The 60948-nt window shown below is 42.6% G+C and overlaps 3 protein-coding genes and 1 pseudogene across 3 annotated transcripts; all 4 read left to right on the top strand.

Moving 5' to 3' along the window:
* The first annotated feature begins 299 nt into the window (after positions 1-299).
* Positions 300-1816, top strand: LOC114292417 (putative glutathione S-transferase). Its single transcript, XM_028236388.2, has 2 exons — positions 300-865; positions 1272-1816. The coding sequence occupies exons 1-2, from the start codon at positions 551-553 to the stop codon at positions 1614-1616; spliced, it is 660 nt and encodes a 219-aa protein (XP_028092189.1). The 5' UTR covers positions 300-550; the 3' UTR covers positions 1617-1816.
* Positions 1817-16151: 14335 nt separating this feature from the next.
* On the top strand, positions 16152-29235 carry LOC145797512 (putative glutathione S-transferase; annotated as a pseudogene).
* A 4452-nt stretch (positions 29236-33687) lies between these two features.
* Positions 33688-35164, top strand: LOC145797511 (putative glutathione S-transferase). Its single transcript, XM_082884776.1, has 2 exons — positions 33688-34224; positions 34592-35164. Exons 1-2 carry the CDS (start codon positions 33907-33909, stop codon positions 34925-34927), a joined length of 654 nt encoding a protein of 217 aa, XP_082740902.1. The 5' UTR covers positions 33688-33906; the 3' UTR covers positions 34928-35164.
* A 2316-nt stretch (positions 35165-37480) lies between these two features.
* Positions 37481-38377, top strand: LOC145798277 (uncharacterized). The gene has a single exon (XM_082885786.1). The coding sequence runs from the start codon at positions 37481-37483 to the stop codon at positions 38375-38377; it is 897 nt and encodes a 298-aa protein (XP_082741912.1).
* Positions 38378-60948: the final 22571 nt, after the last annotated feature.

Raw genomic sequence — 60948 nt, 5'->3', positions numbered from 1 at the left:
ATGAGTCTCATCCATACATCAATGATTGAGATTTAAAAAGATTATGGGATCCCAAAGAAGGGGTCACAAGCATTTTTGGACATGCTATTATATGCTGATGCTCAAAAGATACTCAGGCCTAGTTTGGGAAGACTAAATAAGTGCACTTTTTGACTTTTTATGAAATATGGGTTGGGTTTGGGTTGGGTTTGAAGTGATGTGTTAGAGAGGTGATGTGACTTAAATAAGATGATGTGACTTAAATAGGATAGTGACTTTTTGAGTTTTTGTCTTTTTTCAATTATGCCAAACTTGGCCTCAATCATGACGCACACAATGACAATTAATCCTTCCTTCCCAAAATAATAGAAATTGACTTGCAAATTGACCTGCAAAATTGTCCGACCATCTTTGAATTGCCCATGAAAAGTTTTTTCTATAAGAAGTGTCTCCAACCTCCTCTCTTGATCACACAAACAAACACCTGAAACATAATTCTCTAGGATTTTCATTCTATGTTCTTCAATCTTAATTTAATCTTTGATCTTCTCTGATTTGTGAGATATCATCAATGGCCGACGAAGTGATTCTCTTGGGCTCCTGGCTTAGCCCCTTTGCAACGAGGGTGAAAATTGCCTTGGCTGAGAAAGAGATAGAATATGAATCCAGGGAAGAGGACCTGAGCAACAAGAGCCCAGTACTCCTGAAGATGAACCCTGTTAACAAGCAAATCCCAGTGTTGATCCATAATGGTAAACCGGTGTGCGAGTCACTCATCATTGTTCAGTACATGGATGAAGTCTGGAACCACAAATCTCCTTTGCTGCCTTCTGATCCTTACCAGAGAGCGCATGCCAGGTTCTGGGTTGATTATATTGACAAGAAGGTGAGTGCTAAACTCTTCCATATGTCCATCTGTACCAAAAAAAAAAAAAAAAAAAAAAAAATACATTACCACATCATTCTTGTAAAATTTTTGTATGAATTTTATGTCTTAATGGAGTTTTCCTTAATGCATATAGTAAATATGGTACGAGATTTTCTATCACCACAGAATTCTTGTCCTCTGTTCTAATGCGTTCTTGTGTTTTAAGATTTTTGTTATATTGTACAATTGAGATTGCATTAGGAAGGGACAGAGGACAAAGGAACTAATAAATATTAGATTATACATTCTTGTGTTGTGCCCCAAAATTTTTATATGATTTAACTACCGTGAGTATTTTGGAACAGAGTGATCTCTTGGAGACATGTGTCTTTGCACCAACATTTACATATGGTACATTCTACAGGTATATAGCCTTGGAAAGCTGCTATTTACATCCACTGGTGCAGCCCTAGAATTGGCAAAGAATGATCTCTTAGGCTGCTTTAAGCTGTTGGAAGGAGAGCTTGGAGACAAGCCTTACTATGGAGGTGAGACCTTTGGCTTTGTGGATGTGGCACTCATCCCATTCTACACATTTTTCTATTCGTTTGAGCAGTTTGGCAACTTCAGCGTGGTGACAGAGTGCCCTAAACTTGTTGCTTGGGCTCATAGGTGCATGGAGAAGGAGTGTGTTTCAAACACTCTTCTTGACCAACACAAGGTCTATGACTTCATGTTGGAGCGCAAAAAGAAGCTCGAGGCTCAGTAAATCTCTAGAAGACTGTTTGATTGGAGTGTTGTCACATACTGTTCCACAATTCCTTTTTTTCTCTTTGGGGATCAACTTTTTTATTTTTCTCTTTTTTTCTTTTTACCTTTCAATCTCTAGATGTTGTGTTTGCTTGGGGGGAATGTTCTCTTCATGTTATACTCGAAATAAAGAAGAGATTTTTTTGTTTTTGTTTTTAATTGAGAAAAGCCTGATTTGATTGATGGTAATGATATGATTCACACTACTTTCATTTGATTTAGCATACTAGAAGATCTTGTGCTTTCAGTATTTGATGAGGTTGGACAAGATCAAATTACTAAGTAACCCAGAGATACAAATTTTGCATTGCTCTCATAGATGGGTAATCCTTTAATTTCTACTGTCGATGCTTTGAACAAGCAATTACTCATGTTCTTATAGGTAGTTAAAATGGTTGGTTAATGGATCTCCCACTGCAAGGCAGTGTTTTCCTCTCTCAGCTAAATACTATGTAAGAACATTATTCTTTCTGTGATGGAAAGTCTATAAATTGCATTATAATTACGATACTAAAACTAATGGAACTTCTTGCACTTCTATTTCCATTGAGGATACTACTCACTTTTTTATCCAAAGAAAATATGCTAATGAAAAACAAGTCAAGGTTTGTTGAGGTCCCTTAATTTTACTATTTTTGTGTGTGCGCTCGTGTGCCGTAGCATATTGACACTGCATGTATCTTTAAAGCTAACAGAGCTACAATCTTGGTGGAAAAATAGCTAGATACTTTTGCATATGGATTTGCAAGTACTTTTACTATGTAGACTAGAATTTCAATTTCTGTACTGGATTCTTGGTTTTTGCTGACCACCTCCTAATGTCTATATACTAATATGGACAACAATCAAGCCAATGCTTTTAGAATCCTTGTATATATATATATATATATATATCATTTCTGCTAGTTTTGATTCTTTGAGCCTTAATTTTATTTCTAAAAGAATGAGAAGTGAAGTAGTTCTTCTAAATTACTGGCCTAGTCCTTTTTCAACAAGGGTGAGAATTGCCTTGGCAAGGAAGGGATTGACTATGAGAGCAACGATGAGGACTTGGCCAACAAAAGTCAACTCCGTATGGAGATGAAGCTTACACATTAGAAAATACATCTTTTGATCCATAATGGAAAACCCACTTGTGAATAATTAAGTAGGAGGAAGAAGAAATAGGAATAAAAATATTTTAAAAAATAAAATTAGTATAATTGATGTATGCACCTCCCCGCCACCCATCTAATTTAAATACAAGACAAATAAATTTTCTTATTCTTTGAGACAAAGAAAACATGTAATACTTATTAATGTAGTGACTAAGCTTCTCTCAAGTTGAATGATTCAACTCGACTGTGGTGTTGGAGACCATGGTATTGGTTCACAGTAGGCATATTTAGACTTGTTTTGGGAAGTACTAAAAAAATTAATTTTTTTATGCTTCCCAAACGAGTTCTTAGGATGTTTTGTGTGGATCGAATAAAATCAAAAAGTATATATACAATATACAGCATGAATTATAAAACTAGACACTTGCTTGGGACGAACGAAACCAAAGAGCATTGCATCTTTGCTTATATATCTGGATTAGATAAATTTATAGTATAAACAAACTCATATATATATATATATATATATATATATTTTAAAATTGTCAAGCATGACGAATACAATGGCGATGTTAACTTGGAAAATTATACGACCATTGTTGGGGGGATCAAGATTAGAGAGGTGAAACTATGTCAATAGTCCAATAATGGTGAAAGTGGCTAGAGAATGAGTAGCAGTAACTGTATGGGAGTTGGACAGTGTGTAGATGGATGAGGGTGAAGCAAATGGCTCAAGAAGAAATGTTTGACAGTGCCAAAATGGACAGCATCTCCCCCAAATTCCCAAAAATTCATCTTTTTGAACCTTGGGAAATGGGTCCTATTTATAGGCTTTTCCTTAGTACTAAGAGGACACCAAGTGGCCAAATAGAGAGAAGACATGTGTCCTAGAGGATCACATAGAATATTCTGTCTTGAGCCACCAGGCTGAAGGTGCCACGTGTCCCTCTGCATGTACTGTGTACTATCTGTTTGCCTCCGCAACTACCTTTTGATCCTTAGCAAGTGTAGTTGCGGTGAGAGTGTTTGCCTCTGCACTTGCCTTCTCAGCCTGAACCTCAGCAAGTGCACTTGCAGCAGTGAACCTTGCCGCTGCACTTGCTTTCTCTGTTCTATTTAGCTAGTACATACATTCTCAGGACTCTGTGCTATCGACTACGTTTGTGTTCACCTCAGCAAAGCCTCCACCCTTAGACACCTAACCACAAACTCCCCAGCTTCCCAGGGTGAAGGCCACAGCCAAGCCTGCTATCAGCCACGCTGTGCCTTAGTACCAAGCCCAAGGGGACTTCTTTAGTCCTACCTGTGCGACTTAAGGCAGGTCCATGACCTTGGTAATAGAAATTGAGTCCCTTATGTTCGGGCTACCCGGCTTCCATCTTCGCGGGATTGCCGCAGTAAACTGGTATCTTTGAGCCTGCTATCAGCTCCAACCAGTAAGTCTTGGGACCAGCTATCAGCGCCAAGTTGAATGAACTTTGGAGAGGAGGAGGAGCCTGCTATCAACCCCGGGCTAATAATGCCTTGGAGCTTGCTATCAGCGCCAAGCATTAGCCTCTAGTTGTAAGGAGAGGTGTCTCTCAAAGGCTGTTATCACCTTGGTAAGATATTCCCTCGGCAACTTAGTTGCTACAGTCGTAATTGCTGCGATAACCATTTCCCGCGGCGAGTCTAAACAGCAGAACCGAGAATATTAGAGATGGCGGCACTGACATAATGCCTCCACAACTTGGGCACTGCAAGTACTGCCTCTGCAACTTAGTTGCTTCGGTTTTCTCCTTCCCTTAGCAACTTTAGATGGTTGTGGTACCGACATTACTTGGAATGGCAGCGCTGAGACAAAGTGCCTCCGCAACTTGGCCGTTGCAAGTGTTACCTCTGCAACTTAGTTACGTCGGCTTTCTCTTTCCCTCAGCAACTTCAGATGGCGGCAGAACCGAAGATATTAGGAATGGTGGCGCTGAGGCAAAGTGCCTCAGCAACTTTCCCACTACATTTGTTCCCTCCGTAACTTCACTGCTGCAGGTATTGCCTCTGTAACTTGACTTAGGCATTTTCCTTCGTGGAGTCCATTTGGACCCCTAGTGGGTCGGACTTGCTTCGGCCTACTATTAGCCTACTTCCCTTGTGCTTTTGCCCACGCTTCTTTTTCATTTCTGGTCACCTCTTTGGGACGACCTCAGTGCTTAGGCCCATACTTAGTTTGGGGCTTAATTTCTGACCCTTTACATTTGCCCCCTGCACTCATGAGGAACACACTCCTGGTTTTCCAAGCGTGCATGACATCAACAAGTAACCCAAGGGTTGCGTCGGTTGGGTCAGAAGTTGCATCGGCTCTGAAAGGGTGCCCCCCTTGATTGACAGGTCATAATGGGCCTAGGGAGGCGTGTTGGTGCCCTTGTGCTACTTCCTTTATAAATAGTGCCCTTGGGTCCACTGGTTCCCCACTTCTGCCCAACGCGCCTTTTGTCTCCTTGTCTCCTTTGTCCCCACTTTCCAAAGTCTTCTTTACCTTTCTTTACTCTTCCTCATGGCCAGCACAAGATTTCTACCCGACAGGGCTGCTCCACCTGCTACTGAGTGAATGAGAGCTCCATACTTTGGAGGGCTGGCTGACCCCTTTTGGAAGGCAGTTGACTCCTTCATTCCTGATGTCCTTCTTCTGGAGGAGCCTCTGCTCCCTTTTGGGGAGGCCATTTTGGATGATGTGGATATGGTAAACCCAGTCTCGGTGTTGCGGTTTCGCGTGGAGCGTAGCGACTTTCCACATTCATACATCTACTATCGCACTCATTCGGGCCCTCCAGCAGATTGGTCCCTCTGGGTCGATGACATCATTGCAGATGGTGGCTTCGAGCAACACTTGCGAGATATCCGTCTTTTTAATGCCATTTTGATTTCGAGAGAGTTATTAGTGTGCAAGGTACAAACCAACACTGATATGGTTGTCTCCTACTAGAGCCACGACACTCACACTTTTGCCTTGGCATGGGGAGAGATAACTCCAACTCTCGAAGATGTTGTCATCCTTCTATGTTTAAGCACCCGTGGAGACCACCCCTTTGATCTAGTGTCCATGACTCTCGCAGAGCAAGTTGCCGTCACTGCCCTCCAAAGTGCTTTTCGGGAGGCGTGGAAGTATGGTTCTTGGTATAACCTTAGGACTGGGGAACTGCTCCAGGAGAAACCTAAGAGAGACAAAACCACCTATCTTTCCTGGCTGAAGCATTTCTTTAAGGACCTACAACCAGTTGTAGGCGACATCACAAAGAAGAGCCGCGACTCTGTAGTTGGGCCGGGCTACCGCGGCGACTTGTACTTGGTCGCCTTTGTCAGTTATTTTATCTCCTTTTTTGTTCTACCTAGTAACCCTGCCGAGAGCATTAATCCCCTGGTGTTTCCTTTGGTTGTCAAGCTCTATAGCAACAATAAGATTCCTCTAGCCCTTCTCTTCCTGGGGAACTTATACTTCCGCCTTAACCTCATCCATTCAGACATGGAGCGATCCATGGGTTGCTATGATGTGTGGAGCTTCGTACACACTCAATTCCTAACTACTTTTTTCTATGAGAGATTCCCTGCCATAGGCCTTATCCCTAAAGAGCATAAGCCCTTCTTCACCGATGAAGTCTTTGATGCAAAGGGCCGCCCTGTTCTAGATGCAGAGGGTCGACCTGTCACGAGACAAGTGCGTCGATCCCTCCCTCGCATCTCTCGATGGTTTGGCCTTGGAACTAATAGACCCTTTGCAGACTACGTCGACCGCATGGAGGAGTGCGTGTTCTGCCCTTTCACTCAGCTTCTTCCAGGCATTTATGTTGTCCCATTTTATTTTTTAGAGGCCTGTCACATTGATTTTTCTCTCGATAGTGTCCAGACTAACTCTCTTCTTATTGCTACTATGATACACCCTGGATTTCTACCTGTGTGGAACGAAGAGGGCCTGTCTAGCGTCGACCAAACAAGGTCCTTAAGCAGTTCAGAATGGATCAAGATGTCCCACATGCCCCTCCGTCTCAGACTAATTTCCACTAGAGCTTTCAGCGATTTGCCCGTGACTATACCGTTGTACTTGTGGAGGGCTTAGGCTTCATGGAGCTTCCCTCACTTGGAAAAGAGGGTGTCTTTACTCCTAGTAACAGGTTGTTCTAGCACCGCAACCTCAATTCTTTTTTCAATTTTTGCAACAACGCTCCCATTGTCCCTGTGATGGAACCTATCCCGCAGCCTGACTTATCCCTTCGTTTGCCTTCTGGCCGAGGAAAACAAACCAGTATATTCTACCGCTTTAAGCTTTTATCCCTGCTCGCCGTGGAAGAGCCTCACCCGTCTGGGACAATGTCTGTTCAACCCTTGCAAATTACTCCCCCTCAGGTCAGCACAACAGTACGCATGACCCGTTCCAGATTGAGGGCAGCCCAAGCAACAGTGCCATCAGTTGTTAAGGCACATGCCTCACCAAGTAGGAAAAGACTCTGAAAAGTATTCATACTTCGAAAATATTTTTGCATTACTTCCTTGGGCCTTTTATATTTACTTTAGTAATCACATAATCTTTTTCCTTTTTAGGGCCCATCGACCATACCACCTTCAGGCCCTGGAGGTTCTTCTACTGCCACTGACATTTCCTCAGATTCAGATGACGATGACAACCTTCCCATTACTACAAGGGTCACAAGATTCAGGACCCGCAGGATAGTTCTTTCAGATGTTGAAGAGGAACCAAGTGTTAGAGTCGAACTAACTACTGAGGTCGAGCCAGTTGCTGAGGCTGAGCCAGTTGTGGAGGCTACAGACAATGTACAAGTTCCCCCTACTGTGGAAGTTACAACCGGTGATATAGTTGTTGAAGGTTCAAAGCCTCCAAACCCCGCTGATTTTGTGCACTCTGACCATTCTTCTGTCGGCAGAGATGATTTTGTCACTGAGACCCCAAGGGAAGATTGTGGCGTGAGAGAGCCGCTGAAAGTTGCACCACCTCACTTTGGAGCTGCATCTGGCGGTTCCTCCCAGTCCACTGAGTCTCCATTAGTTTAACAGACTCCACTTCTAAATGTCCAAATGGCTGAGGGGAGTGCAAGTGTAGCGGCTTCTTCCACTATTTCTGCTGTGGCCCCTCTAAATTTAGATCAACTTGCAGGGGTAGTTGTCACCTTAGCCGCCCACACTGTAATTACTATCGTTGGGACCTCTGACCCAGTTACTTCGGTAACCTCTGAACAGCTGGCAGACTTATACCCCACTCACTTTCCAGAGGTGCCAACTGACCTTGGGGTATCTCAAGATTTTTATACTGGGATGGATATCACTACTGTTCCAGATCTGAACGTTGGAGACTACCAGATGGATGACCTCTTTTCGGAGCGATATGATGGTGCAGACAGCTTTGGTCTTTCTTGCAAGGCCAGTTCACTTGATCGCCAGCCAATATCTACCCACTCTAATGATGCTAGGCAGTCATTTTCAGGGGAAGTGCACCGCCCTCAGACCTTTGGTCGCTTTGCCAGTCTCCTTCCAGTGATTGAAGCTGGCGGTGGCGTGAAAGAGCCCCCTTAATCCTCAAAGAAAGTTTCCTTTCTAAGTTATTGGGTCTCTTCCGAAGCTGCTCCCACTCTTGCTCGTATCTAGGCACTGTATCTGGATACCTTTATTGCCTTTAATGTTCTTGGATCTATAGTATAGACGACGCTGCTAGAGTCACTTGCCAGCTTCATTCGTGACCTTGTTATCAAACAGATCCTGATAACCCCTAGCAAGTTCGCGGAAAGTGCTAAGGCCAACCTGAGTAGTTTTGAGAGGAACGGTTTGGATCTGTCCTGGATGAGGGATAGGCTTCAGGCAGTCGATGGTTTCCTTGAGTATGCAGACAATGTGGCGATGATTGTGTCCTTGGAGGAGACTATCAAGGAGCGTGAGGGTGCCTTGGGGCAGCATCGACAGAACCTGGCTCGGTTCAAAGATAAAGGATCTGCGTTGGTTGCCTAACTACCTCGAGATGTGAACTTGATGGACTCCCCTTTGAAGGGTTTGATTTGATGTGCTTGTGACTTTGTTGTGATTTCCTCCATTTTCTTTTCTTTATTTTGTTGTTTCATTGTGCTTGCTGCACCTTTTCTTTTCTTCTTCTTTGTTATAACTTCTTTTCAAACATTGTAATCATGTTCTAGAAGTTTGACTTTAATGAAAAGTGTGGATGTTTTGTAGTACTTTGAATTTCATTTCTTCGCCCTCCTTACATTGCTTTTTATACAATTTCTAAAGATAAGCAAAACTCTTGCAGTGAACAAAACTTCATCATGACTAAGTTTTTACAAGGATAAAATTTCACTAAGTATGGAAAACTTTCCTCACAGTAAGTATATATAAGAGTAAAAGGTTTACTAAGTGTATGACACTTTCTTTACACTTTGCTTTAAAAGTGTTAATCAAAGAAACTTTACAACTCTTTTTCCTGAATAAAAGAAATTAAGGAAAATATTCTTTGACATACTTAGCGTTGATAGGGCCAGTTTTGAACCCATCATCTAATCTCGTCAACTTGTAGTACCCGCTACTGCTTCCCTCAGCAACTTTGTAGGGGCCTTCCCATTTGGGTGAGAACTTGGAAATTGGCTACCTCCACATGATTGCATCCACTGTTTTCTATGCCAAGTCCCCCTCATTGAACTTTCTGTGTTGAACAGATTGATTGTAGGCACGAGCTATGGATTAATGACACTTTTCCATTGCTCGTGAGGCTCGTTCTCTTTTTTCTTCGGCTGCCTCTTTGTCATTCTTCCTGCTGTCTAAAACTAAATGTACTGACATAGCCATTCTTGCTGAGGGTACTGCCAACTCAATTGGTAACACAGCTTCAGACCTATATATTAAGGAAAATGGGGTTGCCTGAATTGGCTTCCTTTTTGACGTTCTATAAGCCCAAAGTGCTATAGGGAGTTGTTCAGACCATGTGCCCCCTGTTTCACCCATCATTTTACTGGTCTGATTATTTCCTGGCATGCTTTCAATTGTTGGATTAGATCTGCTTTCCACCCCTCAGCATCTTACTCTGTATGTTCTTCGACTAGCACTGCTGATGTTGTTCTTTTCTCAATGACGAAGCCTATACTATCATCTAGTATCTCCACCTTTGCCCCAATGTAGCCAAGGTATCGGAGAAACAGTAGTGTGTTTAAGGAGTATGCTGGATTTGGACATCATCAAACTGAGTGAGCAATCTTTGAACTACGGTGCAATATAGGGCCAACAGAGGCTCCTTCAAGGCGAAATCATCCATTGTTTGCTTGACAGCTAACTTGGAGTCTCTCCAAATTTTTAACTTGTGGAGGCCCTTCTTTTGGGTAGCTATTAGACCCAGTATCAATGCTTCATATTTAACCTCGTTGTTCGAACACTTAAGTCAAGCTTCTATGATAGATGAAACTGCTCTCCTTCTTGACTGGTTAGTGTTATGCCAGCTCCGCCTTTTCCAGCTCCAGAAGTTCCATCAAATTTTAAGTCCCAATATGTCTGAACTGCAGCTACTGAGACATGGACCTCACCTGGTAGAGGTACCTCTGTAGGTCCATGTTCACTAGATGGGAATTGGGCCAATAAGTCTACAAGTGCTTGGCTCTTAATAGCTTTGGGAGTAACACAAGTAATGTCATATTCTGCTAGAGCCAAAAGCCATCTTTTCATTTTTCCAGTCAAGACGGGCTTGCTCAGCAAGTAGCAAACTGGATCACTCCAGGTCACAACCTAGATCGGGTGTGCCAAAAAGTAGTGGTGCAACTTTTGCGCTGTGAAGATTAAGGCTAAATAATGCCTCTCAATTGGGGTATATCGCGACTCGGCATCGACTTTGCGACTGATGTGATAGACTGGCTTCTCAATGTCATCTATGTCTTGGACAAGTAGAGCTCCAATAGACCGAGGAGTAGAGGTCAAGTACAGTAGCAAAAGCTTTTCGAGCTTTGGGGCAATCATTGTAAGTGGAGAGGTAAGTGCTTTTTTCACGATATTAAATGCATGTTGGTGTTCTTGCAACCATTCAAACTTGTGATTCCCTTTCAGCAGTGTCCCAAAGAAAAAGGTTATCTCAGCAAGGGCTGGAATGAACCTCCTAAGGTATGACACTTTGCCTAGGAATTTCTTTTGGCATCTCTATGATGGACTTGATCTTATCTCCATCTACTTCGATCCCCCGCTGGTGTACAAGAAAACTAAGGAACTTGCCAGTGGTAACTCCGAAGGCACACTTGAGAGGGTTCATCTTTAGGCAGAATTTGCGGTAACGCTGAAAAACTTTTTCCAAGTCGCAAATGTGTCGGTTTGCCTCAGTAAACTTGACCACCAAATCATCCACATATACTTCCACTTCATGATGTAATATGTCATGGAACACTGCTGTCATAGCTCGTTGGTAGGTTGCCCTTACGTTTTTTAAACTGAAGGGCATTACCGTATAGAAAAAATTTCCTAAGGGTGTTCTGGAAGCCATCTTCTCTGCATCTTCAAGTGCCATTTTGATCTGGTTATAACCACTGAACCCATCCGTGAAGAAGAACATCTGATGGCCCGCAGTAGAATCGACAAGTGTGTCAACATGGGACAATGGAAACTCATCTTTCGGGCAGGCCTTATTCAGGTCGCGAAAGTCTGCGCAGACCCTGATCTGACCGTTTTTCTTTTGCATAGGCGCAATATTCGCTAGCTAGGTTGGATACTGTATAGGCTCAATGAACTTGGCCCTCTGCAACTTTTCTACCTCCGCCTTAATCTTTGCTTCAAGGTCAGGATGATACTTTCGAGCATGCTGCTTGATTGGTTTAGAGTTAGGAAAAATGTCCAGATGATGAGTGACAAAGGATGAGTCAAGACCAGGCATCTCGTTATATGTCCAAGTAAAGATATCGTTGTATCGCTTTAGCAATGTTATCAATTCTGCTTTAGCTGCTAGAGCCATTGTATCGCTGATAAACACCGGCTTGCTCTGCCTAGGTAAGTCACTGAGGTTGACCTCAGCAAGTACCTCCTGCTGCAGTTTGGGTCTATCTTGCATGCATTTAGGGGCGGGCTTAGGCTTCTTTACCAACCCTTCTTAAGACTCATCCCCGTCACATTTATTTGTCTCGAGGCCATCCTCCTAAGGTATAAAGTCTGGCCCCCAAGACCGTCATAGGTAGTAAACTGTCTTGCAGCCCTCGTGCACTTTAACAATCTTGGGTGGAGGACATGTGGATTTGTTGCTCCTTTTCTGTCCACTACTTCCTAGAGTAGCCTTTGCATCTCAAATGTCTTCCTACTTCGACAATTTTACCCCTGCAATTTTACCAATCTTGGAGTTTCATCCGTTGACAACTCAGTAAAGAAAACTGTATCTGAATAGTTTGCCTCTTCCACTCCGAATGGCCTTTCAGATGCATTTATGGTCACTGTGTGCCTTCTCAACTTTGTTTTCACACATTGGTGATAACTGGACGGGATAGCTCCATATTGGTGCATCCAAGCTCTACCAAGTATCATGTGGTAATTTGTGTCCGCTTCAATCACAGAGAACTTAGTAGTGGAACAGGTCTCGCCAACTGCTAAGTTCACTGCAATATGGCCCTTAGTGACCTTCTTCTCACCACCAAATCCTGTTATAGTGATGGGTTGGCGAATCATCCTAGACTCTGGGATACGGCCTTTGCAAATGTGTCAGTAGTGATAATGTTTATGGACGCCCCACCATCAAAGAAAGCACGCTTGAACTCTATATCATTGATGTAAGCTGTGACAAAAAGATGATGGTTATAAAGAAATGGGTATGCTCTGACTGCCTCTGTAATCTTCCTGAATGCGCCGAGACACGTACTCCTTAGCCTCAGCAACTTCATCATGGTATACCTCGGAGATGTTAATGAGGGCCTTCGTTGCTTCCAACCTGGCAGCTTGGCTCAGCCCCAGCTGGTCAAAGAAGGTGTGAAACTTAATAGAGTTTTGCAAGGCTTGAGCATGAGTATCCTTTGCGAATTTTGCCTCTGCAGGTACTATCTTAGAGAGTTAGCTGCTGACAATTTCTTTTAACTCATCATAGTAGGACGCCGTGTGCACTTGATTGCGCACGGGCCCAAGGTACCTAATCATGTGTACATTCTTCCCCTTCTCCTTGTGATTAGGATAGGGGTCCTTCCTTACGTCACGATTATCAGCGTCTTTGAACTTCAGTTCATTTGTGTCAACTTTCTTCTTAAAGATACTTTTCAAAGTCCAATAGTCCCTAGTAAGGTGTCTGGTGGTTCTGTGATAGACACAATAATCTGGGCTTTCTTTGTCCTTCTTGGTTAGAGTGACGTCAACCGAAGGCAAAATAAATTCACCATCAGCGACCCATTCTTTAACCAAGGCCTTAACATTCTCAAGGCTACAAGGGTATGGATTTCTGTCCTCATAACTCTTTCTCTTTCGAGAGGATAACACCTTCGCTTGCAAGCGACCTCCTCTTGTAGAGGTTACCATAGCAACTCTGCTATTGCGGGAGTACCGGTGGCTGTCACGAGATCTGTGCATAGGACCAATGGTACTGAGGTTCCTAGCTACCTCAATTAGGGCTGAAAAGGTAGGCAGATTATGGTTCACTAAGAAAATTTTGTAGTCGTGTATGGCACCCTCCAAACATATGTTGACTAAGTGGGCTTCATTCACTGGTTCATGACAGTCAATAGCCTTATCTTGGAACCGCTTAACATAGTCCAGTATATCTTCGCCTTCTTTTTGGACATCTCGCCCAAGTGTGAGGGTTGTAACTTTCTCTTGGACTTAGAAGAACTTCGTGTCGAACTTGTTCCCCATCTCCTTTCACCTCTTGATCAAGTTGGGAGCCAAGTTCACATACCAGCTGTAGGCCCTTTCAGTAAGTGATTTGGAGAACTCTCTAAGGCAAGAGAGTGGTCACTGCCATGGACACCAAGAGTTTCAATGAACCTCACCACATGTTCTCTGGCATTGCCTTGTTTTCTATCAAACTTAATAAACTTGGGCACTGTATACCTAGTTGGGTATGAAATGGTCAATATCTCTTGAGAGTATGGGGGCTTCACATCTGGGTTTGGGAGAGATGGTAGCTGCTTCTTGCTACGCTCTTGCTCGAGCATAGCTTGTACATCGGCTAGAGTAACAAAGTGAGTGGGTTGGAACGGTCTAGTCTGCTCCTGTGTAGCTGAACCTGCGGCTGTACCATTCGCCTAAGGTACCACCAGAGGTACCTGGATCGGAGCCCAAACCTCAAGGAACAAGTTAGGCACTAGGTTTGGGACTGCTACAGGCGGAAGTGCTTGCATTGGAGTTGGTCTAGAAGCCATGGCCATAATTGCCTCAATAAGAGTTTGAAAAGCTGCCAGGATCTCCCTCTGCATATCCTGGAGTGACTGAACTGCCTCAATCACAACATTATTGTCATGGGCCTCCGCATGTGCTACTTCGCCATTAGAAGAGCCTTGCTGCTGTGGGGGTTGCTAAACTTTATCTTCTACCATCTTTTCCAGCGACGTGTGTAAGCCACTGCGGGTATGAACCATCAACAAAGAAGCCTACCTAGCAGAGTCCCCAGAAATGTAGGGGGGGATCAAGATTAGAAAGGCAAAACTATGTCAATGGTCCAATAATGGTAGAAGTGGCTGGAGAATGAGTAGCAACAACTGTATGAGAATTGGAGAGTGTGTAGCTGGGTGAGGGTGAAACAAATGGCTCGAGATGAAATGCATGGCAGTGTCAAAATGGGCAGCATCTCCCACAAATTCCCAAAAATTCATCTTTTTGAACCTTGGGAAATGGGTCCTATTTATAGGCTTTTCCTTGGTACCAAGAGGACACCAAGTGGCCAAATAGAGAGAAGACATGTGTCCCAGACGATCATATGAAATATTCTGCCTTGAGCCACCAAGCTGAAGGTGCCACGTGTCCCTCTGCATGTACTGTGTACTATCTGTTTGCCTCTGTAACTACCTTTTGATCCTCAGCAAGTGTAGTTGCGACGGAAGTGTTTGGCGCTGCAACTCCCTTTTAAGCCTCAGCAAGTGCAGTTGTGGCGGAAGTGTTTGCCTCTGCACTTGTCTTCTCAGCCTGAACCTCAACAAGTGCACTTGCAGCGGTGAACCTTGCCGCTGCACTTACCTTCTCAACTCTATTTAGCCAGTACATACATTCTTAGGACTCCATTAGCCTGCTAACGACTGCATTCGTGTTCACCTCAGTGAAGCCTCTACCCTTAGCCACCTAACCACAAACTCCCTAGCTTCCTAGGGCGAAAGCCACAGCTAAGCCTACTATCAGCCACGCTGTGCCTTAGTACCAAGCCCAAAGGGACTTCCTTAGTCCTGCCTGTGTGACTTAAGGTAGGTCCATGACCTTGGTAATAGAAAGAGAGTCCCTTATGTTCGGGCTACCCTACTTCCATCTTTGCGGGATTGCCGCAATAAACTGGTATCTCTGGGCCTGCTATCAGCTCCAACCAGTAAGTCTTGGGGCCTACTATCAGCGCCAAGTTGAATGAACTTTGGAGAGAGAGAACTTGCTATTAGCCCTGGGCTAGTAATGCCTTGGGGCCTGCTATCAGTGCCAAACATTAGCCTTTAGTTGCAGAGGAAGCCACTCTCAAAGGCTGCTATCACCTTAGTAAGATATTCCCTCAGTAACTTAGTTGTTACGGTCGTAATTGCTGCGGTAACCATTTCCCGCAATGAGTCCAAACGGCAGAACCGAGAACATTAGAGATAGCGACGCCGACATAATGCCTCCGCAACTTGGGCACTGCAAGTACTGCCTCTGCAACTTAGTTGCTTCGATTTTCTTCTTCCCTTAGCAACTCCAGATGGCTGTGGTACCGACATTACTTGGAATGGCGGCGCTGAGAGAAAGTGCCTCCGCAACTTGGCCATCGCAAATGTTGCCTCTATAACTTAGTTGCGTCGGTTTTCTCTTTCCCTCAGCAACTTCAGATGGAGACGGAACCGAAGATATTAGGAATGGCGGCGCTAAGGCAAAGTGCCTTAGTAACTTTCCCGCTGCACTTGTTCCCTCCATAACTTCACCGCTGCAGGTGTTGCCTTTGCAACTTGACTTAGGCATTTTCCTTCGTGGAGTCCATTTGGACACATAGATGGTCGAACCTGCTTCGGCCCACTGTTGGCCCATTTCTCTTCGGCGTTTGCCCACGCTTCTTTTTTATTCCTGGTTGCCTCTTTAGGGCAACCTCAGTGCTTAGGCCCATACTTAGTTTGAGGCTTAATTTCTGACCCTCTACAACGATCAAAAAGTTTTTCCTATAAATCTTCATCTCTCAGGCACAACCACAAACACCTAACACACTTTTCACATTGCATAGTTGTTGCCTTGCTTTGTTGATCTTCAAATAGAGTTGTGAGACATCATCATCAATGGCGGATAAAGTCAAACTCTTAGACTTCTGGCTTTACTCTTTTGCGATAAGGGTGAAAATTGCCTTGTTTGAGAAAGGGATAGACTATGAGTCTAGAGAATAGGACTTGAGCAACAAAAGTCTACTGCTCCTCAAGATGAACCCTGTTGGCAAGCAAATCCCTGTGTTGATCCATAACGGCAAACCAGTATGCGAGTCCCTCATCATTGTTTAATACATTGATGAAGTCTGGAACCACAAATCTCCTTTGTTGCCTTCTGATCCTTACAAGCAAGCCCAAGCCAGGTTCTAGGCTGATTATGTTGACAACAAGGTGAGGCGCTAAGACCATCTCCAACCCTTCATAACATTTTTTTCATCTAATTTAATTTTAAATTTAACTAAAAGGCTTGATTTGATATGTACTTACTCGAATTTTTTTATCAATTTTTTTTTTATAAATTTCCATATTATCCCAAATTTTACTTCTCATCAAATTTGATGAAAAAAAATTATTTTCATGTTTATAAATTTTGACTTAATGGAAGATTTGATGACTTATCAATTTGCTAAAAAAAAAAAAAGTCTTCCTTAATTTGAAGAACATTTGATGAAATGATTGGAAATGATTTTTGAATATGTATAGTTTTTTTTTTATCAAATTTAAATTTAACGAAAGTAAAGGTGAAGGATTGGAGATGCAAACTCTTTCACATATGTTTATGTCTATCTATACAAGAAAAATGATTTGCAAACAAAAAATTTAAGATAATAAGTTCTCTAATTATTATTATTTTTTTTTGGGAGGGGGGGGTCTATACGGTTTTAACTAGAACGCATGTTACCTTCCAATTTATTTGCTTTGTGTGAATAAGTTCGACAGAAAATGGCAAATCCATTGTGAAGGAAAAAGGGTACCAAGGTTCAAGAGAAAATGATCTTTTTCAACTTAATCTCTTATCTTAACAAATCATGACCATTCATCTTATCAAAACCATGTACTTGACACACCAAATCATTACTCTCTCTCTCTCTGTGTTCATGATGGAGATATGGATATCTAGGGTTTGAAATCAGTTTGTGAGTTTTTTTTTTTTTAAACTAGGGTTGGAAATTGGATTTCGTTTTGGTTAATGTTAGATGTTAGGGTGTTGTTTGGCAATTGCAACTGAAACTAAAGTAACTTTATTAAAATTTAGATAAAAGAAGAACTATTGATCAAATTTGTCTAAAAACAATTTATACATTTTTAAAATAATAAATTATTTTGACCCATCTATTGGTTTGTAATTGTGGGAGGCACAAAAGGGGTCAACATAAGGCAGGACTTAACTTCCTGTGCTGGTAGCAGGAAGATAGCATCGCCAACAAGGTGGAAAGTTAACGCAGGATAGTTTGAGTCTGGCCTGACAGGCCAGGACCAGACTAAGCCAAGGAAGTTTTAGGATAGAAGAGAGATGGGAGAAAACATGCCCAAGAAAGGCGTAGACCTAGTCAACCCACATCCTTTTATTTTAGACTCAACCAACTCCTAGAAATCTGTACCTGGTGGAGCATAATCCCTAAAGAAAGGGGGCTGACTTAAGGAGTAGGGGGAAGCCTAACAGCCAACAATGGTTAGTAGAAGCAAGCTATAAAATGGAAAACAATCAGCACAATGGAGGTATGCAAACAATTCTACCTAAACCTCACTAACATAATCCTACACCTTTATATACCTCTATCATTGACTTAGGTATCGGAGGGTCTCCAAGCTGCTTTAGCCACCCTCTTTTCCTTTATCAGAGTGTTTTTAAGGTCAGGAATTGAGTTATCTTTGACGCGTCACTGCTGCAGCAAAGGTTGTTCAATTTTTACCCACCACAATTTGGCTTCGTCTGTGGGGATTCTGTAGCCAAAAGCCTAATTCCACTTGCTGAGATTCCAGATTATCCATGGCGGTAGAAGACGCCAACTTATTTATTGAGGATGAACATGATGGGAACCTCTCCCCAAGCCAATGAAGGTGCCTTTTGAATGTTGGAATGTTGTAGGAACGACCCGAACAAGAAGAGAGAAACCTACTCGTCATTAAAAACTTAGAAAACAATAATTGGGCGCAAGAATTGGCTAGTTGTGATCGATAGGGATGTCAATTTGAACCCGGTCTGATGGAGACCCGACCTCCCGACCCCGAATTGAGCGGGTTTTCCACAAAAAATACCCCCGACGGGACGGGGATGGTATTCAAAAATCAATCCCCGAGCAGATTCGGGCCCGGGACTGAGATAAGTGTCCCAGCCCCGTACCCGGCCAGGCCCGATTTATCCCTGATGTGAAATTACTATTTTACCCCTGTATATATATATATATATATAATCAAAGCATAAAAACCATTTCCAAACTAAGCAGGTCTCACTCACCTCTCTCTCAGAGCCGTGTCTCTCTACCTCACTCACTGCTTTCTCTCTCTCTCTCAGATACACCACCACCGCCGTCCAGCTCCCACCACCACCACCACTACCACCACCGTGTCTCTCATCCACTCCCTCTCTTCTCGACGTCGCCGACTACCACCGCCGTCTAGCTCGCACCACCACCACTACCACCGCGTCTCTCATCCACTCACTCTCTTCTCGACGTCGCCGACCACCACCGCCGTCCACCTCGCACCACTACCACCACCACAGCGTCTTTCATCACCATCGCGTCTCGCACCGCCGATCAGATTTTATTTTATTTTTTATTTTCAGATCTGGTTCAGATCTGTCTCAGATTTGTTTCACAAATTTCAGATCTGTTTCAGATCTGCCTCATTATCCACAAATTTCATATCTGATTTACACATTTGTTATTCTTGATGATGATGATGATATTGTTGTTTTTGTTGTTGATGATGATGAATTGTTGTATTTTTCTGAAGGTTTTTTTTATTTTATTTTTTGGCTGGAAATGTTTGGGGTCGGGGAAACCCGATCCACGTTAGGGGGCAGGGGCATGGGCAGGGGCAAGGGCGGTGATAGCTTCTCCATCGGGGATCGAGGCCGGGGCCGGGGGAAATTTGACCATCAGGGATTGGGGACAGGAAGTGTGATCCCCGGCCCCGCCCTGCCTCGTTGCCATTCCTAGTGATCGAACCATATGTGCCATGAACCAACAGCTTAAAGAGCTTGCAGACCAAGTCAGGGCTTTGAAGCAAGACCCAAACCAACCACTAATACCCTAAGGAAAAAATAAGGGATGCCCGCACCCTCCAAGAAAAAGGCAGTCACAACGATCTAAGGGAAGGACGTAGTTTGAGGCAAACCCGAGACCTACACTGACCCGTAGGCTGGTGAAACCAGCCACATAGTGAGCAGTCTGCCCGGATCTGAAGGGCACCGCCAGACCTCTTCCAACAGAAAGGAGTATCAAACAAAGGACTACGTTTGTTCAGGCGACATAAGATCTTTTCTGCGCAAAAGAGAAGTAACACGAGGAAAACGTCCAAGGAGGTCAGGTCCAGCCCAAAGTTCCGACTTCCCTGTAGAGGACATGAAGGAGTTTATTAACACCCGAATGTGGGAGAGGGCAACCCAGGACCAAACCAGACCAGACAGCACTCTAGATCAGTCGTGGAAATATCAGGACAGAACAACCCATAGGACAGGCCAAGCCGTAAGGCCGTTAGTATCAAGATTACAAGCCACAGGGCTCTATGGAAGATGAACACCCAACGAACCAAAAAATTTACATAACCAAACCCCAAAATTCGAAGTCCTATTTAGAAACAGACAAAAGGGATTGCTTTTAGAGCAACTGATAGGAGACCAATTCCTCTAGTGTCACCATTCACAAAGAGGATTTTCACGGCAAAACCACCAAAAAAGTTTAGGGCCTGTTTGGTAACGTTTATGTTTTCAGTTTATATTTACAAAAATTTTATAAACTGGTTTTTGTTTATTTTTTGTTTATTTTTAGAAAAAAATAAACTATGAACGCGTTTGGTTTAAGCAAAATGTTTAAAATTTTTTTTAAAATATGAAAAATAGTGAGAAATGGCAAGTGGTGGCGGATGGTGGGTAGAGACGAGTGGTGGCGGCGGAAGACGGTGGTGGAAAATGATGGCGGGTGGTGGTTGCGGAAGACGGTGGTGGAAAATGGTAGCGAATGGGTGGTGGTGGGCAGGTGGGTGACGGTGACGGCGGCAGGTGGTGGGTGATAGCGAGTGGGTGGTGGTGGTGGCGGCTGGTGAGTGGTGGTGGCAGGTGGGTGGCGGATGATGATTGGTGGTAGGTGGTGGAGGGTGGGTGGCGGGTGGTGGTAGTGGTGGGTGGGTAGATGACGGTGGCGGGTGGTCGGTGGCGGATGGCGGGTGGTGGTGGTGGGTGGGTGGGAGGGTGATAGTGGCGGGTGGTAGCGAGTGGGTAGTGGTGGTGGTGGCAGGTGGTGGTAGCAGGTGGGTGGTGGGTAGTGATGGCGGGTGGTGGATGGTGGTGGTAGGTGGCTGGTGAGTAGTGGTGGCGGTGGCGGTGGCAGGCGGTGGATGGTAATGGCGGGTGGTGGGTAGTGGCGGATGGGTAGCAGGTGGGTAGTGGGTGGTGGTGGCGAGTGGGTGGTGGGTGGTGGTGGCGGAAGACGGTGGTGGAAAATGGTGGCTGGTGGTGACTAGTGTTGGGTGGTAAAAAAAAAAAACTGAAAACTCAAAATGTAAACTCATTTTTTGAGTTTACATTTTTTGGCCAAATTTATAAACTGAGACCATTGATTTATAAATTAAAAATTTATCAAACAAGTTTTTATTTGAGTTTTTAAAATTTTTGTAAATATAAACTGAAAACGTAAGTGTTACCAAATGGCACCTTAGTATCCCAAAGTTTAAACGCTATAATGGAAGATCAGATCCCTTAGACCACTTACGCCACTACCGCTAAGCCATGGCCCTCTAGAACGAGAACGAGGCACTTATATGTTGAATCTTCGCTTCCAATCTAGGTAGAACAACCTACACTTAGTTAAATTAGAGAGATCAGTGGAAAGGTATTCTAATCTGGAGGATGAGAATTGACAATCCTGAAATGGTCTAAGGAGAATAAGAAGTCTTTCGAAGGAAAAATTGGAAAAAATGGTGAGATAATTGGAAAAGTTAAGGGAATGTTTGCTAACAAAGGTGAGAAAGTGTTCTGTATAAGAATGTTGAATTGGTCTTATGGTGTTGGTTCGGAGGTTGTACCTTAGGAAAATAGGCATACAACTAGGCCTGAAAAAGCCAGAATGGCCCACCATAATTAGTAGAAATTTTCTTTTCAACAAAGGAGAATAAGCCCTTGTAAAGGGTGTCCAAAAGGTAAGTTGCAAAGGCCATAGTTTGGCCATCTTGAATACACAAGGCTAAGGGAAGACACTCTTTACTGGCAGAGCCAGACTAGGTAAAAGACAGTACTTTCTTTATCTTCGACAAGGGAACCTGGTTTGTCTTTGTACTTTTTTAGCTCATGTCAGTATTCAAGGTGAATATTACTTTTGGGAGTTCTAGTGAGGCATTAATTTGTTGGCCTAGGATAGGTATCCTAATCAAGTGGGCTATATCAAGGATGAGAGGGCAATCATTTCGAATTTTGAAAGTACTGAGTTGTAAAACTGGGACCAAAAGCATACAGCAGCAGCAATTGGCCACTTGTCCATGTCATACTTCATGGTCGATAGTCAGATTACCTCACTGATGCCCTAGTGTTTCCACACCTTAGAGTCATGGGCTTCAATTCTTTTAAGGGAAATCTAGTCAAAACCCCTCAGTTGGACCCTTGTTTGGTGAAAATGATATCCCAATTTATTTTGCTTCATAAACCCCCGAAAGATATAATTGAGTAAGGACAAAGTAAAATATACATATATTTTCTTCTTGGACAATATTACTAGAGTAACATGTTACTGCGAGACAGAGTAAAATGTTATTGTCAAACATGGTAACATATTGTCAAACAGGGTAACATGTTACTGTTACTGTTTACATAAATTTTGACGGTAATATATTTTTTTATAAAGAATTTCATAGTCAACATAGATTTTATTTGATAGATCTTCGATGAGAGAATTTTAAAAATACTAATTTTATTAAAAATTGACATATACATCAAAAGTTATATTATTTAAAAGTTTAATATTTCAATAATAATGGTATGTGTTGAACTCTTCAAAAAAAAATTTGTGTTCTTGTCCTTAATACATTAAAGTTTTATTGTGAATGGGTTTTGACCAAATCCCCCTTCTTTTAACCCAGCTTTGCCATGAAAAGTCCAGTTACCTCTAAGACCTAAGGGGATTTTTGTTGCTGTTCTAGTTAGTCTAGTTGAGTCTAAGTTAATTGAGAAGCAGGTTCTCACCATTGGCAAGAGGATAGTAAGGGGATATCTCATTTGGAAAGTGGGATAGAAATGTGGGGCCTAAGGTTGCCTTGGAAACAGAGGTAACACTTGGAAGCAGAGTGACCTCTAGTTTCAAAGGAGAGATGTGTGCTTTGACAGAATCTGTGAATCGAAGAAGACCATCATTGTCACCATCTTCTTCAGTGGGCTTCGATTTCTTGGGTGCCATAGCTTACGGTTTTGAGATGGTTGGATTTCGGGGGAAAGTTTTTGAAAATGGGAAGGACAGTCTGAGGATTTTGAAAGAAAGGGGACGTGTGAAGTTGAAAAGGTTGGCTTTTTAAAGTTTGTGATTGGCCCAGTGTTGAGTGTGAACCAGAGTTGCAGGTCATTTTCATTTTGGGACCTGGTTTCTTTATTTGGGGTCCAAAAAAGCGAATTTGTTTAAGTTAAAAACATTTGATATTTATTTAACTTAAAACAAAAGGGCATTGTTTGCACCCATTTTTGTTGGATTCTGTCGACATATGGACCAATTAGGTAATGACATGTGGTAGGGTCAAAATGGAGATCTTGCATCAATTGAAGGACAAGTGTCAGCAATGAGAGTTGAATCCTATGTGTAGAGTGGCCCAGCTAGTGGAGTAGGTATTGGCAAAAGGTCATGGGTTTAGTGGGCAACTTGCAAGAGGAGTCATACACGAAGTGGGGGTTTCTCTCTGTCAAGGGAAGGCTTAAAGTGATGATGGATACATGGCATCGTGTAGGAGGAGCCATTCGACAGGCAAAATTAAAGATTTAATGGAGTTTGAGTCTTTCAAAATAGAGGGGCAGTTATGCAGCAACAATTGCAGACATGGAGGATCATCATGGGTTAGAGAAGTAAGGAAAGCTATAAAAGCCAGAGATTTGCAAAAAAAAAAAAAAAAAAAAGGGCATCAACAACTCAACAATACTTAACTTTTAGACTTAAGAGTAGCTCTGTAATTTAGGAGTAGTTCTCTCTGTAAAATTGTACTTGGTAACTTGGTGAACTTTTGTAGTTTCATTCCAAAATTACTCTTTGTTAATCTGTTTATTTTGTAATTGTCAATTGTTCTCGAGAAGTACTCATCTTTTTGAGGCATTCAAACCAATTCTATAGTTGTTTGATTATTATTGCTTAAATTATTATTTGGTTGCTATCAATCAAGGCCTAACATAATTTTTACTAACAATATCTTATAACTAAAGAAGAAAATGACATAATTTCATACTTTATGAGTCATAATTATAATTTAAAAAAAAATCATAACCAAACACCACATGAGGCCTAACCAAAGACCTCATCAGTTGTAACTAAAATAATATCATAACTAAAAAAGAAAATTAATCATAACTAAAGAAGAAAATGACAAAATTAGGAGTGCATGTAATACACTATTTTTAAGGGGTGTGCGTAGTAAAATTTCACAAATAAGAGAAATCACTGTATATATATTTTTTAATATTAGTTATTTATTTTTATATTATTCACTATCGATACATTAATGCATATGAGGCTAGATTTTCCACCCAAAATTCTTGCCCTTTGTCCCCATTTGTTCTATCCTATTATTTGTACAATTGAGATTAAGCGAAAAGGAGAGAAGATAATAAATATTGATCGTGTGTGGGTGAAAATCTGACCACACTGTAATCTTAGTATCCAGCTGGAGAGCACTGGCAGAATAGATGGCACCTGACTAACCTGCAACAGAAAGAAAAGATTCTGGTGGTGGTTCGCCACCCGGGGGTACTCCGACGATCAAGTCAGTATTCAATATCTCTCAAAGATAATCAATAGTGCTAAACTCACTAGCTTGAGCATAAAAAGACATACCTCAGACCCTTGGGGGTGCCTCTCTTTTATAGCCAACTCAATCCTAGTCCCAATGGAAGCCTAACTCCAATAGACTCAGGATTACTACTAATCTTGGACTCCCAATAGGATCAGGATAAATTCTCTAAGAGTCTCATCTTTATCCAAACTGAAGTCTCCTCCCATTCTAGGACACTTGTTCTTTATCCGCTTATCTCGGATTCTGGTATTCTCATTGATAACCTCGGCCTAACCGAGATCATCTCGGCATCATGAGCAGGACACGTGGCACCTCGGCTGGCACTTCGATGACACCTCGGCCACGTGTTGTCATTCAAAAATTATGTCCCCACAACTGCCCCTTAGGTTCTATTACCTCGGCATCCTGAGGTGATGGAACCTATATCATTCCCTCCATTTAGCACGTCGGCTAAGCTTGCTTCATCATCTATTGCCGAAGTCAGAACTCGTTAGCTCAATATGATCGAGACCTATAATCTGCTTTCATCAACACTTTGGAACCAACAACCAAGTTCGTCCAAGTTTTTCAACCGAAACCATCCTCCTAGCCGAGGTATTTGTTTCATTAAATCAAAAACTCCAAGTGTTTCACCACTCGTATGAACTGGCATGTACAATATTTCAACCGAAACCATCACGCATCTTTCCTCTACGGAGCTGTGTCTGATATGCATCATTAAGTCGTCTCGCACTTACTGCACTGTCTAACAAGCATGTCGTCCCAAGCACCATAATTACCATTTTGCCGCTATTTCATGCTTTTGATCAAAATCAACCCTCTCAAATCTTCCATTTGCTGCTTTTGCGAAGCTTTCTGCAACCAGTTTCACTCTCTCCCTCCGGTAAGGCTTTTGCTGATCCTTTCCGATTGCTGCCGTCGTCTGATTTCGGCGATCCTCATACCGGCTTCATTTTTTCTGATAAGCCACTGTTCCTCCTGGTTTCAATTTTTGTTGCTCTTCAAGAGTTTTTGCTTCATTACTTGTTGCCATTGCTATTTTGCTCAAGTATTCGATTTCATGAATCATGTATCTCAGTTTGTCTATTTCATGATTTTGTTTTTGCCCAAGTCTTGAATACACATACTGTTCACAACTTTCTTGCACTTTTGCCACTGTTCTTGGCCTTGTACCCTTGCATACACTTTGTCACAGTGTTCTTGATGATTCACCACTATTCTTGGTTCTAAATTTTCTCTTCTTGTCTTTTCTTGTTGTATTTCCAGATTCTTGCCCTCGTTTCTGTTTTTTGCATAGTCCTAGAACCACGTCCCTTCTTGAAATAGATGTCGAGATAACAGTAGAGAAGCTTCCCCAACTGACTGCCGAGGCTGAACTACCGTCAATCGTCGAAGCAGATCAGTCCGACGTTCTTGCTTTAGTCCCTAGTTCTTAGGGTCTTCATTCTTGTACTTTTGTTGTCTTTCCATATGTAACTTCTTTGCTTCTGAACAATGTCTGTTGTTCGCCGATGCGCCACTGCTTTGTATTTGAACAAGAAATCACTTTACCAGGTCGAAGTGCTTCTTTTAATGCATGTTTGTATTTTTCTGAGTATTGAATGCTTTCTTCTGCTTACTGCCTGTATGCTTCCCCATACTTTAGAATTTTTTCAACTTTTTTCGAATATATCCTGCAAATCACTTCGGGGTAGTACACCTTGGATAAGCATCACTTCGGAATTATCATCAGGTAGACACCTCGGATAAGCATCACTTCGGAATTATCATTGGGTAGACACCTCGGACTAACATAACTTCGGTACTTTATTTCTATAAGTGTGTTCTTTAACAGAGGTATTCAAGTGTTGCTTCCTCATTTGTACTTGCCTTCTTTTATACATGCTTCACTTTTCCCAACCTTCTAAGCTTTTAACAAGCTAGTTGGTCATCTCGGATGATCATATCTCAAAAAACGTCTTTTAGTGTGATCTCGACTATATCAAACTTGTAACTTGCTAAAAAATTTCAACAAGTGGTAGACTTCGTAATCTTCATCTATTTCAATTTGTAAATTGTTTTAAAATTCCAACAAGTGGTAACATTATCATTCCTTCTCCTTGCCCACTAATGTGAACATAAGTTGCACTTAGGATCACATTATGGAAGTTGGCTTCATGCCACTGTCACAGATCCTTTCTAGCCGATGTGTTCTTCTTTTTACTCTTGTATGGAAAAATAATTTGCATGTCTTCAATTTACACCTTAACTATGTAATCTCCTCGGGGTGTAACACCTCGATTGTACCCACTAATCGGTTTATCTCAGCCTCGGTTTAATACTTGAAAACATTGTAACAAATGTTTTCACAAGTGTTGCTAAAAAATTCGCCACTTTTCTTTTACTTCTTAAGACTTCTGTCTTTCATTATCTTCCAAGTCCTAGCAATATGGTAATCTCGACAAGTATGTAGATACTTCTTTCAGTATAACCTTGTCTTGACTCGTAAATTTTTCTTAAATTTCAACAAGTGTTAAACATCATCTCGGTTTAACTCTGCTTGTAAACTTTTCTCAAGTTTCAACAAGCGTTAAACATCATCTTGGTTTAACTCTGCTTGTAAACTTTTCTCAAGTTTCAACAAGCTTTTGAACATTATATCGGTTTAACTCAACTTGTAAATTGCTACAAATTTCAACAAGTGTTAAACATTAATCTCGGTTTAACTTCAACTTGTAAATTGCTACAAATTTCAACAAGTGTTAAACAATAATCTCGGTTTAACTTCAACTTGTAAATTGCTACAAATTTCAACAAGTGTTAAACATTAATCTCGGTTTAACTTCAACTTGTAAACTTTTCTAAAGTTTCAATAAGTGTTAAACATTATCTCGGTTTAACTTCAACTTGTAAACTTTTCTCAAGTTTCAACAAGTGTTAAACATCATCTCGGTTTAACTTCACCTTGTAAACTTTTCTCAAGTTTCAATAAGTGTTAAACATCATCTCGGTAAACTTTTCTCCTCTCGGACTTAATCATCTTAGGCCGAGATCTTGTCTTCTGGGATCTGGGATCCGAGATCCGGAATCCGGGATCGGCTTACTTGGGCTGAGCTCTTGTCTTCTCATATCCAGTGTTATCTCGGCTTGACAGGTGAGGTCACCTCGGCATCTTGTCGCTTTCTCTGGAGGTAATCCCTCAGATCCTCCTTGGTTCGTCCAGGAGCTCGGCTATCTCCGGATTTCAGCCTCTTTGGTGCACTACTTCCTGTGTCATTGCGAGTCCTTTTGGACCTCCCTCCATTGGTTGCGTCGAAACAGAGGTCCTTCCCCTGAAAATGCCGATGTTCTTTGGAATCAGCTTCCTTGGTGCGATGTGTCCTCTGTGAATCTCCCCTTCTTGATTCTCCTCGTCCGACCTCCCTTGAAGGCCGGTGAGAATGTTTCTTGGTCCTATCGTGCTGAGGAGTCGTAGGAGTTGTCTTCTGCCCCCCTGCCTGGACATCTTTCTTGGCTGCTGGAATCGGCGTATCTTGTGACGGGAACGGTGGCTGCATGACGTTGTTCTATATCATGAAATTGACAACCGTTTGTAGGTCTGCCAATTTGTTCGCCATTCCTTTCATCTCGTCGTCCCTTCGTAAGTATCTTTCTTTCCATACCTGGAGGTCGTCCTCGTTATAATACTTGCTTCGATCTGATTTCTTCGGCACGTCGCTCTCCTGGCCGACGTCCTCTTCTCCGTGATTCTTATCACGAGTTTCTTCGTTGTAGTTGTCTTCTTCGACGCCAAGGTCAATATGTTTCCCACTCTCAGTAGGGGTGTCGTCCCCAACTTTCTCTTTCGGTCTGTCGTTGGCCATCTATTCTCCTTTCGTTCTCACAGACGGCGCCAAATTGTGCGGGTGAAAATCTGACCACACTGCAATCTTAGTATCCAGCTGGAGAGCACCGGCAGAATAGATGGCACCTGACTAACCTGCAACAGAAAGAGAAGACTTTGGTGGTGGTTCGCCACCCGGGGGTACTCCGACGATCAAGTCAATACTCAATATCTCTCAAAGATAATCAATAGTGCTAAACTCACTAGATTGAGCATAAAAAGACATACCTTAAACCCATGGGGGTGCCTCTCTTTTATAGCCAACTCAATCTTAGTCCCAATGGAAGCCTAACTCCAATGGACTCAGGATTACTGCTAATCTTGGACTCCCAATAAGATCAGGATAAGCTCTCTAAGAGTCTCATCTTTACCCAAACTGAAGTCTCCTCCCATTCTAGGACTCTTGTTTTTTGTCCGCTTATCTCGGATTTCAGTATTCTCGTTGATAACCTCGGCCTAACCGAGATCATCTCGGCATCATGACCAGGACACGTGGCACCTCGGCTGGCACTTCGGTGACACCTCGGCCACGTGTTGTCATTCAAAAATTATGTCCCCACAGATCGCATGATTTTTTGTCCCTAATTCCCTCTATATAGATGTCCTAAAATACTCAGAGTTCATTGTACCTTACAATTTTTGTGCTTCAAAATTTTCATATGATCGACAACTTTCATTTTAGAACAAAGTGATCTCTCATAAACAAAAGACCCTTGACTTAAATACTGTGCCTTTTTTCCTCAACAGTCACATGTGGTATATTTTACAGATACATAGCCTTGGGAAGCTGTTGTTTACATCCGAAGGTGAAGCCCAGGAAGCAGCGAAGAATGACCTCATAGAGTGCTTTAAGTTGTTGGAAGGAGAGCTCGAAGACAAGTCTTACTTTGGGGGTGAGACCTTTGGCTTTGTGGATGTGGCACTGATCTCATTCCACTGCTTTTTCTATACATATGAGGAAAGTGGCAACTTTAGCATGCCCTAAACTTGTTGCTTGGGCTCATAGGTGCATGGAAAAGGAGTGTGTTAAAGACACATCCTGAACACAAGGTTTATGACTTCTTGTTGAAGCTCAAAAAGAAGCTTGAGGCTAAGTAAATCTTTAAAAGACTTTTGGTTTTAGTGTTGGCACAGTTCTCTTCTTGTCTGTTTTTGGACCTCTTTTTTATTCCTTGTTAAACCTACTCCACTAAACCTAACCCACTACACCACTACCACCTCACCTACTCCACTAAACCTAACCCACTACACCACTACCACCTCCACTTCACCTACTCCACCACTCCATCTCCACTTTACATCTCCTATATAATGTACATACAATACAATCAATATCAATCAATCAATAATACAATTCTCTTTATACATCAAATTTAACATGGTATCAGAGCAGGTTTAGAACCTAATATTTTCGCTTCACCGGCGGGCGGCAACCTCACCCTAGCCGTCCGCCGGATCTCAACCTATTCCGTTTATTTTCTACACATACCTTCCATCCGCTGCCACAAATCCCATAACTGAATCATCGGAATAGTTGCCGTCGTCCACGGCTTCACCGGCGAGTCGAGCTGGCTCATTCAACTCACCTCCGTCCTCTTCGCCAAGTCCGGCTTCGCCACTTGCGCCATCAATCACCAAGGCCCACGGCTCTCTCCCTCAACCAAATCTCTCGCTCTATCTCTCTTACTACTCTTCATCTTCGAACTTCAATCTCTGCTGTTCCATCCAGAACCGGACCGTAACAGAACTGGAGCAATGGCCACCCTCGTCCCTCCTACGGCCACCGCCCCACCGCCCTCGAAGCCAACCGTGGTTCCGCCGGAGAAAGTCGATTACTTGAACTTGCCTTGCCCTATTCCCTATGAAGAAATCCATCGCGAAGCTCTCATGTCTTTAAAGCCAGAACTATTTGAGGGGATGCGCTTTGATTTTACCAAAGGACTCAATCAGAAATTCTCACTCAGTCACAGTGTGTTCATGGGACCTACTGAGATTCCCTCCCAGTCTTCTGAAACCATAAAGATTCCTACTGCTCACTATGAATTTGGTGCTAACTTTATAGACCCAAAGTTGATACTTTTTTGGGAGAATATTGACAGATGTTTCTTCAAGATTTCATTATTATAAAGCTCAGTGGTGTTTTGCTGGGTATATGGACTGTGTTGAGGTCCCAGGACAGTCCACGTCCCAACACACACAGCCGACACGCACATGCATAAAGAGACACCTTTTATTTTTTTTTATTATTCAAACAACACAACGTTCCCACCACACCATCCCTGATTTTTCAAACCAATCTTTTATTTTTTATCTTTTCTTTTTGAACATTACACCACCGCTCATGACACCTTTCCTTCCCCTTTTGCATCCCATTTTACCTTTCTTTATTTTATTTTATCTTCCCTTTTCTTTAAAATAAAAATAAAAAAAAATACAGCTTTGCACACCAAACCTTCCCTTATTTTATTCATGTCGGGGCTCACCCCGATCACCATTTTACATCAAAAAAAAAAAAACAAAAACAAAAACAAAAAACAAAAAACAAAAAAAAAAAACCCAACACACACAACCCAAACAACCACATCCACAGGCGGGATTTTTCTTCTCTACTCTGCCGCCGGTCTTTTCTTCTTGCCTTCGTCCTGGACGGTCCTTGACGGTGCTGCCTCCGTGTTTCCCACTCCACTGGGCACGATCACTACTCCCTGCTCCTCCACTGCAGCATATGGCGGTCCTCCAAATCGGAACATCACGGTGGCCTTCCGCTTCAGCTCCTTATTTTCCGCCTTTAGCACACTTATCTCTGCTCGCGCATCCTTATACATGCGTTGGAGCAGAGCCAGTTGGGCGTTTAACTGCTGCACCTCATTTGTCCTACTCTGCAGCCGGTGCGACAAGTTTGTGACCGCCGTCATGGTCTCCACACATGACTTCAAAGTATACTGATTAGCCTCCACATCCGTTTGCACTGCCATTTTTTGCTCCACCGACTGCATCGGAAAGTTCAACGGAGTAAACCCAGTGGTGTTTGGTTGAGGTTCACGGGACACCGCACCAGTTATCTCTCTTGTGGACTCGTTGAGGTCGGGAAAGAGAGTAAGCAGAGGGCGGGACGAAGAGGCCATTTTCTGGGCAACAGAGTGTTACAGAGTCTCTCTCTCAGAAAAGGAAGAGTTTTTCAGAGGATTTTAGCAGGTTTTTTTTTGCCTCAGCCTCCGCCTCCGTCTTGGTTTAAATAGCCAAGGCCGATCCGCGCATCGCGCGCCACTTGCCGACAGACGACAAAACGGGCGCGCAAGCCAAGGCGCTCACGTGCCTCGCCATCATGTCCGGCACACCTTTTTATGGATTCGGCACGCCTTTTGAAAGATTAGGCACACCTTTTGAGGGCGCGACTTTTGAGGGCTCGGTGTATATATCCATGTATATCTTTTGGGCAGCCTATATACACACTCATACAGTGTCTTCTCCACCGGTCAGCTTTATCAATCCCTTTGTTTCAACCTCAAATAGGTTTCTATCTTCACACCTATTTGAGTTTGAGGGGGGGTTATACACAGTATCATGTATAAGTCGCTCATGGCACACTCCCTAAGTCGCCCCCTTGGTGCACCACCACAACGGTCCGACATGACCCCGTAAACTGTCCCGACATTGATTCCGGTCAGCTTCTACACCGGTTCGACATGACCCCATAAACTGTCTTCTACATCGGTCTGACACGACCACACAGTGTCTGCTACAACGGTCCGACATGACCTCGTAAACTGTCCTGCTACAACGGTCCGACATGACCCCATAAACTGTCTTCTACAACGGTCTGACACGACCACACAGTGTCTGCTACAACGGTCCGACATGACCCCGTAAATTGTCTGACACGACCATACCGTGTCTCCTATCCTGTTTTGTTTTTATTTATCAGTTTACTTTCATGTTTTGTTACTCTCTCCAAACTCAAGTTGGTTTGTGTCTAACCTCCTTGAGTTTGAGGGGGCTGTTAAACCTACTCCACTAAACCTAACCCACTACACCACTACCACCTCACCTACTCCACTAAACCTAACCCACTACACCACTACCACCTCCACTTCACCTACTCCACCACTCCATCTCCACTTTACATCTCCTATATAATGTACATACAATACAATCAATATCAATCAATCAATAATACAATTCTCTTTATACATCAAATTTAACATTCCTCATTTATTTTTACCTTTCAATCCTTAGATATGTTGTGTTTCAGCAATTCCATTAGTTCTTGGTTTTATGGATGAAATTTCAAAAGAGGGTTCGGGTAGAAAAACAGAAAGTCTTCGGACACCGTACCCTAAGTAGGTCCTCTGGTCAGTCAAGCGTTGACACCGGATTAGGAAAGAAGATGTTCTCTTTATATTCCACTTAAAATAAAGAAGTGGCTTTTTAGTTTTTAATTTAGAAAAAGCCTGATTTGATTGAAATATATTAATGATCTGATTGACACAAATTTCATTTGAATGAAGCATACTAGTAGAACTTGTTCAGTATTTGAAGAAGTTGAACAAGATCAAATTGCTATAAGTTACTCGGATACAAATTTTGCATCACTCTCATAGATGGGTAATTCCTTGATTTCTGCTGTGGATGTTTTGAACAAGCAATTACCCATGTTCTTATAGCTAGTTAAAATGGTTGGTTAGGTTGTGTTTGGATAAAGAATTTGGGTAGAAATTTCCCTCTCTCTTTTTGAATCTGTACCCAAATTCATGATCTAAACACAGCTATAATGAATCTTCCACTGCAAAGCAGTATTTCCACCCACAGCCAAATACATTGTCAGAGCTGCATTCTTTCTGTGATGGAAAGTCTGTAAATTGCATTATAATTACCATACTAAAACTAATGAAACGTCTCTTGTACTTCTGTTTCCATTGAGGATACTATCCACTTTTTGATTCAAAGAGAATGTATTTATGGAAAAAGTAAGGTGGTCTCTCCTTTTTTTCAAGTTCTCTTTTTGTGTCCATAAAAAAAAGTACTTAAAAAAGTGTTCAGAATTTATGCGTATGGTGTAAATTTAAATTTTAGATCACGTCTAGAATGAATATGATCGACGCATTTTAGATTTTAAGTTTTATATTAGATACCTTTCAAAGTGTTTTTCTGGATACGTGCATATTGCCTTTGAATAAGTATATTTAGGGTTGGTTTTGGAAGTGAGTTGATTTTTTGATTTTTTGATTTTTTTTGACTATTTTAGTTTGAGTTGAAAAATTTGATTTGGAAAGGTCTTTTTGACTTTTTAACTTTTTTTGTAAAAGAAGAATATAATGATTATAGATTGAATGTGATGTTTTATTTATTATAATTAAAATAACTTATTTTATTTTTTATAATTATTTTAACCACAAACTACCGTCCCAAACGGACCTTTAAAGCTAACAGAGCTACAATCTTGGCGCAAGAAAAATATCTAGATACTTTGCATACGGATGTGCAGTTACTTTGACTATGTGACTGCTTAGAGTCATTTTCATTCTTTTTTGTTTTTTATATTTTCTGGGTTGTGGACGTAGACTAGAAATTGAATTTTTGTTTTGGATTGATGGTTTTTGCTGACCACTTCCTAATGTTTAAATACATTATACAGGCACAACAATCAAGCCAATGATTTCATAATCCTTACATATATATATATCATTGTATCTTTGTTTTATTTCATCCCATACTGCAACCATCTCTGCTAGTTTTGATTCTTTGAGCCCTAGTTTCATTTCCATCAGAATGGGAAGTGAAGTAATTCTTCTGGATTATTGGCCTAGTCCTTTTGCAACAAGGGTGAGAATTGCCTTGGCAGAGAAGGGGATTGACTATGACAGCAAGGATGAGGACATGGTCAACAAAAGTCCACTGCTTATGGAGATGAACCCCATACATCAGAAAGTGCCTGTTTTGATCCATAATGGAAAACCCATTTGTGAATCAGACATAATAATCCAGTATATTGATGATGTTTGGAAGGATCATCAACCTCCTCTGTTTCCCTCTGATCCCTATCTGAAAGCACAAGCAAGGTTCTGGGCCAACTTCGCCGACACAAAGGTGAAATTTCCTTGTTGCTTTTTGGTTTTCTGTTCTTAAACCTGCACTTTTCTTGTTTGCCTAAAGTTCATTCATCTCAACAGACAATGGTTTGATTTCCTGAGATAATTTTTTTTTTTTTTGAGATGCCATGGTTTTGGAGTTTCTTAGGGCCTGTTTAGTTGTGTTTTCAGAAAAACATGAAAATATGAAAAGTTCGAAGACACTAATCATTTTCATTGCTGTGTAACAACAAATCTTGAAACAGTTTGATTTCCAGAAAATGATGATAGAAAGAGTAAATTATGTCAGCAGTTGCAGTCTTTTTCTTTTAGGCCCTGATGTGCCTTGGTGGATCTAACATATGGATATCATCAAATTGATGTAGGTATACGAGTCCAGTAGGAAGGTATGGATGGGCAAAGGAGAGGACCAAGAGACTGGAAAGGAGGAGCTGATTGAGTGGTGCAAACTGCTAGAAGGAGAGATTGGAGACAAATCTTACTTTGGGGTTGAGACTTTAGGGTTTGTGGACATAGCACTTGTTCCTTTCTACAACTGGTTCATCTTTTTCAAGACCTTTGCAGATTTCAGCTTTGAAGCAGAGTGTCCCAAGCTAGTTTCATGGGGCAAGAGGTGCTTTAAGAAGGAGAGTGTGTCCAAGTCTCTTCCCAACCCTGATCAGATATATGCAGCATACTTAGAATTTCAGAAAAGGTTGTAGATGTAATTTGTAAGTATATTTGGAGAAGCAAAAGCAATTGAATCCTAGATGTTGGAAGCAATATGAGAGATGAAACAAGATTGAAGAAATTAAGAAGAAAAAAAAAATTGTATTTTCATATTTGAGCTGATGCTTTATTGTATCATAAAGGAAAATGATTGAGATCTTCAAAAATATGTTGTAATTGTGGATTTCTAACATTTGTCGTATCAAAAAATATCTTTACTTTTTTTTTAATCTTTGAAGCAATTAGTCATATATATATATATATTATTCAAAACTTAAAATTTCATAACTTTAGTTCTATATATATATATATATATTATTCAAAACTTAAAATTTCATAACTTTAGTTCTATGAATCCATTCAAAAAGATCTATCAAACATATTTATATTCAAAACTTTTTTTAAAAAATTAAAAAATTTGCTAAAGAAAGATGGCGAAATTTTGCAATTGTTAACTCATAATTTTCTTAGATATGCACTCAAAAATTGAAAAAGTTCTTAAATATTTTTTTATTAAGTACTTTCATATCCAATTTTGATATTGTTTGGTAGCTCTTAATATGTAAATTCTAAAAAATAAATTTTAATAAAAACAAACATATATAATAAAAACTATGATATTTTAAAGATTGCAATAAAATAAAATAAAAAATGAAAAAAACAAACAAAAAACCTAAGGTAGCGTTTGGTAACATTTCCGTTTTTGGTTTATGTTTACAAAAATTTTATAAACTGGTTTTTGTTTATTTTTAGAAAAACATAAATTACAAACACGTTTAGTTTGAATAAAATGTTTAAAAAATTTTAAAAATATAAACTGTGGGAGCCGAATATTAAAGGAGGCATACTTTAACAGATAGGTATTGCCCGGTTCTGTCCAGAACCATCAGGATGCCGAATATAAAGGGCAGAATGGGCCGAATAGGTACTGAGCTATGGAGTCGAGTAAATATGAACATAATGAGCGAAAAGTGGACCTGGCCCCGAGGACCAGGGAACGAGTATAAATAAAGGAATCGCAGACTGAGAAAGGTATGTGATAATTGTGGTGTTTAACTTAGAATACAAGTAATCTAGAACGAGAGACTGACTTGTCCGTCGGAGTGCTAATTCCGGCACCCTCGATCGGAGTGTTTACTTCCTTTCAGGTTTCTATCAGTGGATCACGAGCGTCTCCCAGGATCAAAAGAGTATTTCCTAAAACCACTTCCCCACAATTGGCGCCGTCTGTGGGAATACTCAAGCACATCCATGGCGGACGCAACATAGGACCCTCCAATAGTCGCTGATGACACTACACAGATAGACGACTTTACTGCGACAAATACGCACGGACCGAAGCCTAACCCAGTAAGACGCGCTTTAAACTTCGGTTCACCTTCGACTCCAGAACATGAGGCGATGCAGGCGATCGTCGAGCAGGCAAAGCAAAACGAGTAGCGGTTGGAGAACATGATCGCTGAGAACGAGCGTCTCCGTCAGGATTTGGCACTGGAGGTGGTAAAGTCCAAACAAGCCGTGCGCCAAGACCCGGAGCGACCTCTGAAAGTAGGTGGTCGACGACCTCAAGCCCGGCAACAAGACACTGATAGCGACTCCGACGCACTATCTCCGGAGCCCAAAAAGAAAGGACGACCTACAACTTCCAGCTCCTCTGAAGAGAGCCCACGCGTAAGGCATAAGCGCAGAAGAAACGACTCAGATGACGAGGACCAGCATGATCCTTTTGTGCGACGGATCGCAAGGGTAATCTTGCCCAAAAGTTTAAAGCTTCGTCTTTTACTCTCTATGATGGCAAGTCCGACCCCACCGATCATATCCGCCACTACAAGCAAGCCATGACATTGCATGCAGATGACGAAGCCCTCATGTGCCGAATATTCCCCAGCAGTTTGGGACCACTGGCTGTCAGGTGGTATTACAAACAGAAGCCGGCTTCGATCGACACCTTCCACCAATTACAGAAGTCTTTCAGGGCCAGATTCATCACAAATGAGGTCCAGTCGAAACAAGCCGACTCTCTCTGGGCAACGCAAATCCTGTCAGGAGAGACGCTAAGAGCATATTCGGCACGATATTGGGAATGCTTTAATGTTGTAGATGATGCTTGCAATGACTCCATGGCCATCACCACCTTTAAAATGGGACTACACCCAGATAGTGCCCTCCGCAGTTCCTTGACCAGAAGACCCCCTAAAACAGTCCGGGGGTTGATGAAGAAAGTAGAAGAATACTACAAAGTAAAAGATGACGCTTTGCGGGTTAAAACTGGACACAGTACCACAAAAATGGCCCCCTCTGAGATTGCCTAGCCATTAAGTTCCGTACCTCCTGAGAGCCATGAACCACGCCAGCGGACTAAACGAGATAAGAAACGAGATTCTAGCCGACTAAGCGATCAGTGCCCACACCGAACAAATGAGCAACTGCAAGTTGACAATAGGCGCACAAAGCGCGCCGACAAGAAATATACGGAGCTGTCAGATTCAATCAGCTCGGTTATGTCCCAAATCCAACATCTTTCATTTTTTAAATGGCCATCCAAAATGGTGGCACCTCCCGACATGAGAAGACAGGACAGACAGTGTAAATATCACAAAGATCACGGTCATGATACGGACAGCTGTTATGCTCTGAAAGCCCACCTTGAGGAATTGGTGCAAGATGGTCGACTTCAGCAACACGTACAAAACAACGCAATCAAAACTGTTGCCCTTAGGCAGGATTCACCTCCGCTTGGCATCATTCATATGATCTACGACCTTCCAACGCCACTTGTCGTACACGCAATTCAAGCCCCCCAGAAGCAACTCACACCATCGAGGCAGCCCCACGAAGCTCCGAGTATTATCTTCAATGATTCCGATCTTATCGGCGTAACACTCCCCCATAGTGATCCATTGGTCATTGAGCTGCATGTAAATCGATTCGTCGTTGAACACGTCTTCATAGACCAAGGAAGCACTTCGGAGGTTATGTATTACGAAGCCTTCGTCAAACTCGGTCTCAATCAATCAGACCTGTCTCCGGCTCCCCATCCATTGTTTGGCTTCAACGTGAATCCAGAGTATCCATTAGGGAGGATCACACTACCCGTTCCAGCTGGCTCACGAACGATGGATATAGAATTCTTGGTCATCAAGCTCCCATCGCCGTATAATATCATCATGGGGCAAACTTGGTTGCATGCTATCCAAGTCGTGCCCAGCACCTACCATCAGCTGCTGCGCTTTCCTACCCAACACGGTATTGAGCAAATCCGGGGTTCCGGCACTCCGCACCAGCACTCTGTCCCCCTCCCAAAATACCGAATCGGAACATCCTCGACTAACACGGTCATCATCAGAAGGATTCCATATCGGCTCAGAAACACTTTACGGCCCTGGAACTCGGGAATTGTCATTAAACCCGACTTGTGGGGAATGATCTCTGTTCTAAAATGATTCTCCATGTACATATTCCTCCTTTGTAAATGCAAGGATTCTTGTTGGGCAGATATAATCCCATATTCTGCCAAACCTAATTAAAAAGGGCATTCCGACGAAAAAGCCCCCTCGGCGCATGACGCCGTTGGGCCGATAAAGCCTCCGGATTCGGAGCGCCTTTCGTGGATATCACGATTGGCCAAGTAAAGCCTCCGGATTCGGAGCCCCCTCGGCGCATGACGCCGTTGGGCCGATAAAGCCTCCGGATTCAGAGCGCCTTTCGTGGATATCATGATTTGCCAAGTAAAGCCTCCGAATTCGGAGCCCCCTCGGCACATGACGACGTTGGGACGATAAAGCCTTCGGATTCGGAGCCCCCTCGGTGCATGACGTCGTTGGGCCGATAAAGCCTCCAGATTTGGAGCGCCCTTCGTGGATATCACGATTAGCCAAGTAAAGCCTCCGAATTCGGAGCCCCCTCGGCGCATGATGCCGTTGGGACAATAAAGCCTCCAAATTCGGAGCCCCCTCGGTGCATGACGCCGTTGGGATGATAAAGCCTCCGGATTCGGAGCGTCCTTCGTGGATATCACGAATGCCCAAGTAAAGCCTCCGGTTTCAGAGCCCCTCGGCGCATGATGCCGTTGGGCCGATAAAGCCTTCGGATTTGGAGCGCTCATTGTGGATATCACGATTGGCCAAGTAAAGCCCCCGGATTTGGAGCCCCCTCGGCGAATGATGCCGTTGGGCCAATAAAGCCTCCGGATTCAGAGCCCCCTCGGCGCGTCTCGCCGTTGGGCCAATAAAGTCTCCGGATTCGGAGCACCCTCGGTGCATAACGCCGTTGGGCCGATAAAGTGTCTAGATTCGGAGCGCCCTTGGCACATAACGCCGTTGGGTCAATAAAGCTTCCAAAAGCCGAATAACATTCCGAATTCGGAGCGCCCTCAGTGTACATTCGAGCAGGGAAATGTAACTCGAGCCGGCACAGCGGCATAAACGAAACAAAACGTGCCAACACTCGAAATAAGATGCTTAACAAAAATTCACAATGAAATACAAACTTTTAAAATAAAACATTTTATTCGATTAAACAATAATTACAAAAACGCAATTCGCGTTCGAGCATTACAAAGTCTACTTTCATACGGTGTCACCTTCATCCTCACCCTTCTCAAATTTCGAAGGCGAAAGAGGGGAAGTGGTCGCGAATGTACAGCGGCAGCGCCGGATCGACGCTCACTGCCCAGAGAGCGTCCGTAGCTCAAAATTCTTCGATTTGATCGCGCTTGAACCCACAATGTTCACACCGGCGCGACAATCATCCTCAAGGTCGAGAGCCTCGACACCATAGACAATGTCAAGGCCAAGATCCAAGACAAGAAAGGAATTCCCCACGAAAACAATAAAATTCAACGGTTGTAGTACTACGTCGGCCTCTTCCTTCCTTTGGGGTGATCTGCTTCGACGACTTGGAGGTCGACATTCTTCCCATTGTTTGAACGCCCCACCCTCCGCACGGGTGGGTTCCTTGCTGCGATTCATTGCACTATCAAGCTCAGCCAAGGTTCGAGCCCTCTTCTGCTGTTGAAGAAAATTCCATTTGACATTCACATTTGTCTGCCCCATGCAACAAAGTTGTTTTAAAGCAAGTCTGAACACAGTAAGTGAAATTCCTAGGGCAAAAAGTCCGAGGCAATCTATTTTTAATCCTTGCGGTGACCCCGAAGCAACGTCATTAATACTGAACTCCAAAAGACGGATGCCGATAGATGTTGGCCATAGCCATTCCATGTACTAATTTTGGCTTTTTTGAGTTAAAACGGACTAATTATGGCCATTAAAGATGGGATGACAGTTTCCGGAGCATGGCACATTTGGGCCAATTAAGCCTCTGAATTTGAAGCCTCATCGACGCATCACGCCGACCAATACAAGTCTCCGAATTCGGAGCCTAATCGGCGAAGCGATCATGACAAGCCGGTACATAACCGTTCGGAATTAAATGACTACTTGAGCCAGACAATGTTTATACAATGAAAACATATGCAAACACGTGCGTACCGAATGTAGATTACAATGAAACATTTAAAATAGGACGTTTTATTCAATCAGGCAACAATTACACAATTACATAGTATTTTTATACGGCGTCGTCCTCATCCTCACTCTTCTCGACTTCAAAAGCAGAAAACGGAAAATGATTACGTTGGTAGAGTGGCAGCGCCGAATCAATTCCCGACGCCCGGAGAGCTTCCGTGGCTTAAGATGCCCTGATCCAACCGTGCTTAAAGCCACGATTCTCACAGCGGCAAACTTCTTCGGCAAGCTTCTCTTTGGTCTTCTGAATTCCGACCAGTTGGCCGTCATGAAAGCCCTTTTCATAGGCCACGTTTCTCGCAGTCTCGATCACAAACATGCTCGCCGTATTATGATCGGTGATCGCATCACTAATCAGCCTTTGAGTAACCCTTTCTGCGACAACTAGGTTGGGGGGGACGGCTGATTGGGGCGACGTAGGCTTGTTTTTCCTCAGCTAGCGCTCTGCCTTTTCGGCGCGAGCTTCTAACTTCCGAATGCATTCGTCTCTTTGTTCTATGTCCCAACGAGCGGCATAGAAACGCATACCGATCTCATAAGCCGTGTAAAGTCCCCTCATCGCCCCGTGAATGCCTTCATGAAACACTTCGAAGTTCGAACGGCCTACCATCGATTGCTGAACTTCAGGCGAAAAAATCTGTCGAGCAAACTCAACTGCCACATTTGGGTCTCAAATGATGGAATCCGCCTCCGTCATCGGTCTATTACCCATGAAGACTGCAAAACTCAATGGGCGAGGAGTTGCGTCGGATTCCCTTCCAGGATGAGATTGAAGAGACTTATGCTGTGGCTGACTATCCCTCCTAGGCGATCTACTTCGACGTCGAGGAGATTGGTGTCTCTCCCGACCCCTCGACGTCCTACCACCCGTGCGTGACGGTTCACCGCTTCGATTCATGGCACCTCCCAGCTCAGCTAGCGTCTTCGCTTGACCTCTGCTGTTGAAGAAAAGCTTATTTGACATTTGCACTTGTTTCGCCTTCCTCAAAGAGCGGGACTGAGATGCTCATTTAGTACGTAAATAGGACCCTCGTTCACGAAGTACATGCCCATTTATTCCCTACAAGGGCAGCATCTCCGAGGCTAACTCATTAATAATGAAGCGTGAATAGCCCATCCTATACCGTCCTATGCGTCTCAATCGCCGACTGAACCAAGCCCCAATCGCCCCATCAACCGCTGATATACGGCGTTCTCGGTTCATGAACCAACTGGGGCAAGGGCAGATTCATCAATCTATGCGGCTTAAGTTCCCCAGCCATTCCATGAATCAATTTATCCGAGCACTAGTCTTGAATTCATTTTGTTTCTGACTAAATCAGATCAATATATACGGCTCGAGTGCCCCGGCTGTTCTGCGAATTGATTCTTACGTGCAAAATTTATTACGTTTTATTCGGCGCTCTATGTTCGTGAACCAGCTGGGGCAAGGTCAGATTCATCAATCTATACGGCTCGAGTGCCACAGCCAGTCCACGAATCGATTTATCTGAGCACTAACCTTGAATTCATTTTGTTTCTGACTAAATTAGATCCCTAATTTTAATCAGCCGTTAAGTCTGCCGTCTCACGCATGCTTGACATTTTGTTCTAACTACTGAGTCTCCTAACTATACGCTCATATAACAAACAATGCGAAAAATAACTTGAGAGCATATAAAATTTTCATTCATAAACTGGGCACTGGCAGCGGACATTTTACATATGAAAATCCAAAAAATGTACGTTGAATATACTTAATAAAACTAGAATGTCTCCCAAATCAATCATTGGGATCAGACTCAAGTGGCTCAACGCCCACTTGCTCGTACGGAATTGGCATGGCCAATGTAGCTCCAACGGCAGCAAGGGCTTTGAGCCACCCATGTTTGAATCCCCGATTTTCGAATTTAGGGACTTCGTCTACGTATTCCTTGAAGGCGGCGCTCTTCCCAGCCTCAAACGCCGTAGAAACTTCGGATTCGGCTTTTTCCTTGGCCGCCTTCAACTCCCTTAACTCAGCCTCTGCCTTGGCAAGCGCCTCCTTGGCTAACTCGAGTGATTCCTCGCTTGCGTTCGCCCTATCCTCGGCTTCGGATCTGGGCTGGTCAGCAGTCTGAACCCTTTCCATTTTTGCTTCGGCTCGTGCATTTTCCATAGCGGCCCTCATCTCCTCGAACTCGGCCCTGCTCCTTTCACCTTCAGCTTCAGACTTTAAGCGGCCAATTCTTTCGGCGGTATCATGCTGCCGGCGGCCTAGTTCGGCTATCCTTCCAGCCGTCTACAAAACAAATCGAGATCATCACATCAAGCAATATAGTGTGCAAACCAAATCAAACGAGCAGAAAAGAGAATATCGTATACATACCAGAAGGGCAGACTGGGCAGCGAACGCTATAAGCTCCAAATCTGGTTCTTCTTGAAAGGTGGCCTTATTAGTTGGCAGTGAAACTGAGGTGGCCAAGCTCAGCGCTATGGCCGAATCCTATATGACGGATGCGTCATTAGAGATTGGCATGTTTTTTATCTTTGGTTGAACAACAAAAGGAACCACGTCGGATTCCTCTAAACGAGGCCTTTTGCCAACAAGACTATCCTCTGAGCCTGTGTCTCCCTCGGCATTACGTTTTTCACCCTGTTCTTTACAAACCAGTTGTTCTTCCGTGACCTGCTGTTCGGCCTCCCTCTCTGTCTCATCCAAAACGATTTGAGCCGTTTCTTCCGTAGTAACGGGTTGTAAAGATTCAACTGGGGCAGGCTCAGAACGAGCGGCCTCTGCCTTCTTTCGAGCGGCCATTCGCTTGGCATTTCTCTTTCTCACCATCTGCGTGAGATTTTCCCTAGCCATGCCTTCAGAAAAATTGCTGGGCAGGTCCCCCAAATCCGTAAAAATGTCTCCGAAAGAAAACTCTACCCGACCCGAAATGGACGGTGAGTTAGGTTGGTTATGACCGGCAGTTTCAAACGCTGATTTCAGAGCTTCGTCGACCTCTTTGGCCTCGGTAATGAACTCCCTGGTTGATTCAGCAACCACCTCGACTTCCGGCTCTAAGTCTTGCTCCAAATCGGAAGTCTCAAGACCAATCTATCTCAGGGACTTGAAGCTGGGGAAGATAAGAGCCGAATGGTGTTGTTCGCCGGTTGGGATCGGAATGTTGTCTGCGGCCGAGAACGTAGTATAGGTAGGCTCGTACCTCAGAAGAATATGGACGACTCTGCCTTGTTTCTGTACGTTTGGACGGACAAAATACTTTAGCGCAGTCTTAATGTCCGAAAGTACTGCGTCGTCAGTCGAGGTCAGAACCCTCTTCAACTTGTTTCCTGCAAAAACAGAGGATTATATTTGGAGAAGAAGCTGAATAAAAGAAAGTTCAACAAACAAGGAATCACATGGCAACTTGGTTCACCCCTTCGTCTGGGAATAGGGTCTAGGTGATCTTCGCCTTCGCCGAATTCCCAGTTGCCCCGAACATTGACCATTACATCATCAACTCGTTTGCCAGAGCTGGCAAGCATGGTTACCAAGTAATGGTCGATGTCCTTGGCCCTGAGAAAGTAACGCCCGAGCCAACCAGAGGATTTGGCTAAAGCGTAGCAATGCCGAATCGCAGGAATGCCCAGGTTGATCCTGAGGCGCCGGTTCAATTCAACAATTCCCATTACGATTCGAAAGAAATTCACATTGAGTTACGAGGGAATCAGATCCTAGTGGCGGAGGACGGCCCTAAGAAATGGATGTAGGGGAAGGCGAACGCCACCCTCCGCAATGGACAGGAGAGGGAACACGATTGTATTTGGGTCATCCCTCTCCATATCCAGGGAACTCTCCATTACTAGAGATAAATGAACATCATCAGGAATAAAGAAATGCTTTTGGAACCCAGAAATTCGACCCTCAGAGAGGAGGTCTTTCAAATGCTTAGCCATTCTAGAGAGAACTCAAGGATATTCTAAAGCAAAAAATAAATATGGAAAGTAGGATTGCAAAGAAAAGAGAAGAAGACTTACGAGGGGCAAAGGGAACGAGAAGAAGACGGAGAGGAGTCACAGAAAATACGTCGGAGAAGAAATACCGATAGGCGGTCTAGAAGGTTCAAATATTCAAAAAAGTATGTGTTTGAAGGGACTTAAACTTTAAATCATAATAAATGCGAGAGAAGCACGAATGAGGCGGGAAGGCGTTACAGTGACCGAAAAGCATGTACGCGTCCTGACATGCATCGGGAAGAGGATTAACCGCCGAATTTTTGTTTTCCCAAATCAGGAACCAAACACGCTGACTAACTGATGCTAGAAGGGTGCTTGAGGGGCAATTGTGGGAGCCAAATATTAAAGGAGGCATACTTTAACAAACAGGTATTGCCCGACTCTATCCAGAACCATCAAGATGCCGAATATAAAGGGCAGATGGGCCGAATAGGTACTGAGCTATAGAGCCGAGTAAATATGAACATAATGAGCGAAAAGTGAATCTGGCCCCGAGGACCAGGGAATGAGTATAAATAAAGGAATAGCAGACTGAGAAAGGTATGTGATAATTGTAGTGTTTAACTTAGAATACAAGTAATCTAGAACAAGAGACTGACTTGTCCGTCGGAGTGCTAATTTCGGCACCCCCGATCGGAGTGTTTACTTCCTTTCAAGTGCCTATCGGTGGATCACGAGCGTCCCCTAGGATCAGAAGAGTATTTCCTAAAACCACTTCCCCACATAAACTAAAAAATATGTTTGTTCAGACCTAAAATATTTATATTTATTTTTATTATTTATGACAATGGGATCACACACATTATAATTGGAAAAAAAATTAATTAAAAATATTTAATTGGTAAAAAAAATATTTGAAAAAAAATTAATTGAAAAAAAATTGAAAACTGAAAACATAAACTCATTTTTTGAGTTTACATTTTTTCCTCAAATTTATAAACTGAGACAACCATTTATAAATCAAAAAAATTATCAAACAAGTTTTTATGACAATTTTTTAAATTTTGTAAATAGAAGCTGAAAACTAAAAACAAAATGATTACCAAACAAGCCCAAAATCAACCTGACAATTCAGAACGCAAGTGGTATGACTGTGAATTTATGCACTCCACTTGACAATTCAGAATCTTTAACTAAAATTTAAAAACACAACTTTATTTATTGAATATAAAAATCAATGAAATTTTTGAGTTAACTAAAGTAATGGACCTAACCTGTTGGAACAAATGGTCTTGAATTCTTTAAATGATGGTTTTCGAGTCTTCAAAATTTGGCAATGATCTTGTCTATATAAAACAGAAATTAGTACTTCAAGTCGCGTTACTAAGTCGCGTTCCTAAAGACAATATTTGTAACCACCGAAAGGTGTGCAGGGGTTACAACAAATTTGCCTCCAGAATACAATGAAGCCTGATCTAAAACTGACGATAGTAGATCATAATACTCTTGATATAATCAAGAAAACCAAGACACTGATAATAAGATCTGCAGAACTTGATTACCAGCAAGAAAAGCAGAAATTTACTTAAAAAACTCTTGATTGAAAACTCAAAATCAAGAGGGAAAGAGAGAGAGAATTGCAGGAATGAATTCTGAATTTTTGGATGTAATGAAATGGCTGATTTCGTAACCTATTTATAGGCCTTGATGGATCTGATTGAATGGTCATGTCCCTTGATCGCATCCAATCAGATTTGACCGTTGGATCGATGACTCCAATCAACGACTATGATCAACCCACAACCATTTGATCAGTTGGTTGACTTATCGCCAACGGACGACACGTCATCGCTCCAACCTGTCCGATGTTTATAGGAAAGCGCCCTCATGGCGCCAATACGTCCGTGCTAAGTGCAAAGTGCGCCATCAAACGCCACACAACCCACTGTGCACATGCACGTGTACGTGTGCATGTGCGTGTGCGGATGGTGCAAAGCACAATCCTTGCGGTGTAGGTGCATGCACACTAGCTTTCATCCCAAAATTCCATATTCAAACGAATATTCCATGCAGCACTTTATTAAGTGCTCCATGTTTTGTTCTCTTTCCAATGTGGGAAAAAGTCCCCAAGCTTATTTCATGTTTTTCAAAGAAAAACATGGAAGGTTTTTAAAGCACCCAAAAATTAAACTATAAATTTTGAAAACCATTTTGAAAATTCCCCAACATTCCTCCACCATTTTCAAAATACCAGATGATGACTCTTGGTTCACTTGGCAGCCTTATGCATAAGTGAAAAAATCTTACGATTTGAATCATTTACTTAGTGAAGACATCTCAAAGTTAGTCAAGATGGCATAGTAGACCTGTCTTTGAACTAGCGATCTTATACGACTAACCGGACATGTCTCACACACAGCACAAGTTACCTCAAGTATTCAAACAAACCGACACGTGGATTGGCCTTGCGTCTTTATCCTGTTTCATGAGCGTTATAGAGTCAAGCCCTTGGACTCATAGGAAGCTGCACCACCTCCTACACTCAAATAGGTAAGCTTACTGAGAGTACCCCTGTAATTTACAGTACCCTAACAACCCAGTTGTAGGCTTATTAAGAGTTTGCTAACTCATCCTCTTCTTTTCACATTACAGGTACCAAGCACTTCAACCTTAAGATGAAAATGAAATAAAACTAAGTGCTTGCAATCACGACATATAGTGCACTTGGGCTTATTGAACTCAAGACTTGATGTTTCTTCAAGCGTTGAGTCGAGTTTCCACTAGGAGTGATTATGTTAAGTGGGCTTGAGGTTCATCCCCTTTGATGTTTTCCACACCAAATCCCTTGTAAGTCCCTTTGTTAAAAGATCAACCAAGTTTTCACTTGACTTTATATAACTAATGGTAATCATACCTTCTGTGATTAACTGCCTGACACAACTATGTCTTAGTCCTATATACCTGGACTTTCCATTATAGACATGGTTATAGGCCCGTGATAGAGTTGTTTCATTATCATAATGCAAAGATATTGGTGGCATAGGTTTTGGCCATATCTTAATCTCTAACAAGAGATTCCTTAGCCACTTTGCCTCTTTGCTACAAGAAGCCAATGCTATAAACTCTGACGCCATGGTCGAGTCTGTTGTGCATGTTTGCTTCTTAGAATCCCAGGAGATAGCTCCTCCTCCAAGAGTAAAAATCCAACCACTCATGGATGAGTGATCTTCATGGTCAGTTACCCAACTAGCATCCGTGAATCCTTCCAACACTGCTGGATAGCCATTATAGACTATTCCATAGTCTATTGTTTTCTTGAAGTACCTAAGTACTCGGTTAACAGCATGCCAATGTACACTACTGGGATTACTAGTGTATCTACTAAGTTTTCCCACTACAAAAGCAATATCAGGTCTAGTGCAAGTCATGGCATACATCAGGCTACCTATTACTCTTGAGTATTCTAGCTGATCAACAACTCTTCCAGTATTAGGATACAATTTCAAATTTGAATCAAAAGGTGTAGATATGGTTGTATAATTATATTGATTAAATTTCTTAAGAATTTTCTCAATATAGTGTGACTGGGTTAGAATCAAATTGTTGTCCTCTCGTTTGATCTTAATACCCAAAATTACATCAGCCAAGCCCATGTCTTTCATACTAAAGCTAGGCGACAAGAAACTTTTAGTACTTTCAGTAACATCATTGTCAGTACCAAAAATAAGCATGTCATCTACATATAAACATATGATTACACCTTTATTTCCAGTAAATTTACTGTACACACACTTATCAGATTCATGTATCCTAAAACCATTTGACACTATTACTTTGTCAAATTTCTCATGCCACTGTTTTGGAGCTTATTTTAGTCCATATAGTGACTTCATGAGTTTACACACTTTGTGCTCTTGACCCTGTACAACAAATCCTTCCGATTGTTGCATGCAGATTTCCTCATCTAACTCTCCATTCAGGAAAGCAGTCTTAACATCCATTTGATGGATTTCAAGCTTATAAATTGAAGCTAAGGCAATCAACACTCGAATAGTGGCGATTCTAGCCACCGGAGCATATGTATCAAAATAATCAATACCCTCTTTTTTAGTAAAACCCTTAGCCACTAATCTTGCTTTGAACTTGTCAATTGTGCCATCAACTTTCATTTTCCTTTTGAAAATCCATTTACAACCAATGGGTTTGGATCCAGGTGGGAAATCAACAAGTATCCAAGTATTATTACCCATGATAGAATCATTTCATCGTTTATTGCTTCTTTCCAGAAAGCAACATCTTGAGACTTCATAGCTTCCTCAAAGGTTAATGGATTTGAATTCATATTTAAAGAAATCATTGTTTGCTTACAATAAGTTTTTCTAGTTCCTTATACAAGGTAAACAATGAAATTAGGGCCAAATGACTTCTCAGTCCTAGCCCTCTTACTCCTTCTTAGCTCAATAGGCTTATTAGGTTCATTAGGCTCAATAGGTTCATGTCGTTTACTTTCCTTTGTAGACATCAAAGGAGTTTATTCATTTTCTTGATTAGAATCCAACTTTGGAATGGTTGTGAAACGATTCCCATAAAATACTGTATCACGTGATTCAATGATGGTATTTGTTTCCATTGAACCATTAAGTTCTACTACCAGAAACCTATATGCTTTGCTATGTATAGCATAGCCAAGGAATATGCATTCAATTCCTTTTTCACCTAATTTCTTCCTTTTAGGTTCAGGCAATCTAACTATTACTCTACAGCCCCATGTTTTCAAGTAACCAAGATTAGGTTTCTTGTTTTTCCAAAGTTCATAACTAGTAACATTTCTTCCCTTGAGAGGAATTCTATTGAGCATGTGAAAGGCAGTGAGCAAGGCTTCACCCCGAAAACCAAAACTTAAATTGGAATAAGAAAGCATATCATTAATCATTTATGTTAATGTCCTATTCTTTATTTTAGCTACTCCATTTTGTTGAGGTGTGTAGGGTGCAGACTTCTCATGAATAATACCAACATTTTCACAATATTCTAAAAAATGGTATTCACCGCCTCTATCAGACCTAAGTCTCTTTATTTTGACATTACGTTGATTTTCTACTTCTGTCTTAAAAATCTTGAATTTATCAAGCACCTTATCTTTTGAATGCAAAAGATAGATATGACAGTACTTAGAAAAATCATCAATAAATGTTACAAAATATTTCTTACCACCTCCAGTGGGGATACTATGCATGTCACATATATCACTATGCACAAGTTCAAGCAGAGATGTGGTTTATCTACTTTAGGAAATGGAATGCGAGCAATTTTAGATTGTACACAAAATTTACATTTTTCAAACATATCAATATCATACTTAGGAATTAAATCTAAATTAACCATATCATGAATTTTCCTAGTATTAACATGACCTAAACGAGCATGCCATAAGGAAAGAGAATCAACAATATAAGCTATGGGGAAGTGGTTTGGAAATACTCTTCAGATCCTGGGGACGCTCGTGATCCTCAAATAGACACCTGGAAAGAAATGAACACTCCGGTCGGGGTGCCGAAATTAGTACTCCGACGAACAAGTCAGGCTCTATTCTCTCTGGATTACTTGTATTTTAAGTTAAGCACACTAGTTCTCACATACCTTTCTTCAATTGTTGTTCCTCCATTTATACTCGTTTCTTGGGCCTCGGGGCCTGGCCCACTTTTCACCCATTATCCTCTTATTTATTCGGCTCCATAACTCAATAACTATTCGGCCTATTTATTTTATTCGGCCTCCTGATCGTGCAGGTGTAGACACCCCATTTTTGACCGCCCTTAAGACTTGGGCACCACTGATGTTTTACTTGGTGGAGAAAGGTGTGCAGGGCAAATGTTCAGTTTCTTCGGCAAGGAGAGAGTCAAATCCTTCAAAACACTTTGTTTAGGGGTTTGGAGTTGAAGAAGAGAGGAAAGGAGAGGAGAAAACTAGTTTGGGAGAAGTTCGGCATGAATCCGGGTAGAAGCGAGTCGAGCAGCCCTCACTGAATCGGGTTTATCTATCTGTACACTTGGAGTTTAGCTATAGGGCCACCACCGTCGGAAAGCTAACTTCCGGGGCTTTAATCTGGACATCCACTGGCACTTTTTGACCTCATCAGACACCCATCGGCACTCTATTTATCCGACCGGCCAGTATAAATTGCAGGTCGGCAATATATTGTGCCGACCGGCCATTTATTTTGCCGATGACCTCCTTTCATGGCCGATATGACCCTTTTGCATCCCTCAAGCATGGTGCATTCCAGCTGTGCCAGCTGGAGTGCATAGACCCATCCCCCCATGCACGGGTGTGGCTATTTTTGCACCTTTGACCACCTTTGACCCCTCTTTTTGCACCCTTTGCTCAAGACTTCTTGAGGAAGCTTTGACCCCTTGTCTTGGCTTCCTCAAGAAGCTGGACCAGCTGTCTTAGCTTCCTCTATAAGCCTTGCCCCCTTTGCCTCCCTTGACCCTTTCTTTTTAGCTTGTCTTATAAGCTTCAAGCCCTTCCCTTTGCCTATATAAGAAAGCCTCCTTCTCCATTGTTTTGGTTCAGCAAAAAACCAGACCTAGGGCATATACATCATATATATCACCCTCTCTCTCTATATCTCCCTCTCTCTCTACATTTGGGTGTGTTAGAGTGTTCAAAGACCATTATCCTCGGCCATTTACACACTAACCCATAGCACAAGGCCTCCATCCTCCATTCCAACCATTTGAGGCTAATTTTCAGAGGTTAGGAGCTCCTTTTCTTGGATCAAAGGCTGCTGCATTGCTGCTCTTCAAGGGTGAGTCACTCTCTTCCCTTTTCTAGCCTTCTTTTGCATGCTTTCTTAGACGCTTTTGCTTGCTGTTTTGAGCTCCGACCATAACTGGAAATATCAGTTTTTTGAGCTCATTTTTCTGTTTCGTTAAGGGTCTTACCCTGTTTGGGACCCCCATCTTGCACTTGCTTCATTACCCCTTTGTATGCCATAATCTTGCATAGTATTTTTGGCCTATGTGTGATCTGTTTTGGAGCATGATGTAAACTATAGATAGGCTTATTTTGAGCCCTTCTTCAACATTGAAGAAGGGCTCATCACTGTTTGGGACCTCCATGTGCCACTTGTCATTATACCCCTCTTTGGTCCCCATTTTTGCATGATCTATTAGCCTATTGTGTCTCTGTTTTTGGGCTCTTTTTAGAACTGAAAACAGTCTTATTTTGACCCATTATTCATGTTTCATTAAGGGTATTTCATGGTTTGAGGCATCTTTTATATACTTCATGTTATAGCTCTCTTGGTGCCATTATTTTGCATAGCATTTTGAGCATACTTGTATCTGTTTTTGGGGTTTGTCATAAACTGTAATACATCATATTTTTGGCCCCTATTCAATATTGTAGAAGGCCCCTTCTCTGTTTGGGGCCAGCATTTGTGAGTTGCTTCATTACCCCTCTCTTGGCCCCATTTTTGTATGCTAATCTAGCCTCATTTGTGTTCCCTGTTTGGCCATGCTTTAAACTGTAAACATGCTTGTTTTGGGTCTGCCTAGCTTCTGTCTTCATATCTCATGTCCAAATTATGCATGCATTGCATAGCTATAGGCCATTTCATGCGCCAAAATTCATGTTTCGAGACTCGTTCCACGCATCGGGTATCATTTCGCCTTATTTCGGGGCAATTTTTCCCCTCGTTTTTCTACTTATTTTTGCATGTTTGCATATCATATTCCATGTCTTTGCCATGTCTCATTAGAGTGGCATTTCGATGCCTGAGGGTCGGTCCTCTGTTTACGTGCACGCGTGCACGCATTTCGAGTTGTCTTGTTTTCATCTGATGGCCTCCTATGTGAGTGTGGTTGAGGCTCTCTCATATTGGTGTAAGCCCATTATTGCATTGTGTATGCCATGTTTCAATGCGTTGTGCATGTTATGTTGTTAGCATTATGTGTGCCATGTAGTTGCATTGCATGTTTGTATGTTTGCTTGTATGCTTAGGTCGCATGTGCATTGTTGTGCATTGCCTCGCCTCTTGATCAACCATGATTGAGGTTGGGTCCCTTTGATGTGTTTTGTGCTTGCATTTCATTTGATATCAAAGTTGCATACTTAGCTTTTGGGCCATCATGCATTGAAATGCGTGATTGGTGGCCCGAGGGTCGAGGGCCATGCTCCCTTGAGTCCATTATATGACAGGGAGTGTGTCCATGCATACATTTGCCTGAAATCCCATGCCATATACTGTCTGTTCTCTATTGCTGTCAAATCTGTCTTCTGCAGGAAGCTTCTGCCGACCGGCATAATTCAGTGCCGACCGCCCATTGATGAATGGCCGATAAACCCAAAAACAGCCGATGGAAATTCTGCACTGCCGGTGGGAATTTCCCCTAGCCGATGGTACTCTGCAGCATGCAAGGAACCTGTCCTAGGGCTTTGGCAATTTTCAGAGAGACAGGGCAGTATAAACAGAGGTGGCAGGGGTATGGTACGGGTTTTCCAGGCGAGCCGGGTTTCGAGCATGCATCACACGCGCATCCCGAGGCAGGGGGCTATGGCCACCTTTCTTCCTTTTGCATTCATCCTATTAAGTAAATTAGAAGTTCTGTAATAATTTATTTGTTTATTATTCGGACTGTAATATTCATTTGGCCCCTCCGAGTGAGGGCAATTATGTAATAAGTGTACGTGAGTGTGTGTATGTCTTCCAACCTCACGTCTTTCTTCCCTTTTATTTACCTGGTTATGATGGTAGATTAGGGCATTTTTGAAATTAGCATACCTTATGCTATGCATGCGTGCATTCATGCATTTGTATTGCATGCATTAGGCTCGGTACATCATGCTAACTGCATTTGTACCCCAATTCCAAATTAAATACGTGCATCGATTGGTTGCATTTCACATGCCATGTTTAGGTTAGCCGAGCCTACTCTAATTGCATCATGTATGTGCTGCATTAGTCAATTTAACATGAACTAGGATCACGCATGTTTGCTAACCAGTTTATTGTTTTGGCTTGGAGTACGATGTAAGTATCTATGCTTTAGCATCATCGCATGTGTGTGAATGCTATCATGACAATATTCTTACCATGTGGCTAGCTACTTATGTGATAAACTGTTTGAATGCCTGTGGGTGAAGGTTGGATTGTTTGAGTTGGGAAAACTCGTTGAAATCCGTATTTTAGCCTACTTGCGAGTAGCAAATTCCAACACATTTTCCGAAACAAACGGATATGCAATGTTTCTTTCCAAATTAGGCAATCTAGTCTATACTTGTTTGTTGTGCGCATAACATAGTAATTCTAGGCTAACAATTGGATTAAGAACACATAATGTTTTCAAAAACAGATATCACAGTTAGTAGAGGCCGATCTTCGGATCGGGCGAGAGGGGGTGCTCATAGCTGACCTTCCCCAATCGTACCCTAGCTCCCGAGCCGAGAAACTCCGGTGATGACGGACATGTGGCCTTCGGCACCGAGTCAGGGTTTCCTAAATTCCCCCATAAAAAAAATATTTAGGTGGCGACTCTGTATCTGGCAAAGCAGTCCATGTTTGGCACTTCTTTTCAAAAATCTGTTTTCTCACAAACGATTTGCCGGATTTGGACTCTTTGGTTCAGATTGAGAACCGTGACAATTTGAGAGTCCGAGCTGTAATGACCCCACAAATGAACAGAACGGGAGCTCACCCTCCCGGGGCGTTCGGGGACGTCTACACAGGATGGGGCCGAATAATGTCTGTCTCCTAGGCCTCCAAGTGTACTTTGCTTATCTGATTCCGCTATTTATTCGGCTCCCACAATTGCCCCCCAAACTCCCTTTAAATGGGAGTTAATTGGCGTGTTTGGTTTCGAATTTGAAAAGTCAAAAGAAACATAAATTAGGCGGCTTCACCTATCCCAATGTGAATGTCAGAACGCACATGTTCTTCGGTCATCATTATACGTTCCCGCCTCATCGTGCATTTCTTGCATTTATTATGATTTGAAACTCTGGTCTTTTCGAATGCATGCTTTTTGAATATTTGAGCCTCCTGGACTGCCAGCCGGTATTCCTTCTCTGTCTTGCATCTTCTGCAACTTTTGCAACTTCTTCCCATCTCTCCTTGTCTCCTTTGCCTCTCGTAAGGTTTCTTCTCTTCTTTTTGTAGCCCTATTTTTCGTGTTTATTTTCGATTTAGCATACCCTTGAGTCCTTACTAGAATGGCTAAGCATTTGAAAGACCTCCTTTCTGAGGGTCATATTTCTGGGTTCCGACGACATTTCTCTATCCCTGATGATGTCCATCTATCTCTCGTGATGGACAATACTCTTGATATGGAGAGGGATGATGAAAATACAATCTTCTTTCTTCTCCTATCCATTGCAGAGGGCGGAGTCCATTTTTCTCTGCACCCATTTCTTAGGGCCGTCCTCCACCATTGGGGTCCGATTCCTTCCCAACCCAATGTGAATTTTTTTCAAATCATAATGGGAGTCGTAGAGTTGAACCGGTGCCTTAGGATCAATCTTGGCATTCCTACCATTCGGCACTGGTATGCTTTAGCCAAATCCTCTGGTCGGCATGGGCGCTACTTTCTCAGGGCCAAGGACACTGACCATCACTTGGTAACCATGCTTGCCAGCTCTGGCAAGCGGGTTGACGATGTGATGGTCCATGTCCGAGGCAACTAGGAATTCGGTGAAAGCAAAGATCGCCTAGACCCTATACCCAGACGGAGGAGCGAACCAGGTTGCTGTGTAGCTTCTTGTGTTTATTGATCCTTCTTTACTCGGTTTTTTCTCCAAGTCTAATCCTTTGTTTATGCAATCAACAATTTGAAGAAAATCCTAATCTCGATCGATGACGCAGTCCTTGTGGAAATCAAGACTGCACTCAGGTTTTTTGGTCGTCCAAAAGTATAGAAGCAAAGGAGAGCCGCCCATATACTCTTGCAGTATGAGCCAACTTACACTACGTTCTTGGCCGCAGACAACATTCCGATCCCATCCGGTGAACAACATCTTACGGCTCTTGTCTTCCCCCGCTTCAAAAACCTTAGGCAAATTGGTTTCAAAGGTTCTGATTCGAAGCAAGACGTAGAGCCAGCGGTCGAGGTGATTGCCGAACCAACGAGAGAGTTCGCCGAGGAAGCCGAAGAGGTTGGCGAGGCTCTAAACTCAGCGTTTGAGGCAGCCAGTCTTAACCAGTCTAACTCTCCGTTCATTTCAGGTCGGGGGGAATTTTCCTTTGGAGATATTTTTACTGGTTTGGAATATCTTCCCGGCTCCTATTATGAGAATATGGCGAAAGAATCTCTTTCCCAACTGGCCCGTAAAAAGAACGCCGAGTGTTTGGCTACCCGTTAGAAGGCCGAGGCCATTAGTTCCAAACCAGCCCTCCCTGAATCCTCCGTGCCGATTGTCGTGGTTGAAACGGCTCAAACTTTTTTCGTCGAGACAGAGCGGTCGGTCGAACGGTTGAGTCCAGAGGTCGATAAGGGGATGGAGAAGCGTTCTGCCGATTTCGAGGATGTCTCCGAAGAAAACTCAGTCAAAAAATGGCCGTGCTTAGAGAAGTCGGATGTGGTTATTCCTTTTGTGGTTCAGCCGAAGATAAAAAACATGCCGATCTTCTCTGACACATCAGTTGTGAAAGACCCAGCCGTAGCGTTGAGACTGGCTTCGCCGGTCTCGTTGCCAGCTGACAAGGTGGCTTTCCGCTCGGAGCCGGACTTGTTGGCAATTGCATTAGCCGCTCAAACAGTTTTTCTGGTATATAGCTTGATCTTGTCTTTTGCATTTCTGCGTATATTGTCTTGGTTTTAATTTTCTGTTTTACAGACAGTCGGAAGGATAGCCAAGATAGGGCAGCGCCAACATGACGCCATCGAAGAAATTGGCTGTTTAAGATCGGAGGTTGAGGGAGACAGGAGTATAGCCGATTTCGAAGCGGCAAGGGCGACGATGGAGAGTGCAAGGGCGGAGGCCGAGATGGAAAGAGCGAAAAATGCTGTTTTGGACTTGGTCATAAACTGTGAAATGTCTTGTTTTGAGCCCCTCTTCAACTTTTTTGAAGGACTCTCCTCTGTTTGAGGTCAGCTGCTACCACTTGCCTCTTTATCCCTCTTTTAGGCCTTTTTCTTGCATGTTGATTTAGCCTCACTTTTGTTCATTTTTGAGACTTGATATAAACTGTAAAGTGCACCACTTTGAGCCCCTCTTCAACTTTGTTGAAGGGCTCTTCACTGTTTGGGGCCAGCTGCTGTCCCTTGTCCCTATTCTCTCTTTTAGAGCCTTTTTTACATGATAGTTTAGCCCTATTTGTGTTTGTTTTTGAGATCTGTTATAAACTGGAAAAAGTTTTTTTTTTTGAGGCCCTCTTGATGTTTGATTAAGGGCATTCTCTTGTTTGAGGTCATCTCCTTCCTTGCATGCCTTATTTCTTCATGTTGTGAGCCATACATGTGAGCATTTGCATTGGCTTTGTTTTGGCCTTCTAGCCACTGAAATCCAATGGATTTTCAGTTGCTAAGACATTATTTTGAGCCTCCAAATCAGAGGGGGGGTGACCCCCTCTCACCTTGACTTGTTTGGTGGTCATTTTTGGCCTTCCAAAGAGACCCTATCTTGCATGCTTTGAAGTCACTTTCCAAGGTCAATTTGGTGAGTTTCAGGACTACCATATTTGATTTTCATAGTTGTTTATGCCATGCTAAATGTCTACCTTGCATGTGCTTAATAACTCCTTGCATGACCGTCCAAAGTAACTCATTATTTTTGCATACCATGGTTGCATATCAGTAGTTATTTGGACCTATTTTCACATGATTTATTCACTAATTTTTTCTGGTTTGGTGAGATTACATTTGCTTCATATACTTGCCATGTAAACCATGATTGCTAGTCAAGATTGTATGCTATTTTGTCCACCATGCTAGCATCTTTTGGCCATGCTTTGAACTGGAAGTGTCCATGTTTTGGGACTGCCTTGGCTCTGTCTTCATGCTTCATGATCAAATAATGCATGCTTTGTATAGCTATAAGTCATTCCCTGTGCCTAGTTTCGAGTTTCGGGGTTCATCTCATGCATCGGGTGCCATTTTCCATGTTTTGGGGCTGTTTAGCATCATATTTTAGTGCTGAAATTTGTGAGTTTGCATGTCATCTTGCATCCTTTGCCATGTCTTGTTAGAGTTACATGTTATGCCTTAAGTTCGGTCTTCGGTTTGCGTGCATGCGTGCACGTATTTTGAGAGTCTCATTTTCACCTGATGGCTACTGATGTGAGTGTGGCTGAGGTCCATTCATGTTAGTGTAAGTCCACCCTGCATTATGTATGCCATGTTTCAATGCGTTGTGCATGTTATGTTGTTAGCATTGTGTGTGCCATATAGTTGCATTGCATGTTTGTATGTTTGCTTGCATGCTTAAGTCGTATGTGCATCGTTGTGCATTGCCTCACCTCTTGATCAACCATGATTGAGGTTGGGTCCCTTGTATGTTTTGTGTGTATTGCATTTGACATTGAAATGCATACTTGACTCTTCGGCCATCATGCATCGAAATGCGCAATTGGTGGCCCGAGGGTCAAGGGCCATGCTCCATTGAGTCCATTGCATGATAGGGGGTGTGGCCATGCATACATTTGCCTGAAAATTCCATGCCATACACTGCTTGCCCTCTGCTGCTGTCAATTGCAGGTTTTGCAGGAAGCTTTGGCCGGTCGACTAAATATAGTGCCGACCAGCCAGTAATCTATGGCCGACAGGTTAAAAAGCGGCCGGTGATCATCCTATTAGGCCGGTGGTGTTTCTACTTGGTCGGTGGTATTCCCCAACATCCAGAGAGCATTTCCTTGGACTTTGGCAGTCCTCAGAGGGGCAAGGCAGTGTAAACAGAGGCAACAGTGGCATGGTATGGATTTTCGGGCAAGACGAGTCAAGCATGCATCATCCACGCATTTCGAGGCGGGGGCTGTGGCCACTTTAATTCTGCGTTTAATTTGTTAATTAATTAGAAATTCTGTAATAATTAATTTAGTATTATTTATTCGGACTGTAATATTTATTTGGACCCTCCGAGCGAGGGCAATTGTGTAATAAGTGTGCGTGAGTGTGTGTATGTCTTCCAACCCCACGTCTTTCTTCCCTTTTATTTACCCACTTATGATGGTAGACTAGGGCATATTTAAATTAGCATACCTTATGCTATGCATGCGTGCATTCATACATTTGTCTTGCATGCACCAGGCTCGGCACATCATGCTAACTGCATTGTGTTTCAATTCCAAATTTAATACGTGTTAGTTGTAGCATTTCACATGCCATGTTTAGAATAGCCGAGCCCATTTCTAGCTACATTTTGCATGTGTTGCATTAGCCATCTCAAACTAGGATCATGCATATGATTACTAACTAGTTTCTGTTTTGGCTTGGAGTACTCGGTAAGCATTTATGCTTTAGCATAACGCATGCGTGTGAGTGTTGCCATAACAGCATGATTACCATGAGGCTAGCTACTTATGTGATATAACTGCTTGAATGCCTGTGGATGGAGGTTGAATTACCTAAATTGGAATAATGCATTAAAACTGTGAGTTTTAAGCCCACTAGATAATGGCAAAAACCATCTTTTCTAAAAGCCCACTCGAGGGTGGCAAAACCTGCATTTTAGCCTACTTGCGAGTAGCAAACCACCTTCAAAACAAACATGCAATGTTTTGTTCCAATTTAGGCAATTTGGTCTATACTTGTTTGCTGCGCGCATAACATAGTAATTCTAGGCTAATAAACGGAATAAGAGCACATAACGTTTTCAAAACTGGATATCATGGTTAGTAGAGGCCGATCTTCGGATCGGGCGAGAGGGGGTTCTCATAGCTGACCTTCCCCAATCGTACCCAAGCTCCCGAGCCGAGGCAACTTTGGTGATGACGGACACGTGGCCTTTGGCACCGAGTTAGGGTTTCCTAAATTCTCCTATAAAAAACATTTAGGTGGCGACTCTGTATCTGGCAAAGCAGTCCATGTTTGGCACTTCTTTTCTAAAAATCTGTTTTTCTCAAAACGATTTGCCGGATTTGGACTCTTTGGTTCAGATTAAGAACCGTGACAATTTGAGAGTCCTGAACTGTAGTAGACCCGCAAAACGAACAGAACGGGGGGGGGGGGAAACCCGTCCTCCCGGGGCGTTCGGAGACGTCTACAACAAGCATGCATGCCAATGGGCCCAAGAATTAAGGCATAAAGATGCAACTCTTAAGCACACTTGAGGAGTGAAAAGCATACAAGTATGACAATACTACATCCTCTGAAATCTCATGTAAATTGATGCCAAATCAACTAAACAATGCAAGCATAACATGTTAGAAAGCTCGAAGCTCAAAACTAACAAAGGGATTTAAGCCATGACCATGCAAGGCAAGCCCCATAGGGCTAAGGGAACCTAAAACAATCCCAAGGCAGGTCCAAACAAGACCAAAAACAAGCTCGAAGCTAGCCAACACAAGCTAAAACACAAGGCCAAAAACATGGAGCATGCAAGGCTATAAAAGAGGCAATGCACTACACCTATTAAAACCAAACATGGCATGACTTAGACAACATAAAACAGAGTTACATTATGGTAGAACAAGACCAAAAATGCACTAATATGATGACCCAAAGGCCTAGGCTTAATGGCATGCACAATGATCCATTCATGAGGCATAAAGAGCCAAGGCTCCAAGGCATTAAAAGCATGTCAAATGCAAGTGTATGGCCACATTTCATGGACTAAAATAACATTTAGAATGATGGCAAAGCATGTAAACATCACATGTATGGCATGGGTGGGGCCTCAAAACCCAAGACTAGCCTAAGCATTTGTACTGTAACTATACAAAGCATGAGTGATATGGCCATGGAAGCCCAAAACAGTCTAAGGACAGCCCAAAATAAGAACAAAATCATGCTGGAGCAAAGCCAAAATATATGCTAGGATAATGAGTCAAGACATCATGCACATAAAGCTACTAAGCAAAATTTGTTCTACAAGTATATGGACCGTGCAAAATACAACCAAACTAGCAAAAGATAGAGTCATGACATGCCAAATGATGACCAAATACATGCTGAAGTGGACTGAACATAAGCTAGGATGACATGCTAAAGTAAGAAGCATATAAAGCTAGTTTATGAGATTTACACTACAAATGTATTGAACATGCATGGAGTGACAAAACCAACCCAAAACAGATCTAAGGCATGGTAAAACATCACCAAAAACCTACTGAAATGGACTCAACACAAGCTAGGCAAACATGCTACTTTGATGAGCTACAAATGGATTACACTGCACATACAAGATGCATGCAAAAGGTGACCAAACCAGCCATGGACAGAGCCAAGGAAGGTCCTAAAAGTCACAAAAAAAGGCCTAAACAAAGCCTCAAAAGTACAGAGAGGCATGCTCCTTTGGAAGGCCAAAAATGCAAGCAAACAAAAACCAAAAGAGAGGGGGCCACCCCCTCTGATTTGAGGCCTAAAAACCACATGCCTACCACTGAAAATCCACTCAATTTCAGTGGTTATAAGGCCAAACCAAGGCTA

Source organism: Camellia sinensis, chromosome 8, assembly GCF_055761805.1.
Source record: "Camellia sinensis isolate YWXY chromosome 8, ASM5576180v1, whole genome shotgun sequence".
NCBI lineage: Eukaryota > Viridiplantae > Streptophyta > Magnoliopsida > Ericales > Theaceae > Camellia > Camellia sinensis.
The sequence above is the reverse complement of the archived record's forward strand: the minus strand, read 5'-3'. Positions and strand labels throughout refer to the sequence as shown.

What these genes read in the sequence shown, in the direction of transcription:
- LOC114292417 (XM_028236388.2), top strand. Translation starts at nt 551, where the DNA reads ATGGCCGACGAAGTGATTCTCTTGGGCTCCTGGCTTAGCCCCTTTGCA. An exon ending in TTGATTATATTGACAAGAAG is followed by an intron (nt 866 to 1,271) that starts GTGAGTGCTAAA and finishes TACATTCTACAG; the next exon opens with GTATATAGCCTTGGAAAGCT.
- LOC145797511 (XM_082884776.1), top strand. Translation starts at nt 33,907, where the DNA reads ATGGGAAGTGAAGTAATTCTTCTGGATTATTGGCCTAGTCCTTTTGCA. An exon ending in CCAACTTCGCCGACACAAAG is followed by an intron (nt 34,225 to 34,591) that starts GTGAAATTTCCT and finishes AAATTGATGTAG; the next exon opens with GTATACGAGTCCAGTAGGAA.
- LOC145798277 (XM_082885786.1), top strand. Translation starts at nt 37,481, where the DNA reads ATGGTGGCACCTCCCGACATGAGAAGACAGGACAGACAGTGTAAATAT.